Source organism: Ixodes scapularis, unplaced genomic scaffold (genome assembly GCF_016920785.2).
Source record: "Ixodes scapularis isolate PalLabHiFi unplaced genomic scaffold, ASM1692078v2 PGA_scaffold1__304_contigs__length_218370807, whole genome shotgun sequence".
In the NCBI taxonomy this organism is placed as follows: domain Eukaryota; kingdom Metazoa; phylum Arthropoda; class Arachnida; order Ixodida; family Ixodidae; genus Ixodes; species Ixodes scapularis.
The window spans coordinates 127,814,943-127,887,031 of record NW_024609846.1 but is presented as its reverse complement, the minus strand read 5'-3'; the positions used below and the strand labels follow the sequence as shown (position 1 = coordinate 127,887,031).

The window sequence follows — 72,089 nt, the reverse complement described above, 5'->3', positions numbered from 1 at the left end:
TCGCCACAGGCCTGAACCACTCGTCTTTCTGCGGTGAAGCGAAAGCGCACAGGACGCTTCCACGGCAATAGAGAATAGATCACAAAATACACGGTTTTGTCACAGTGCACTCGCGTCCACCGCGCAATTTTAACCATGTTCGAACAATACCTCACCTCGCAAAGGTATGTCCTGTCGGGAGGTTTCCACCCCGCGCCACGCCCGATTCTCAAAAGCCACAGTTTTCGCCTCCTAGGGGATTTCGGCAGCTTGAACAACCGAATTCCCCTGGAAGCTCTGTTCTGGCATTTCAAAGCACAGCAGCTCCCCATTTTTCAAACACGACGGGAACTCCCGCGGCTACACACTTTTTTTTTTACGTCATTTCAACGCACGTGGCCGCGCGTTCGAATCCTGTGGTGCACATTCGTTTATTCTACCATTAAAGAAGGCCATGACGAAAAGCTCCCATGCACCAAGTTTTCAGTCACCAGGCGTTAACTTTTTTAACTCTAGCGACGCTAAAATGAAATTACCGAACCCTGCTTTACTTTTGAGGCTCACGACCACCGCTAGGGGAGGTTTTGCGGCTTGTGATTGGCCACGAGCGGCCTGTCAATCAACTTTTCGGCCAATAGATTTTCGCTCCATTGATACCAATGAATGGCCAAACTCTCCCAATATACGGCTCTGATTGTGCCCACGATATGTTCCCAACAGCCACAGTTCGCACAAATCTGGAAATATTGATCCTGCGAAAAACAAGCAATTTAAAGTACACATTTTTTGCAGATATTTTATAGATTCACAAATTCACAAATGTTGCATAGTGCTTTTCACCAATGGACTGAAATTGTTTTTAAGGCAACAAGGCTAAACTGGACACTTTAAAGACTGCTGCCTGATCGTTCGAACTGTCGTCTGCTCTTTCAAACGTTTCTTCTTGTCGTCTGCTCTTTCAGACAACACCGGCCCGTAGATGTTGGCCCAGTAATTGCGAAACCAAGTAAGTGCAGGCCTCAGAAGACTTTTAAATTCTAAGGTTGTTTGGGATAGGAAGGCTCGGTGTAAACTGTACGTAGATACAAGGCGATGTTCTTCGTTGTTACCAGTGGCCATCACCGACTCGTTATGCCTGATTCACTTGGTCCGATTCTGTTGGCGATTTTTAGTATCGACCACGATTCGACGCTGACCATCTCAGCCACGGTTCACGTTTTTGGATCCCGAGCCATGTCGCAACTAAAAATAGCGAGCAGAATCTCATCAAGCGAATCAGCCTTTAACTTCCATTCTGCGACGTCCACGCGGAATGAATCGCCGCATGTCGCCTTATTCACGCGAAGATTTGCGGCGTACCGAGCCTCGGTAATAGGGAGTTTTCGTAGACCGTGTTTCACCCTCCGCTAAGCCCTCCGCAACGCAGAAGCCGCTACTGCGCCTGCGCGCCGGTAGCCTTGACTGTAGAGTTTCGGGTACCGTAGCGGGTTGCGGAGAGCGTTGCGGGACGGCGAAAACGATCTACGAAAATCCCCTAATTTCGCTGAGGCCGTTGAAGTATACTTTGTTTCACCTTAGGTCCAGCGTGGCCGATGTTGCGAGACGAAGGGCCAATCTAACGGCGAAAAAGGCGCACTGTAATGGCGTGCTCTCCGCAGTTGATAGGACCAGCAGTGTTCGCCGTCTTTCTGGGCGTGCTCCACCGCTGGCTCGTCCTATCGAGAGTGGAGAACGCCATGACGTTGCGCTTTTTGCGCTGTTTGATTGGACCTTCGGCTCATAAAGCTGTATCCACACGACGGACCGGGCCGCGGACCGATTGATCACGTGATGCGCGGCCCGCGGGCCGCCCGGCTGCCATGAGCATCCACATGGCGTACCAAAAGAGCAGACGACAGAGCGAACGGGCCGGTCTAACCCTCGACCTCACAACTCCGCCAAACGCATGCAGCGAGCTGCTTTGAGGCTATTTGTAAGGAGCCAAGATGGAGGTTGAACGAAACAGACGTTTGGCTGCGGTGGTCCTCGCGTTGACTATTGAGGACGAGGAGGACTTAAGTGAACCGAAAAAGCCATGGGGACATCTTTAGATGATTATTTGAGTAGTCGTCGCGACTATTGTCCCACAGAGCGGGGAATTTCTCCATGAGTGCGATGAAGTAAAAAGTTGCATCGTCGCACAACAAAAGGTTCGTCTTCTTCGTCTTCAACAGTTGGCGCCAAAAGAGAACGACTTTGGCTTTGGATTCCAATCCAAGCAACAAAAGTAAGCTTGTTGCCAGACTCAGCGCTTCAATTATACTAAAAACGCCGCGGTCCGCCGCCAAGGTCCAGGCGAGAAAGTCGCTTGGCATTTCTCAGAAGCGCTGGCCGCGGACCGCCGGCGGACCTCAAACAACGGTGACGTAAGACCACGTAATGCGCGGCCCGCGGACCAGAACAGCAATTTGTTGCGTCGAGTGGATACACCTTAACCACGGCCACGCTCGGACCTAAGCTGAAACCAAGTATAGTCAGACATTGCCAGAAAGATATATAATCAACAATTCCAACATTAATAATAACACGGGGACTGACACCGACGCCGACAACATCGCATTTCAGAGGTTCGTTTATGGGTGACGGCGAGCTTCTTGCCCACACTCCATAGAGCACGCGCTGCGCCGGTGGCGTCCGCTAGGGGCGCTCCGGTTTGTTTGTCAACATGAATTGGTCTCAGACTTGTACGTAGTTCAACTACTCTACTCACGTTGCTGTAGTTCAGCTACTTTTCTGAGAATGTGACTAGCTTTCAATTACACTTTTTGGTGATTAGTAGTTTACTTGAATTACTTTTTTTGAGCGAATTCTACTCAGATAACAAATTACTTTCAACTGTTAGTGGTAGGTTCGCTTATCAACAAACATTCCTGCATAAAAAGAGATAAGATGTTGCATGATCAGATGATATTTGCAAAGAGGGGGAAGCATGTGGTATAGGCAGAGGAAGGGTTGAGGAGGGGGGGGGGGGAGAGAAAGTGGGTTGGAGCGTCCGAAACCCCCTTAAAGGGAAACTGCAAAGAAAAAAAATAGTATTTTTAAACACCCTGATTGGGACAAGCATGCCACAAACAATGTTTCCGCCACAAATATAATTTTTTACAGCAATACTTATTGCGCGAGACTGATTTTAGTTTGCGGCTATTTCGTCCGTTTTAAATCGCGCGCCACAAAGTTGGTATTACACGTCACGTAGTGGCTGCTATACGTCACGGAGTGACGTATAACAGCCACTCCGCGCGCGTCGAGGAGCGGGAGTTTCAAATGTGGAGAAGTTGCGACTCCGACTAAATTATGTCCTGTGGCGTAAATATTGCTAGAAAAATATTATTTTTTTCGCCGAAGATTTGTTTTGTGACATGCTTGTCCCAATTAAACTGTTTAAAAAAAAAAAATCTTTTTTTTTTTTTTGTTGCAGTTATTCTCTAAAGTTTCACGAGTCCTCTACTGCCAAAACTCGGCTACGAGGCGCGGGGAGCGGACAGACACGTCGCAAAGTGTCGCCGAGTAACTGCGGGATTAGCGCCGAAAACTGGCATTTATGTGTGTCCCCAAGCTCAAGGAGACTTGACGCATTTCAAGAAAGGACTTGTCCCCCCTCCTCCTCAACGTAGGAACTCTCGCCCACTACACACTGCATGCTCACTCAAAGGAGGCAACTAGAGTGCCTTCATGTGCGCTTCGCATAGAGTGATGCCAACTGCCTGTTTTTCTTTCCCACACCCTCTTCCACTGCCATTTTGTTTCTCTCATTGTTTCCCCGTGCGCCGGAAAGTGGCCTTTGTGTCCATCGGTAATCCCATTCGAGGGGGAAAATGCTAATCCTCCCTCCGTGGGTTCCACAACGCTGCTCCGAACTTCTGAGATAAGGTGCTTGTTTCCGGGAGGGTTATAAGCCCCACGGATTATCGCCGAGGAACAAAATGGTTGCTGGTTTGTCGGCGAGTGGTATTACAAAGGGTGGCATCACCCTAGCAAAGCGCACATGAAGGCTCCCTAGAGGCAACAAAATGCAGCACTCGCTCTGAACCTCATCTGGTGCTCCCGTAGTTTGCGCTGTACTTAAAGCATCGCGTTCTCAAGGGCAACACAAAGGTGACCTCTTTGCGTTGCCTTTCCTTTCAAAACTCAAAATGTACAGATCTTCCAAGATTCGAAGATCGTTCGAGAAACCTTGGTAATTCCCCCAACGTTTTTACATTAAAAAGTAATAAACAAGCAGTGCTGCGACCTACTTAAGTACTACTGTGAAGTAGTACTACTGCAAGTAGAAGTGTTGAAGTACTTAAGGTACTAGTGCCAGTAGCTTTAGAAAACTTGTACTTGAACTATATTCTCTGAGCATGCACTTGTTCTTTACTCAATTATTTCTTCGGGTACTTTCCGTGGAAAGTGCAACTTCCGGCTTCAATGTACATTCCCTAAATTTGAAAAATAAAATGGCGAATCATCATGTGAAAACGCGCTATCGTATTTTGACACGTCACGTGATCATTTCCCTGAGTAAAATTATGGCGGCTATAAGAGCGACAGAAACAAGAACCTTATAGGTTGATCGGTAGTTCGGCAGCGAGAGTAAAACTACTCTCGGGCGACTTGACTTCAGCCAACATTTGCCACAATTTCCGAAAAAAATGATGGACCTCCGATTACACTTGAATCAATGCATACCAGTTAAAACAAAAGCAATGTATAGGGGATGAAAGGTCATAATGGTATATTGTGTAAAAAAGTACTTGTACTTTATTTTGAAAGTAGATTGTATTTATAATACTTTACATTAATTACATTGCACCCGGTGTACTTACTGCTTTACTTGATGTACATAACCCTTCATTTACTATGTACTTTACTTCAAGTATTTCGTTAGATGTACTTTAAGCAACACTGTAAATAAGCGAACACTCTCTGCAACATCAAGCTCAGGCAGTATTAAACCTCAAAGTAGAAATTATACATACGCAGAACATCATTTATACAAAAATAAAAAAAGTGCAAAACGATTAGGCACGCACAAGCAGAACCAGCTATTAAAGCGTTACTGTGAAAATACTAGCCGCTTTTATATTTAGGTAAAAGAATTTCACTAACGGATCACAGCCTATGTACTTTCTTGTTCTTGTTCAATAGTAATTCGCTACTTAATGTTTTCGGTAGTTAGCAGTTTACTCACTTATTCTCCATTTGAGCCATTTCTATTCTACTCAATTTACGTTTGAGGTCCATACTCAGTAGCTTAACTTAATTACTTTCTTTTAGCAACTTGCACATGTCTGAAACTTGGTCTAAAAGAGCAGCCTTTAGTGCCATCCACAGTCTCGCAATGTTTGTCTATGCATCGTTTCACCTTTCGACGGACCGTCGACGACGCTACAAACCACCAAAATCAATTCCCGTGTATAAAGCCCAACCGCGTGGGACGATTTTCACGGGTTTAGCCGGCGTCAGCGTCACCTCGCGTTGGTGCGCGTCGCTCTGTGCCGATATGTCCCGGCCAGGTCTCGACGTCGGCCCGCGCGTCGCATTGTTGTGGGTGACCTCCAGCCGCGAGCGACAAAGCTGACGCGTTCGAAGCGCGCGGGAAAATACCTTATGTGGTTGGCTTAAGCGCCACATGAACGTCGGAAGGGAAACAGCGAGGTGCAAGGTATCGCGTGGTCATGCGATACGCTTCTAAAGTCGCATTGACTGGCGTGGCTCCAAGCCTCGACTGCGGGCCGTTGTAGCTTGATATGGAACATGTAAAATTCTATGCTCGTTATCATATTAAAAAAAGAGGAAATTTTGCGCATTCTCCTTGCGCTGCCTAAAGTAGTTCTTACCATATAATTAGTTGTCGGAGGAATAAACGATGCTTTCTGGCGTTTGAAACGTGAACGTATTGATAAAATACCGGTAAGCTAATCTAAAATTGACCCAGATATAAGTTTGTTCACCACACAACGGAGTAAATCAGTAATGCTCAACAAAAAACCGGACTTTTTTTTTTTTTTTTTTTTTTTTTTTACGGTGTTTGACATGAATACGAGTGTAGAGACATCGCGTTCTCGGTGGCCGGACGAGAGACGGAGCGAGGGGGAAGCGACGCTTGGTAGCGGTCAGGCAGTCTGAGCTATGCGACCTTCACAGACGCGGCGGAAAGACCTCGACTGGTGCCGTATTATGTCGAAAGTTGAAGACGCGAAAAACGCAGGCAGCAGACTTCTGCAATCGCTCCTGAGATAGTATTCGACCGCAGTTACCTGATGTTGGTTTTCTTTAATACAACCGTTTTATGTCCGTGTGACCGGTCAAGAGGTGCGAGAATCGCACCGTCTATTCCAACGCTCGTCAGATAAAATCTCCCGGCCCCACGTGATCAGGTTTCTCCACCGGGAGAGGCGAGGGGGGGGGGGGGGGGGGGGGTGTTAAAAGAAAACGCGGTACAATGCAACACCTCCTAGAAGACAAGGCCGTAGCGCTCTTCTCGTGACGTCGCAAAGGAAGGCCATCGGGGGCGCGCGTCGAAGCGAAGGCAACGCGCGTGGATCGACCGTCGGAACGCGTTTTTAGTCACATACGCGTGTCATATTAGCTAAAATGAAAGCTGCACATAGCAACGGGTATAGAAAACATTTTATTACACGAGCAAAATATTACACCGCTGAATAATCGGTACGAAATGGCACGAGGTATGCGTATAAGACGTCTATAGAAAAATGTGATTGTTTTAAGTCGAAAAGATTGAGTCATGCAATTATTGTTGTAGGAATGCATATTTTATACAGAAACACTTCGACAAAATGGCGAGACACGCAGTGATTTGGAAACAGCAAAACAGAACAGTTAAAAATCAGGTAGACGTAGTCAACGCGGACAAGGCAAGACAAGTGCTTCTCACGATCATGTAAGCAACGTTATCGCGTGAAGTTACTGTATTCTTGCATCATACCCCGGCCACATGGCAAAATTAATGCAATTTCGATCGAATGACATTATGGGGTCGACAAATCCGCTTGCGGTGCTCGTATAATCACTCAAGACCGCGAGCTGATTAAATCATATATAACTGAATGAAAATATATTAACTTTTCCGTGTGGCAGGGGTACTAAACGTGCTACTTAGTCTACTAATTTGCCTCTCCCTATGGGCTCGAGCTGTCTTAGAACAAAACATAACTTATTTTGTATATAATAATACTATTACCTTAATAGTTAAGATTCTAGTATAAACGCGGTAAAGGTAATACAATAACCTTAGTATAAATAAACACAGAACCACAAACAACGCACTTTCAATAATCACACAAACTTGTTTTTCACCTTCCAGTGAAAACTAGATTACCGCGCATATTTACAAATGTCGACGCAACTGCATACGAATAACGACAAATAACAAAATTGCAATCTATCATGCGATTAAAAAAACAAGTGCAGCATTTTACTTGCGTCCTACGTGACCAAGAAAGCCCGTAAACAAGTTGTTTCTCACCTTTCGATCGTATCCATACGTCCCACAATATCCGTGACGAACACATTTGAACACGAACTCCAATCCTCTCTCTGTCGAGAGAGGTCTATCGATTAATCGACCAGAGTCTTCGTTGGCTAGTTGTCACACGTCACTCAAATCGTAGCAGGACTTGTTTCACGAATCCACGTAAATGCCGTAGTATCCAAGCGAACACAAAAAAAAAAAAAAACTACCCGAGACTGCGGTTATGACAGAAATACGACGGGAAGCAAGTCTCAGAAGTACCACACACGAGAGCAGCGGCGACGAAAGGCTTAACGTTGTCGACCCATCTCTTGCTGGTGTGCGCTCCCTGCGACGATGACTGGAGTCCTTTTCGGTTTCCTCCCCTTCTGAGATGTCTCAGCGTTCCTTTTCAGACAGTCAGCAGCTCACACACAACGTAAATTTACCAGAATCGGAGCCATGTGGCATCGGCAGCATCGCAGCCGGTCCTTTCGAAAAGTGTGGGGTGCTGCGGAACTGCACGTAGTCCCGCGGTTACGGGGATATTCATAAATATAAATTTGGTATTCTCAACCTTGGAAGCGCGTAGTATATTACGTTTATATTATATATATAATAAATTGTACAAGACTGCGCCTTTAAAACGTAAATTAACGTCGGATAAACGCGCATGAACGAACACCACGGCGCCGCTTTTCAAGGATCATTGTTTTCACGTCGATAGCGTATTCTCACGTAGTTGCGCCATGGACTTCCTTGCTCCGCCATTGTGACGTAAGCTCTCAGAGCGCTATGGCCTTGTCTTCTAGGAGGTGTTGTACAATGCTCTCTAACTGCAAAGCGCCGCTACAGCTCACCGCGCCATTTACGTCTGTAACCACTAAATTCTGCCGAAACCGACGGTTCAGTTGTGACGTCACTTCCGTCTAATCTAAAGAAAAGAGCTATTGCGGGAAAGCCGACCGCCGGTTTGTTTCGGTTTTGTTGACTTCTTTTATACGAAATAATATGCTTCGTAGAGCTGCATAAAAGTATTGATCATAGTGCCAGGTCCACACAGCCAATCTAAAAAACCCAGTTTCTAAAAAAAAAAAAATCGTCTTCATTGTTTTCTTAAATTTACTCCCATTTATATCACGTATACAGGATGTATATTTTAAGTTTGCCATGTTGTTTTTTTAAATACGCCAAGGCTACACCACGATGTAGGAAGGCTCTTTAGGTGTAGAGACTCCCCTCTCCACCGCGACCAGATAATGACACCCCGCGCGCTTGGCTTCACGGAGCCACCTCCAGAGGGCGCCGTAAGTTTCAGGCCATCCGGCGGCGCACCGGGCTGCCTGTGCTAGCTGCCTGCTCGGCGTGCAGCTTGCTTTCCGGTGGCTACGGGTTTGCGTACGATGTGGTAGGTAGGTGGGGCCATTCAACTATCATCTCTCTCAGCACACTGAAGTTTTCATAACCCAAAAACTGGCAGACGGACAAACAAGAGTAACTCCCTAATACGAGCCGACCCGGCGGTCAACGAGTGAAAAAGAAATATCCCTATCCTGTAGATAATTTCTAGCCTAGCTTACATTCCGTCGTTTGTTTTCTCAGTAGCGCAACAGTAACGTCGGGAAGCGTTTGTCCGAAAGAAAAAAAAATGCACAAAAATAAAGAATGATTAACACAAACCTTGTTAACGAATAATAAGGAACTGAATTGCTTTACGCACCGTTCACATGACTTTTCTCTCTCTCTCTCTCTCTCTCTCTCTCTATATATATATATATATATATATATATATCGGGTTCGCAAATTACCGTTGATTCGACTGGACTTTTAAAATAACAATTTTTTTTTTCAACATGTGGTGCAGGTAACGCGATTATTCTTTTACATTTTAAGGCAGCCTTTCAGTCTTGCTAAATTGAACTGCTGTCCGAATTGGCACGAAGTTATACATTTTGCACGCAGACATTAATGAAAGCAGCATTCTTTGAAAGGTTTACTTTGTTACTACACTTACATTTGCATGTAGCAGATTGCAGCAAAAGATTATAGTAACCACACTCGTCCAGTAAAGCAAACCGGTTTTATTAATGGCACTTCTGATATAAGTATAAAATTAATATCATCACAAACTTCAAAAGAAAATCGCTGTAAAAAAAACGCTGTAAAAAACCGCGGCTAAAACATTGTTTAATGTATGGCCCACTCTATAGCTGTTTTGGAGTTCTTTCCCACATTACGAGTTGCACAGTCGGGACTCTTTCTTCTTTTCTCGAGACTGCTTCTTTGCATCTCGGTTTTTCCTTTGCAGTCCTGTCGCATTCTCATGCGATCCGAACCCTTTAGCACGTTCGACCAAAACCGGAGAAGCGTCTGCCTTCCACGGAGGCGTCTGCATTCCACGAGAACGCCAGACAGAATCCGACCCTGAACAAATGGGCAGTATCTTGTGTCTGCGCCTACCGCATTCAAGACAATCCCCTACGAGGTCCTTCAATTTGGAGAGAACAACAACCGAGCATGTGACTGATCCATTCGGCAGACGTCTTTATCCTGATCGTCTCTTTTACTAATATTTTCATGTCGTTGTTTTCCCTTTTTAAAATGTTTACGTTTAACCAGGCTGGAGAGCAGTCGGCGCATTCATTCAAATGTTTGGCTTTGAATCTTTGGTTTTTACATTTCTTTTATGCTCGGTTCCCCATTGAAAAAATTTTTTTTTTTTTTTTTAAATGCTGGAAACAATTAGAGGTGGCGTAAGCAATGGGTGACTTAGCCCACGTTCCGGCGGAGGGCCGGCGACCGGACGGCCTGAACGTTTTGGCGCTCTCTAGGGGCAGGCGGAGAAAACATAGAAAAGGAGGGGACGTGATGTGTCAACACCTCCTAGAGCAGAAGGCCAGAGCGCTCTGAGAGGTTACGTCACAATGGCGGAGGAAGGAAGTCCATGGCGCAACTACGTTAGAATACGCTATCGACGTGAAAAAAATGTACCTCGGCGCGGTGGTGTTCATGCGCGTTTATCCGGCATTAATATACGTTTTAAAGGCGCAGTCTTGCACAATTTATTATATATATAATATAAACGTAATATACAACGCGTTACCAAGGTTGAGAGTACCAAATTTATATTTATGAGTATTCCCGTAACCGCGGGACTACGTTGCAGTTCCGCAGCACCCCACACTTTTCGAAAGGACCGGCTGCGATGCTGCCGATGCCACATGGCTCCGATTCTTGTAAATTTACGTTGTGTGTGAGCTGCTGACTGTCTGCAAAGGAACGCTGAGACATTTCAGAAGGGAAGGATACCGAAAAGAAATCCAGTCATTGTCGCAGGGAGCGCACACGAGCAAGAGATGGGTCGACAACGTCAAGCATTTCGTCGCCGCTGCTCTCGTGTGTGTACTTTTGAGACTTGTTTCCCGTCGTATTTCTGTCATCACCATAGTCTCGGGTAGTTTTTTTGTGTTTGCTTCATACTACGGCATTTACGTGGATTCGTGAAACAAGTCCTGCTTCGTTTTGAGTGACATGTGTGACAACTAGCCAACGAAGACTGGTCGATTAATCGATAGACCTGTCTCGACAGAGAGAGTCTTCTTGGAGTTCGTGTTCAAATGTGTACTTCACGGATATTGTGGGACGTATGGATACGATCGACAGGTGAGAAACAACTTATTTACGGGCTTTTTGGTCATGTAGGACGCAAGTAAGATGCTGCAATTTGTTTGTTTTTTTAATCGCATGATAGATTGCAACTTTGTTCTTTGTCATGATTCGTGTGGAGTTGCGTCGACATTTGTAAATATGCGCGCTAATCTAGTTTTCACTGGAAGGCGAAAAACAAGTTTGTGTCATTATTAAAAGTGCGTTGTTCGTGGTTCTGTGTTTATTTATACTAAAGTTATTTTATTGCCTTTTCCGCGTTTATACTAGAATCTTAACTGTATTAAGGTAATAGTATTATTATATACAAAATAAGTTATGTGTTGTTCTAAGGCAGCTCGAGCCCCATAGGGAGAAGTAAATTAGTAGACTAAGTAGTAAGTTTAGTACCCCTGCCGCACGGAAAAGTTAATATATTTTCATTCAGTGATATAGGATTTAATCAGCTCGCGGTCTTGAGTGATTATACGAGCGCCGCAAGCGGATTTGTCGACCCCACAATGTCATTCGATCGAAATTGCATTAATTTTGCCATGTGGCCGGGGTATGGTGCAAGAATTCAGTGACTGCACACGACAACGTCGCTTACACGTCGCTTACATGACCGAGAGAAACACATGTCTTGCCTTGTCCGCGTTGACTACGTCTAACTGATTTTTAACTGTTCTGTTTTGCTGTTTCCAAATCACTGCGTGTCTCGCCATTTTGTTGAAGTATTTCTGTATAAAATATGCATTCCTACAACAATAATTGCATGACTCAATGTTTTCGACTTAAAACAATCAGATTTTTCTATAGACGTCTTGTACGCATACCTCGTGCCATTTCGTACCGATTATTTAGCGGTGTAATATTTTGCTCGGGTAATAAAATGTTTTCTAGACCCGTTGCTATGTGCATCTTTCATTTTAGCTAATATGACACGCGTATGTGACTAAAAACGTGTTACGACGGTCGTTCTACACGCGTTGCATTCGCTTCGACGCGCGCCCCCGATGGCCTTCCTTTGCGACGTCACGAGGAGAGCGCTACGGACTTGTCTTCTAGGAGGTGTTGGATGTGTTCGCCGTTCCGACGGGGCGAGGAGAGGAGTCTCCACACCGAAAGAGCCTTCCTACACCGTGGGCTACACTAATGCAAGTTAATAACGAAGTTATAAGGCCAGGGGGACATAATGACAGAGGACTAATCGTCATGCAAATTTGAATAATTAACTAAACTTGTTGAGTAGCTCTTAATGAGTAAACATAACGTATTGCTCAAATTAAAAACTTGCTCAGCGTCATCAAAAGCCTCTAAACCAGTACATTATATAAAGAAGATCAGCACATTGGGGGGGGGGGGGGGGGGGGGGGGGCATCGTGGTGCGCTAAAGTTGCAACTCGAGCAACATGCGCAAATTTGGCTTTGCGAAAACGCGAATGATAATTTTATCATTCGCGTCCATCACGCAAAATCATCAGAAATCAACGCATAGCGAGCAGCATCGCCTCATCGTTTGGATAATTCGGCCGTCTTTATGCTATCGTTCATATTTTCAACTTTGGGCGCCCGCGCCTCGCCGGGGAACTTTTCGAGGACAACTGAGTCCCTAAACAAAGGTGGAATATGAAATATAGAGCTCTCGAACACACCCTGGTATTTTTTTAAATACTTCAAGAGGAGTTATTTTTTTAGAAAGCCGCTTTCAAAATGGGGATGATTTGGCCGTTTTTACGCATTGCTCAACTTTTGAAATTCTGGTGACCGCGCCCCGCCTGGAAACTTTTTGTGGACTACTCAGTCTCCAACTAAAGGTGGAATATAAAACGTAGAGCCTTCAAGCACATCCTGGTACTATGGCAAATGCGTCAAAATTATACCTTTTTGATAAAACCGGTCTCAGAGTGTGGATGGTTCGACCGTTTTCTACGCATTTGTGCATATCTTGAAATTTGGCCATCCGCGCCTTGCCAGGGAACATTTTGAGATAAACACAGTCCCTAACAAAAGCCGGAATATAAAATGGAGAGTCCTCGATCACATCCTGGTACAATGGTAAGTGCTTCAAATTGAGTCTCTTTTATGAAAACCGGTCTTAAATATGTGGATGGTTCGACCGCTTTTACGCATTTGAGCACTTTGTTTAAATTCAGGCACCCTCTCCTTTTCCAGGTCCTTCTCGAGGTCGACCGACAACTCAGTTGATAATTTAATTGAAAATTTAGGGCCCTCCGCTACAAGCTACTTCTATGGAAAATTCCATAAAATGAGCTATTTTGAGTAAACTTGTCTCGAAGTGGACATGGTTCGACTATTTCCAGACATTCGTTCATCATTTCAATTTCAGGCTCCCGCTTCTCACCTTGAAACGTTTTGAGATTTGTCGAATTCTTAACTCGGGACGAAAGACACAATTTAGGGCTTTTTACTACTTGTTGCTGCTATGGCAAATCCTGGAATATGAAGAATTTTCGAGAATGCTTTGTCCTCAAGTGGACTAGGTAAGACTTGTTTTCAGGCATTCGTTCATTATTTCATATTTCGAGCACTCGTGCCTCATCGAGAAACTTTTTGAGATCGGTCGAGTTCTTAACCTGTGACGAAATACAAATATTAGGGCTCTCAACTAGTACATTCTGCTATGAAAAAATCTCTAAAATGAGCGATATTTGAGAAAACTTGTGTGCAAGTGGACATGGTTTGAGTGTTTTTAGGCATCTGTTCACCATTTCAAAATTAGGCACCCGCGTCTTGTCCGGGGACATTTTGAGATCGATGGAACTCACAACTGGCGACGATATATAAAGTTTAAGGCCGCTGACTACAGTCGTGTGCTATTGCAAGATCGTAGGCTTCAGTCTTCTTTGAGGAATGTGATATCAAGTCGGAAATTTTTCTTTTTGCTAATTTTTATTTTTTTGTGCAGGACGATCGCGATAATTAGTTTGATTGAAACATTTAGCAGGGGCCTAAATATTAGATTTGAATTGTGAATACTAACTTCACACGAGCAATCACCCTCTCATTTCCTCAACACAGTGATCCCATTCCTTATAATAAAAGTCGCGTTGTTTTAATCACATACATTAATAGTTCCTATATTGAAAACTTTTTTCACATTTAAAGATATCATAATTTGAAACACGTGTTTTTTTGGTCGAGTGTATTGATGTTAGTAGCAGAATACTGGAAATGATCCTGTACGTCTATACTAATACGAATCCACATTTTTCGACATAAAAACACAGGAAAATAATTTTGAAAACAAATTTACCCACCTTATTATTCATTTTTTTTAGTGCAGTCAAATAACAAATCTAATATTCTGTTGTACGTTTTTTTTTTTTGTTTTTTTTTTCTAAATATGTGCTCGTTTAAATTCGCTGTTTCTTAAAAATTTGCGTGAGGTGCTTTCGAAATATATTTTTCTACAGATGTAATACGCATCTTAGGCATTACATAATTTGCCATGATATTGGGCAGAGAATCTATGTAATTTATACAATTATACGTTTCTACAATCATAACGAGTTTCTTATACCCATATATAAACACTACAGGTTGATTAACGTGGATACTACCGGTAGTGGCAATGCATCTCAAAGTTTATTCGACTAAGGAAACTGCAGTTTACACGTCATCATTTTGAAATGTTGACAGAAGAATAACGGTATATCATACAATGGAGTAGTTCTATGTCAAATTGTTTAACACGTAACATTTCGGTGATATGGTCACATTTGTAGATTAACGGGATTCTATGGGAGCGCTGCCGTAACCCGCCCAGAGATGGCGGAAGCTTACGATGTCACATATTCCTGGGGGTCATAGGCGTAGACTACGGGGGGCATCGGGGCTCGTGCCCCCCCTGGTGAGATCCGGGGGGGGGGGGGGGGGGGGAGCAGACCGCTCCCCCCCCCCCCCCCCGGGCACGGGCCATGATCCTTACCGAGCCGCTGTTTACGTGCCCCGTAACGAGTTTCTAGTAGTGGCATGTAAACAAAATAATGCCCACGTTGCCTTCATTGACAAAATACATGGGAAATTAGAATCCCAGCGTACTTCCGGGGGAGAGGGGGAGCGAGCTAAGAAGTCCCCGCCCCCCGGAGAACTGCTCAGCCTGCACCCCCCCCCCCTTCCCCCCCCCCCCTTGGGAAAATGAAAGTCTACACCGCTGCTGGGGGTGAGTGTAATATAAAAGAAGGATGCGCTATATTAATTTATGCTTTCTTATTTCGCTTTAATGTCCATTTTCTTACATGCTTCCTTTATACTCCCTCTGGAGCTGAGTGCACTCGAGCCAAAGTTGTGGCAGCCAAGCTAGGTACTGTCGGAACGACTTCTTGGCAGGGATTCAAACCGAAACAGAAAATAATAACGATTTGGTTATGGTTTGTTTTATAATTATAAAATCGATTTTGTTTCGACTTTTTCTAGTTCCTCTTTTTTATATTTTGATTACCGGCGGAATATTTCTGAAGACAGTTTTCTTTCGGCACGAAAAACAAAGTTAAAGATCAGATTTTAGAATGTTGGTTGGTACCAGGAACAAGATGACTCTTTAACATGGAACCGTCTTCCTCTGTAAGGGTTTGTCTTATACACGGCTGGATACTTGCTTCATAATAAAAGTTATAAAATAGCCCCGAAATTACCCAATAAGTGGCCAAGGCAAAATTAACTGGAGCGACTCAGAGCTATTAAAACTCTAAAATGTTTGCCTCACCTGATCGAATAAAACAATCAAATATTTTAAATCGTAAGGCTCTCGTACTCCATATTAAATTTTTTTAAGGGAGAAGAGGTTATACGGAATGTAAAATTTTAAAACATCGCCTCGTAATTTTTTATTGTTACTTTAAATGTAGCATCATTTAAACATTTTTGGCGTACAAATTTGGCATACACTGAAAAATGTGACAGATATTTGATAAAGTGGTACTTACGTCAAATTTGCTTACGTCTTAGTACTTCTGTCAGCACCAACAACCTCTAGACAACTTTCTTCGTGGTCTGAAATCACTCGGCAGTCGCACTAAAAATGCTGAAATGCATCCGCTCACCTCCGGTCGCTCTAACCACACTAGCGAGTCGTTCTTTTTCTAGTTCTATTATCTCTCCGTTAGTCGGACATCGGAATAGCGTTCACGACGCCTATTTGTGCACATTGTAACGTGTCAGGCTCAATTGGAATTGCTTATGATGGAAGATTTTAAGTAATCGATACCGACATGCATTACTTCGTATAGAGGTATCTGGCCAAACTAGCAGCGAGCTCAGTGTGCAAACGGCGCGTAGATTAAACTTGGAAAACCCCTAAAGCTACGGAGTATGGCAAGAGAGGCAGGAGAGACCATCCCATCGGAGTTCCCTCTGGCGGTATGTAGTCAAGTGCCTCGCACCGGTGCTGCTACTCACTGGGCGCCTAGCTTCTGGAGAATAGCAGGTTATGACAAAGCAGTCGAGTGTAGCTTTCCCCTGGCGCCTGCCGCTACAGACGCCGCACGCCATTCTTTTGTTCGGCTGTGCTTCACTCGCTCCTCTCACCAGTTTAAATGGAAATGATAATAGCGTCAAACGACAAGTATAAATAAAAAAAGACCAACCTCTGTTGGCTTCTTCTTCTTGTTCATTGTATCCCGGTGCTTATAACCTTCCAAAACATCACAGTCACACCAACTAGCCCAATTATTGCAGCCTTTCACTAATTATATTCACAAAGAACGTCAAACAAATAAATAATACGCACGCAGCGCTTCGTTTTTGTTTTTTTCAACAGTGCAATACGCAAACATCCCTATCAACGTCTTGATAGGGGAAGAAAAAATATTAAAAAACGTTTATTTTGGTAATTCTTATTGCTTTTTATTTTATTCCAAGGCGTTATTTCTTGTTCAAGACAGAAAGACAGATTTCATTGTTCACCAGGCATCCAAGAAGAATTTATTTCTATCCTTCGTACTTTGCGTCGAGAGCGTTTGTAGTTGGGAAAACGAAGTTCGCCTAACATCTCAGGATCATAGGTTACATGCATACTTAGGAAGTAATCTGCTACAAGTAGCGGATTACTTGTAAAATCCGTTACTTATTTAAGTAATTTTGTAATTGCCACGTTACTTTTTTAAGCAATTTGTAATGTAATTTTGTTTGAAAGTATTGGTGACCGGTTACCTTAATTGCTCGTTACCTTTTAAAAATATAAGCATAATACACTAACTGGAGTAATACGAGCAGAACATTTAGCAGCGTGAAGTGAGCAAATCCAACAAAATAGAAAACATCAGGAAGGGAAGAATAACCGAAAAGAAAACACGATTTTTTGTATGACCGGTCACTAGAACCACTAGAAAAGCGGGCAAAGCATGTACAAATATACGAAAGACAAAGATCAAGTAAAACAACGCCGAGTATTCTCTCCGTCGCCTTCCATCGTGTTTTTCTTCTTCTCGCGGGCAGGAGAGAGCTCTTCGTGTTTATTTGTTTTTGTCTTTTACACCGTTTCACCCTTTTTAACTTCTTCGACGTCTCCCGCACCTGCACAGACATCAAACCAGGGCTCGTACACCCTGGATTCGCGGGGTCACAACTCGCGTAAGAGACGATGTAGCCCCGCGCGAGAGGTCGAATTCTCTTTGTCTTTGATGTGCGCTGTATTGTAGCATGGCTCTTGACTGAAAAGAAAAGCGCACGGCGCGAGGCTAGGAGCATCGTCTTCGAGGGTACGGATGATACATCTTTTGGTTTATTTGCCTGGGCATGGTGGTCGAGTCCACTGCTCACTTCACAGGGGGGCGGGGGGGGGGGGGGTTATGGCAATCTAAGGATTCTGACAGAGAGAGAGAGAGAACGCGTAAAAGCGGTGTGATCCTAGATCGTTTTCTGAGACCGATGGCCACCGCTTCTCTCGCTTTCTATGCCCTCCCATCTCCTGGCGTCCACGAATATTGGTATGAAACTGAGAACCGATGAATGATAGATAACCCGTAACAGCCACTTTTTCTTATGACTGGTCGTGTTTCCTTTCATGGAGTGTCCGTCGTCTCCATGGCCATCTCTTAATGACATGTTCAAAATTCAGGGCATTAAGGACAACGGGAACCTAGAGTTTCAGTGCATACTTTGCTCGCCAAAAGAACACACATTCTCATCAGCAAGAACTACAAACTCTAATTTTTAAAAACACATTAAGGTAAGCTGGGACACTTGCATTCCGCATTAACTATACATTGTAACATTAGAACCAAGTTTTTCTTTTCTTGCAAATAACAGGCGAAACAACCGAGTCAAAAGGGAGCTTTCGTAGATGGCTTCTTTAGCTCAGAATCTTGTAGCGGAGGTAGACGCTGCTACTGAGCATGCACATCGCTAGGTTTGTCTGTACAGCTCCAGAGATCATTTTTAGGGGCAGTAGGCTAGCGGGATGGCGGGTGTGCATGGTTGCAGCTTTTGTGCCTTGTCAGCTTGCAGGTTAACGAAGTGCACCGACACTCTTTTTCTTAAGTAAACTATTTCACTTTTACAAGGGCTGCCATAATCCGGGCGTATGAGAAATGAAAGGCACTGTTGGAAAACATTTTTATATCAAAATTGTTTATATTGTTTTCTGGATAACTGTACGGAAAAAGTAACATCAAAGTAATTTGTAACTAACAAGTAAAGTAATCCGTCACTTTTCAGCAAAGGTAATACGTAACGGTAATTTACTACATTTGAGGCTCGGTAGTTTGTAATTGTAATCCATTACTTCTTTCAAGTAACGAGCACAAGTCTCCTCACATGTTCATACTTTGAGAAAAGAAGCTATAAACGAAACAGGCATGGGACACTACTGACACAATGTGACCTATTTTACCAATCGCACGTCCATCGAAGTTGAGTTGTTAATTAGTCGTGCAATTAAAATTAAGTTCTTAATTTAATTATAACGGGAGACAATTACATTTCCGACGGCGTCTGCGAACACCAATGGTAGCTGAAGATCCTAACCAAAGGATTCAATTTGTTGTTCATGGAAGTTGTGCCAACCCGACTTCAGAAATGGGTTTCCGGTTGTTAATATTCAAAGGTTACGGTTACGTCTCATGCCGTATGAAAATAGGGTGTCCTTTCCATTACATACCCGAAAAAATTGCGTTCCTCAAGGGTCTTAGGTTAGGGTTTCGGTTACAGTTTGAGTCCCTTCTGTTTGGTTGTGCGTCACACCCAGGCCTGCATAACTGCTCCCAGCTGATTGATGATCGCAATATAACGTCCTCGCAGATTTATTTCAGGTTTATTTTTTAAAGCATAAAATTCCTTTGAACAGAAACTCCTAATCCCCATAATGTCCGTAACCTATAAACCAATTTAGTTTCCCCTCTAAATTTGCCGGAAAAGTTTATTAAAATATAGGTTATTTTGCACTCTCTTTACGAATGATTAATATTTCGTGAGCAAACTAAAACGATCACTTCTTTGAATGCAGCATTAAAATCGTTATATATGACTTTGGAGACAAAGATCGCTTGCCGATTTCCTTTCACTGTTCCGAAGAAGTGATGCTTTCTGGAGGCCAGGTTGGACCTTAGACATGCGCAACGAAAGGTCCAACAGCTCGTACAACGCGTTGGAAGGGATGTGAAAACATGACCAGTTACCAGCTAATCACGACCTGCCGCGAACGCAAGGAATGCCATGATTGGCTGGCGCTTGGTTAGATTTGGCCGTTAGACATTGGGTCGTGTATGCGGGCGGTCGAACCATGGCCCAGTATCATTATCACACTTTCGCGGATATAATAAAAAACAACAAAAAAATTGTGTAGAGGCCATTTCGCGGTCATTGGTGGACTGGAAGCAATACACTCTAAAGAATGTCTGTTCGTCTACTTTCACGCACAACACTCGGAGAGCCAATCACCGCAGCCTACGAAGGCAGTTCAGTGAATGACGATGCCGAAACATATGTTTAGACCAAAAAACACTCTCTGAGTTGTGACATTAACCAATGCAAGCATGTCGTTTTACATTGCTTAATGTCATAACTCAGACTGCTTTCTTTGGGGCTAAACATATGTTTCGGCATCGTCACTCCCTGAGCTGCCTCCGAAGGTTGCGGTGATTGGTACTCCGAGTTGCGTGCGTGAAAGTAGACGCACAGACTTTTTTTAGATTGTAGTTCAGTCGTCGTCGTGACACACTATAATAACAATCAGCTTAAACCGGGCGGGGCGTGTCCCGGGCATCTGATTATCGCTTCGAAGCCAATGTGATTGCGGCATCAGCGATCAGAATCTCCGAGAACCGCTCATGAAGCAAGAGGCGTAATCATAATAATCCACGCATTGCGCACTCCTGAAGCTGTCAGTGACACTACCAGAAACGGGTTCCGGCAAGGCATAAAAAAGCAGCCCAATTCAGAGGCTGAACTGCTGCTTAATGATAACGTGTAAATCACAATGTTACGCGCCACGTAGAAGCTGACCAAAACCATGTCGTAAATTCATAGCCGCGTCTGAGAAAGTAAAAACGGACAGCCGGGCGGAGCACCGAGCTTGTGCCATGTAAGGTATGTCACGAAACCTAGATTAACCAGGCGTCAGCAGCGAATAAAAACGTTTGCGTCGGCCGGGAATCGAACCCGGGCCACCCGCGTGGCAGGCGAGTATTCTACCACTGAACCACCGACGCTTGCATTCCGAGTCAAAGGCAATTCATTCGAGCCGTTAGTTTCCAGGTGACCTCGTTTAAGACAAGTTTGCTCCCTTCTTTCTTTTGCAAAGGACGACAAATAGCCAGGCAGCTGCTGTAAATGTGCAAATATAAAAACAACCGTGTAGTATTGGTGCATAAGAAATGTTCGTCGTCTTGGGCATCTCGCGTCGCACAGCACGAATTCAAAAGTCAAATTTGGGGGTTTTACGTGCCAAACCAACAAAGGGCGTCTGGCGCGCCCCAGCGGAGGACTGAGGATTAATTTCGACCACCTGGGGATCTTTTGACGCGCAACCGAAAGCTCGGTTACACGGCGCCTTCTCCGCAATATGCCTCCGTCATATTGCGGGCACCTCGGCCGGGATTCGAACGCGTCACCTGGGGATCCGTAGGCCGGCGCTTTGCCCCGGAGCCACCGAGGATTTTTTTTTTTTTTTCTTTATTGCCTGGTTTAAACAGAGCATGAAACACCAACACATACACTCAGAGCATTGCTAAAATCGCCGGCCACTCCTTGGCTGGCGCGGGTGGATTAAAAAGGTTTTAAAGCAACCAGCTCGTCCAAAACAGGGAGCCATTCAGGCTGATCCCTCTGCGCTTTGTACATCGCCCTTATATGCACAACACTCTCAACGAAGTACTCTCGGACTGGACGCGCATCCACGTCCGCGTGACGCACAGCCATCCGCGTTCGCCAAATACTATGGAGGCTCAAAACCATGAACATATCATAGGGCACGCTGCCGCTCTTGTCGACCGGAAGGAAACGAATGCCGCGGGGTGAAACAGGAAGATCCTTTTTTAAAGTGCGCTGAAGGATGTCCCAATGGAATATGGCATCCCAGCAGTCGAGGAATATATGTTCTACGGTTTCAGGTTTACGGCATAACAGGCAATTTGTCGTCCAGGGAACAAAAAGACCCCTTTCCTGAAGCCAGGTTTTAACGGGTAGCGTGCCGCTATGTAGCTGGAAAAAAAAACTCTTTGCGGACGGTCGAATCGGCATTCTTTTGACCCTTTTCAGCACATCGCTACCAATGTCCGCACAGTACAATGAACGGTACAGAGGAACAGGCAAAACCGTGTCCACCAGGTCTTTGTACAAACGCTTTCGCGGCACCAAACTCAAATATTCTAATGAAAAGTGCACCTTCAGAAATCTAAAAGCCAAAACTACTTCACGCAGAAAACCTTGGATCCTCCCGCATTTCACATTGTCAGAAGACACAACAAATTCAGGCAATGCACTACTCAACCTTACTTGCACAACATTGCGTAGAAATGGATTTCTCAGGTCACGCAAAAAAATAAATCTAGATACCACCTGCCGTAAGAACAAATGAACCAGGCCTAGACCGCCACTTTTAACTGAACGAAACAGGTTTGTACGACTGGTGCGTTCCCACACCGAACCCCAAACAAAGACCGCAAACACTCTATGGATTTTCTGAACACCGGCTCTCGACATGCACAACACCTGCAGCACATACCATATTTTAGCCACAATAAACAAGTTACAGACCGTTGCGCGAGCAAACATCGAAAAACCGTGTCCCCCCCACTTAAGTGTCTTCGTTCGAGCCTGTTCCGCTTCGTCTCTCCAATACTGTCTTGTGTCTTGGTAATGCTCGAGTGGCACCCCGAGATACTTAACAGGTGCACGAACCCACTGAACATTCTCAAAGACTGCTGGCTTGCTTTCCCAGCTACCGTGCCAAAATCCCAGGCACTTGCTCCAGTTAATGGTGCTTCCCGACAGCTTACAAAAACAAGCAGCTTCTTTGACAACCTCACGTATACTATCGGTGTCATCACAAAAAACGGCGATGTCATCCGCGTAAGAGAGAACCTTGACCTCACATGAGGTCAAGCGAAAGCCGCGTATTTTCTCGTTCTGAATAAGCTTTAAGCAAAACGGTTCTAGGTACATTGCGAACAACAAGGGTGACAACGGACACCCTTGCCTGACCGAGGACCGGACTTTAAAACTTTCGGTTACATTTTTGTTAACAATGACACTAGTAGAACACTCCGCGTAAGCCATTTTAACACCTTCTAAAAGCACTGAACCAACATTGGCATGTTCTAAGATGCAAAAAAGAACCTCATGCGAGACACGGTCAAAAGCCTTTTCTAAGTCCAGCTGTAGCATAGCAACGCGGCCTTCAAGTGCGTCGCAACATTCTAGAATGCTTCTGGCCACGTGAATGTTGGTGGCTATCGTTCTTCCCTTGATGCCACATGTTTGATGGGGGCCTACAATTATTGTTATTACAGCTTGCAGTCTCCTGGCCAAAACTTTCATAACAATTTTATAATCAACGTTAGTCAGGCTAATCGGTCGATAAGCCCCTACCGATAATAGTTTTGAAGGTTCATCAGTTTTGGGTATCAGGACAATATGCGACCGTCGAAAAGACGGGGGCATTTGCTTTACCGCGTAAGCTTCCGTGACTACGCGGTGCAGAGCCTCGGCCACCTCAACTTTAAACGCCTTGTAGAAGGCCGCGCCTAGGCCATCAGGCCCAGGGGACTTTCCTGGGCTTAGCTCATCGATAGCTCTTTCTATCTCACGGGTGGAAATCGGTGCCTCGAGACTAGTTTTCACTTCGTCATCCAACGTGGGCATCAGCGGAAGAAACACGCTTTGGAACCCTTCCTTGATATGTCTTCTCTTCCCCAGGAGATCACGATAATGCTCAACAAAGGCACGTTCTATTATTTTCTTGTCATCGGTCACTGTATTTTTGTACTCTATTTCCTTTATCTCATTTTGTCGGGCGTATCTTTTTTCATCAGCAAGGGAGCGCCTGGTTGGTATTTCGCCCGCCCACAATCTTTCGGTGCGAGCTCTTATGACCGCGCCACGGTAACGTTCTGCGTCGATAAGCTCAAGTTGGCTTTTGACTTGTCTGATTTCCTTAGTCATCTTTCCTGGTTGCGTGCTTTCGGCGCTTAGCAGGAAATCTAATTGGCACTGGAGTTCCCTTTCATTTTGTGTTTCGCGATGTCGCAGAAAAGTTGCTCGCTCAATCGCGCTAATTTTAATTTTCTCTTTAAATTCCTCCCACGTAGCATGAAAGCTGCTAGCTTCAGCTGTAAGCATTTTTTTAAAACTTTCATTAACACCCCTTACAAACGTTTCGTCTTGCAGGAGCTTGACATTAAATTTCCACAGGTCCCAGTTAAAGCGCGACTTCGTGACTTTCGCACCCAATGTGACCATGACCATGCAGTGGTCGCTAAAAGAAATGTTTTTAACTTCGTAATTTTCAATCAACGGAACGAGACCCGCCGATAAGTATACTCTGTCCAGCCTCGCGTGGCTTTCACCTTGAAAGTGCGTGAACTGAGGGAAATTAACATTAGATAAAACATTCGCGGCGTCTTCCAGATTGAACTCTTGTACAACCGTGTTCAAAAAAAGCGCACTCTGATCGCGAACCGGCGAGTTTTGCACCCTGTCCTGTGGGGCACAAACACAATTAAAATCACCCATTAAAATTACGAACCTTTCACAGTTAACGTAACGGGCAACGCGCTCAAAATACATGCGGCGGTCATTTTCTTGGTTAGGAGCGTACACGCATACTATCCGCCATTGGAACCCGGAAAAAGTAAAATCACAAACAATTAACCGACCAGTTTCGCAGACAATTACAGTTTCTTCTACTATACCCAAAGAATTCCTAAGAAATAAAGCACAGCCTCCCGAAGTGCCAACGGAGTGGCACACGCATACATTGTAACGCGACCTGAAAGGTTGCACCATGCGACCCGTTTGCTCTTCGCTTTCAACCTTCGTTTCTTGGACAGCGAGGGTGTCTAGATCGTTCTCTAGGCACAGGCGGCTTAGCTGATATTGCCGCCTCCTCGCTGCCAGGCCTCTAACGTTTAGCGTGGCCACGCGAAGGGCTGTTTTAAGTCGTACTGCCATCTAGGAGCTAGGGCACACTCATCGCACGGTGCGTACCTTCGGTTTGCCGAGTCCTCGCGACTACGAAGACGGTGTTGCTGGCGGTCTCCGGTCCGGCGGGATGTTGGGCTTCGGCCTGAAGCTCGGTCGACGTACCGGGGCCGTCTTTAAAGGCGGCTCGTCCGAGATGACCGCGCTGGAAGCACTTCCCCCGTCGTCGTTCGGTTCACGTACCCTCTTGGCGACAGCACCGCTGACGCTTGCTTCCCCGACGTCCATGGTCTCGGGCCCTTTGCTGGTTGCCGCCACGGGAGTTGAGGCCGTGTCTCGGTTAGCGCCTTCGTCAACGGGTTTGTTTGCCGGAGCATTTGGCGACGACGGCTCGCTGCAGCGTTGTGGCCCGGCGCCTTTCGCAGAGGCTTCAGAAGGAGGGGGCGTTGCATCGGCAAGCAGCTCATTACCTCCCCCCTCTGCGGCTGCCTCAGCATCGACCTCGTCCATGATGTGATCAGCCGTCGGGTCGCTTCCCACGGGCCCTGCTACGCTCGCGTAGGACCGGACACACTGGCTCTCGTCGTGGCCGAAGCGTCTACAGAGCGTACAGCGCGGCACCCGGCACTCTCGTCGAATATGACCCGTGCTCCGGCACCGAAGGCAGAGAGGCGCCCGGCCAGGAACCACGACGAGCGCCAGGTCCCCCGCGACGCGTAGCTGGTGGGGGAGGTCCTCCACCGTGACGCCTACCTTGAGCCTGAGGGAGACCGAGCGCGTCGTCGACTCCATATCAGCACAGCCAGGCACACGCCACTTGTCCCGGGTGACCTCCGTCACCTTTCCGTACGGGGCCAGGGCTGCCCGCACTTCGTCATCCTTGACGTTGTGCAGCACCCAGTGAAGTTTCAGCCGTGTGTCCTGATTGGTAGGGTCGACGACGACGCATCGGCTTTCCTTGACGGTGAAGTCAGCGGCGTTCAGCATCCTCTTCTTCCCCTCGGCGTTCTTAAAGGTGACGGCCCACACGTGGTTCATTTGGTACGCCCACAGGGCCGTCACCTCGGGGAGAAGTGCCAAACGAGCCAGGGCGTCTCGGAAATGTTCCATGCGGTAGGGCCTGGCTTTTACGTCGCCATGAAGAAAAACTGTATTCAGAACGGCAGAACCTGTCGGCAGAGTCGGCAAAATTACTTGATAATCGTTCGACACAGTCATCCTGTCACCGCGGCCCGCGTGGGCCGCTGATACCGCTCCTGCGGAGCTCAACATTCCGCGTCCGCACGGTTCGGCTGCCGGAAGTGGAATCTGCCGGAGCCACCGAGGAGGCTGAGCGGCACACATCACATGTGAAATGTCGACGCTATAGCATTTTTCATTATTCAATGACTAGTATAATTTTTTAAAGCATGAATTTTCAGACATCTGCAAACTCTGAGACCCGGCTTTTATATGTGTAGCACTTTTTAATGTAAAATGATGTCTAATTACAATAACTTCTACATTGCTTATATGAACTTGAACACAATCCGGGTGAGTCATAAATAAGAAACACACGCACATGTTTAAGAAGGTTGTGCGTGTAGTACTGACTATTTTGCATTATTATTTTTTTGCAGTCTCCTCAAAGTATAAAAACTTCCTATTGTAATCTCTGACAATGTAAGTTATGAATGTTTATGGAGAGCTTTCGCAAAAGTGAAGCCTTCACACGTTCGTTCAAGTTTAGTAAAATTTGACGTAATCTCATCCTTAGAAGATTAGGTGAGAAGTGTTAAAGTTTTAAATGGCGCTGGGTTACGGAATCTTGTTTTAAGCGTTGCGTGTCCTTGGAAGACGTCGGAAGTCGAACTAAGTGGAGACTTGTCGTGTGTTTTCAAAGATTTACAATATTATACACTCAAGAGAGATACATGGTTATAAGTGGAGCTATATGTGGCTGCCTGTTATATACCCACACGTGGTATCTCTCTCCTAGAAAACAGATACATGCCGACTAAATAAAATTAAACCACGCATATCAACAGCTGATCTACAAGTGATTTTACATGGGAAGATAGGGTAGGTGAGTTGCGAATGCGAACACGTAACTTTTGATGAAACCCACCAAACCGACCAGTGCATTTTCAAAAATATGACTGGATGGCCTTTTCTCGGTACCTTTTTCACCTTACATGCTCAAAAAAGATGAAAAGGAAATAGTGATTGCGGGAATCGAACCTGGGCCATGCGCGTAGCAGGCGAGTAAACTACTGAACCACGCCGAAAATTCGTGAATAATCGAATTTTTTTTTCTTTATTGCCGTGACTAATCGAATGCCGAAACGTTACTCCGTTCACAAGGTGATTTCCTTTTGAGATTAGAGCAGGTTTGCTCCGTTTCTTTACCGCCACGCTTGCTTACAGACATGTCGCTATGCTCTCATTACAACTCACGGTGCAAACGATTTGAAAAGTGCCTGGAGTTTTGAGCGCCGTGAGAATTAGCGTATGGTAAGATATCTTTGAGGAAGAAATATGCTAACACCCTTTCGTACCCACGTAAAAAAAAATAATTATATATTGATCGCAGATGTGCTCAGCAAAATCTGAGGAGGGACAACTTTTCACCTTTTCCACTCGACCATTTCTTTTTGCGCTAAGCACGCGAATGGCCCACAGCGCTTTATCTTAAATTTGACGAGAAGCAGGCTTTACTCATAAAAGAATCTTACATTTTGCATTTTCGGCACTTGAATTTGTCTCAGCTGTCTCGACAAAGTCAATGAGTTAAATAAGCCTCAATATTCTCGCAAACTAACGCGACGGCGTATAGCGAAAGAACGTGGTGTGAGTTTCTTAAAGTGGACTGTACTTTGTTTTACCATACACTCTAAGAAATGCCTGCGCGTCTACTTACCGGCCAAACACTCAAAGAGGCGATCTCTGCGAACTACAAAATCAGCTGAGCGAATAATGAGGTGAAACATAGGTTTAGACCTATGTTTCACCTATGTTTCACCTGTTTTACCTATAGACAGGTGGGGAAACGAGAGCCAAATGAGCGACCTTATTGTGTCCCCCTCGGTTTTCTCTTTTTCTGTGGATTACCGCGAACTCTCACACTGGGTGGGTGACCGGTGGCGACCGGCTAAACTGACGGAGATGGTTTCTCGTGTGTTTTTAATGAAGGACTGTTTATCAGTTTATTTTTCGCGCTCTCCCATGGAGTTCCATGCAAATCCGATTCTAATTTTTTTCCTCTCGCCAAAGCGCCATATGTCGCAAATCGGGGGTTCCTGCAAGCAGACGAGAACACAATCCGGTCACGGCGCTGCGGTAGGCTTCTATGAGCCGTTTCCCCACCTGTCCATCTTACACCCTGCCTGCAGCCAACGCAAGCAATGCCGTGTTTGGCTGTTAGACATTTGGTCGTGCATGCGGGCGGCCGAACCTGCACTCTAAACGAAGTCTGTACATCCACCTTCACGCCCAACACTCAGAGAGCCAATCAGCGCGCAACTTACGGAGGCAGCTCCGCAAATAACCATTCGGAATCATATGTTGAGACCAAAAATCACAGCCTGAGGGGTGACATTTAGCAATACAAGCGTGACGTATTGCATCGTTGAATGTCACAACTCAGTCTGCGTTTCAGTCTAAACATATATTTCGGCATCGTCATTCCCTGAGCTGCATCCGAAAGTTGCGGTGACTGGCTCTCCGAGTGTTGTGCATGAAAGTAGACGCACAGACATTTTTACTCTTTGGCCCACAATAATTATAACACTTTCGGGGATATAATAAACAAACAAAAAAAAAAGAAAAAAACTGCGTGGAGGCCATTTCGCAGTCACTGATGGGCTCACTATAATTACAGGCAGGGCGTGTCCCGTGCATCTAATTGTCGCTTCGAAGCCAATGTGCTTGCGGCATCAGCCGATAATAACCTCGAAAAAGTAATGACGAAGTAAGAAGCGTAATCATAATAATCTACGTTTTGCACGTCCCTGCACCCGTCAGTGACTTTACCAAAAAGGGGTTCCGGGAGGGTATAAAAAAGATGCCGAATCCAAAGGCACAAGTGCATTTCTGTCCAGAAGGAACGTGTCGAGAATATGAACGTGTAGACAGACCTCTAAATTGCCGGTAACTGCAGCTAAATGATAACGTGTAAATCACAATGAAACGCTCCTCGTAGAAGGTGACGAAAACCATGTGGCAAATTCACAGCCGCGTCTGGGAAAGTAAAACGAACAGCCGGGTGCTGAACCTAGAATAACCAAGTGTCAGCAGCAAATAAAAACGTTTGCGTCGGCCGGGAATCGAACCCGGGCCACCCGCGTGGCAGGCGAGTATTCTACCACTGAACCACCGACGCCTGCATTACGAGTCGAAGTCACTTCATCTGAGCCGTTAGCTTTCCAGGTGGTCTCGTTTAGGACAGGTTTGCTCCCTTCTTTCTTTCGGGAAGGACGACAAATAGCCAGGCAGCTGCTGTATATCCGCAGCTATAAAAACAACCGTGTAATATTGTTGCATAAGAACAATTTGTCGTCGTGGGCATCTCGCGGCATACAGCACATGTGCTATGTCGACGCTATAGCATTTTGCATTATTAAATAAATTGTCCTGTTTTTTCAAAAACAAGAATTTTCAGACAACTGGAAACTCTGAGACCTGGCATAATTCAATTAAATAGTGCGTGTTTGGAGCACTTGGTGTTACGTACTTTTATGGGTAGCACTTTTAGAGCGAAGCTCTTAGGGGTCCGTTTCCGGCTTGAGCGGCGTCGCCGTCGGCGTCAACGTCACCGGCGCCGTCAGCGTAACGGCGAGGTCACGTGACCCCCCTCCCCCCGATGTCTGAGGTCACGTGACCCCCCCCCCAAAAGAGATTGAAGAATGAGAGGAGGAGGTGGAGAAGGAGGACGAGGAGGGGTATACCCTCCCCTCAGTATCCTTCCCTCCTCCACCTCAAGAGCTGCGCTCTAATTCGGCGTTACAGGGAGTTGTGAACGGCTTTGAATTTTTTAAAATTATGTCTAACTACACTGACTTCCACACTGTATATATGAACTTGGACAGAATGCGGGTGAGTCATAAACGAAAAACACACATCATGTTTAAGAAGGTTGTGCGTATTGTATTGTACTGATTGTATTGCATTATTATTATTTTGCAGTGTGCTGAGAGTATAAAAACTTCCTACTGTAATCTCTGACAATTTAAGTTATTAGTGTTTATGGAGAGCTTTCGCGAAAGTGAAGCTTTCCTAAGTTTGTCCCAGTTTAGTTCAACTTGGAGTAATCTCAGCCTTATGAGATGTCTGGAAAACATTAAGCTTTGAATGGCGCTCGGTTCCGGATTCTTGTTTTCAGCCTTTTGCGTCCTTCAGAGACGTCGGAAGTCAAGCTAAGTGGAGACCTGTCGTGTTTTAGAGCGCAGCTCTTAGGGGCCCGTTTCCAGCTTGAGCGGCGTCGGCGTCGCCGTCGGCGTCGGCGTCGCCGTCGGCGTCGGCGTCGGCGTAACCGTGCCCCTCCCTCCTCCTGCTCCCCCTCCTCCTCCTCTTCCCCTCCTTCTCCTCCTCCCCTCTTTGTGTAGTATGGTCCGGGCGGGTCACGTGACCTCGGGGGGAGGGGGTCACATGACCCGTTTCCAGCCTGTGCGGCGTCGGCGTCGGCGTCGCCCCTCCCCCTCCTCCTCCCCCCGCTCCTCCTCCTCTCTCCTCCCCCGCCCAGGTCACGTGACCCCGGGGGGTTGACTCCCCTCCCCCCGCCGAAGTCACGTGACGGCCCGCCCAAGGTCATGTGATCCCGTCCCCTCGAGGTCACGTGACCCCCGGACCTCTGCCCTCCTCCTCCTCCCCCTCCTCCTCCTCCCCTCATTGTCTGGTTCGGGGGGGTCACGTGACCTCGGGGGGAGGGGGTCACATGACTTCAGCGGCGAGGAGGAATGCAGTACGAAGGTGGAGGAGGGGGGGAGGAGAGACGAGGAGGCGGAGGCGAGGGGAGGAGCTTGAAGGACGAGGAGGTGGTAAAGGAGAGGGAGGGGGAGCAGGAGGGGAGGAGGACTAGCAGGCATGATCACGAGGGAGGAGGAGGAATATACCCTCCACTCCTCCTCCTCAAGAGCTGCGCTCCAATTCGGCGTTACAGGAAGTTGTAAACGGCTTTCACTTTTTTTCAATGATTTCTAATATTATAGACTTAATAAAGATACATGGCTATAAGTGAAGCTAGATGTGGCTGCCTGTTATATACCCCCACATGTGGTATCACTCTCTCCTACAAAACAAATGCATGCCGACAAAATAAAATAAAGCGACGCATGTCAACTGGTGATCGACAAGGGATTTTACGTGGGAAGATAGGGTGAGTTGCGAATGCGAACAGAAAAACTTTAGCTGAAACCAACCAAACCGACCATTGCATTTGGAAAAATATGGCTCCATGGCTTTCGTTTGGCACCTTTTTAACCTCACACCCTCAAAAAAGGTGAAAAGGATATAGCGACTGCCGGGAATCGAACCCGGGCCATGCGCGTGACAGGGCAGTAAACCACTGAACCACCGGCTGCATATGCCGAAAATTCGTGACCAATCGATTTTTTTTTTCTTTATTTCCGCGACCAATCGAACGACAAAACGTTAAGCGCCATTACCACATATGCGACCGAGTAAGGCCGAGAGAGACCCGATCGTTTTTTAAGCTATTTGCGACTTCTTAGGACCGGATGCGCTGCAGCGGAGCTGGTCCAAAGAGATCGCAAGAGGCTTAAAAACCGGTCTGTTCTCTCTGAATACTCGGTCGCAAGAGTGTGAACGGACCTTTACTCCGTTCACAAGGTAATTTTGTTTTGAGATTAGGGCAGGTTTGCTCCGTTTCTCTACCGCCACGCTTGCTTACAGTCAGGTCGCTATGCTCTTTTTATGAACTGGCGGTAGAAACGATTGGTGAAGTGCCTGGAGTTTTGAGCGCTGTGAGAATTAGCGTAATTAAGATTTCTTAGAGGAAGAAACATGCTAAGACTCTTTCGTACCCAAGTAAAACAAAAGACTAATTATAATTTGATCGCAGATGTACCTGACTTATCGAAACCCGAGGAAGGACGGCATTTCATGTTTTCCGCTCGCACATTTCTTTTCGCTCTAAGCACGCGAATGACCCACGACGCTTTCTCTTCAGTTCGACGAGAAGCAGGTTTTACTCATAAAAGAATCTTGCATTTGGCATTTTCTGAGCTTGAATTTGTCTCAGCTATTTTGGCAAAGTCGATGAGTTATATTTCATTTCATTTATTATGCTCTCAGGGCCCGAAGGCATTACAGAGAGGAGTGAAATTTTACATCAATATAAAGTGAACAATGAAAATAAAACGCAAAAAACAGAACACAAGGTACAGAATCGCTATGGAACATTATAAAGAACATCAGTTATGGCGGTTTTACAATCAGCAGCGTCAGTAAGTGAGACTACGGATGCGGGAAGGCGATTCCAGTCGACGGCCGGTCACGGGCAGGAAGGAGGCATAAAAGGTGGAGGTGATGCAGTAGGGGATTCCTACTTTTAGTGGATGATCGGCGCGCCGATATGTATGATGGTCCTGAAAATAATGAGGTTCGAAGTGCTGGGTTATAGTGATAAATGTTCTGAAAAAAGCAGAGGCAATTTTTTTTTTTATTTTTTTACGATTGGAGAGGTTGAGCAAATATAGAGATGCTTCTATGAATGTGACGCTGGCTGTACGGTGATAGTTAGAGACTATAAAACGTGCGGAGCGATTTTGAATGGATTCAATGGATGATGCTAGGGATACGCCAGGGTTCCAGATGGAGCCTGCATATTCAAGTTTTGTGCGCACTAAAGTTTTATATAGGAGAATTTTAAGTGAAACAGGGGCAAGGGAAAAGTTTCTTCTGAAATAGCCTAATAAGCGATTAGCGTTGTTAGTGATATATTCGACATGGATGTTCCGGGAGAGATCGTTAGTTATATGAACACCGAGATATTTATAGGTTGACACAGAAATCAAGGTGGTGTTATTAATACAGTAGGAGGGACAAATCTTATTTTGACGGGATAACCTCATGGATCTACATTTAAAGGTGTTAAGTTCCATAAGCCAATTATTACACCCGCGGGTGACGTTGCTAATATCGGTCTGAAGAGCAGATATGCCCTCAATACTCAAAATTCTCTCAAACTAACGCAGCAGCGTATAGCGAAAGAACCTGATGTGAGTTCTTTAAAGTGGACTGCACTTTGTTTTACCATACACTCTAAAAAATGCCTGTGCGTCTAATTTCCCGCAAAACACTCATAGAGCCAATCTCTGCGATGCACGAAATCAGCTCAGCGAACGATGAGGCAGAACAACCATTACCTAAAAATGAAGTCTGCGCTGTGGCATTACGCAATGCAAAGCGTCATGCTTGCATTGCGTAATGCAAAAGCGCAGACTAAATTTCGAGATATAAATAGTTGTTCCGCCTCATCATTCGCTGAGCTGATTTTGAAGATCGCAGATTGGCTCCTTGAATGTTTTGCGGGAAAGTAGACGCACAGGAATTTTTCAGAGTGTATGCCAAATCGCAGTCAAGTGCTATATAGTCAATGAGAGCTTAACAACGTAGGCTTCGGCAAGTCCCAAACATCTGATTGTCTTTCAGTGGCCAATGACGTTGAGGGATAGCCGATAGGTGACTCCGAAGGACGACTCACGACCGTAGCCGGTGCTACAATCCGATGGACACGATAACGCGGGGTCAACAGCCCATAGTCATGGCGCTCGTCGTCTTTGTGCGTCTGCTACCACCCAGGGTTGGGCAGAAATACTCAAAAAATGTATTTGGAAATACAAATACTGGGATCCATTAAAATATTAGCTAAAATACTGATACTAAAATGTATCTGTAAAAATGTATCGCGACACGTATCGGAAATACATTTTAAATAGAGGCAAAAAGCCTTTGGAAATACAAATACAGGAATACATTTTAGGGAGGGCAAAAATACAAATACAGAAATACTTATACTGGAATACATTTTTCAGATTTGTGTGAGACGCCATCTGAGATGAGGCTTAAAGTTTGAAGTGGAAGTTTCTGATCACGAAATTCCTTTCCCGTAGGCTTGGCACCTTGCCTTGAAGGTGGTGCCTTCGGACGACGAGGAGACTTCAATGGACTCAAAAATAACGTTCTATCAAGGACTGACTGCGGTCCCTTCCCTGACATCCTGTTTGTCTGATGCGAAAAGACTTCGACCTCTAAATAAATTCTATGTAGCCCTAAATCCCATCAGAACGTCACAACGCCCCTGTCCAATAAGGACACCCCTGTCAACATTGATGACATGACGTCACGGTGGAATGAACTGGTATTCTTTATCTGTAGGTGTTGTATTGAACATGAAACTTTACCACGATGCTGTATGAAAGGTTAATACGTACTTTCGTTGTAGGTTACCGGGTTAACTATTGTGCAGGCTGTAAAACAACGCCGAGTAGGCTCTCCGTCGCCTTCCATCGTGTTTTTCTTCTTCTCGCGGGCAGGAGACAGCTTTGCGTGTTTATTTGTTTTTGTATTTTACGCCGTTTCACCCTTTTTAACTTCTTCGACGTCTCCCGCACCTGCACAGACATCAAACCAGGGTCCGTACCCCCTGGATTCGCGGGGTCACAACTCGCGTAAGAGACGATGTAGCCTCGCGCGAGAGGTCGAATTCTCTTTGTCTTTGATGTGCGCTGTATTGTAGCACGCTCTTGACTGAAACGAAAAGCGCACGGCGCGAGGCTAGGAGCATCGTCTTCGAGGGTACGGATGATACATCTTTTGGTGTATTTGTCTGGGCATGGTGGTCGAGTCCACTCCTCACTTCACAGGAGGCGGAGGGGGGGGGGGGGGGGGGAGGGAATATATGGCAATGTAAGGATTCTGACAGAGAGAGAGAGAGAGCGTAAAAGCGGTGTGATCCTAGATCGTTTTCTGAAACCGATGGCCACCGCTTCTCTCGCTTTCTATGCCCTCCCATCTCCTGGCCTCTACGAATATTGGTATGAAACTGAGAACCGATGAACGATAGATAAGCCGTAACAGCCACTTTTTCACTGACTGGTCGTGTTTTCTTTCATGGAGTGTCCGTCGTCTCCATGGCCATCTCTTAATGACATGTTCAAAATTCAGAGCATTAAGGAGGACGGGAACCTAGAGTTTCAGTGCATACTTTGATTGCCAAAAGAACACACATTCTTATCAGCAAGAACAACAAACTCTAATTTTTAAAAACACATTAAGGTAAGCTGGGACACTTGCATTCCGCATTGGCTATACATTGTAACGTTACAACCAAGTTTTTCTTTTCTTGTGAATAACAGGCGAAACACCCGAGTCAAGAGGGAGCTTTCGTAGATCGCTTCTTTAGCTCAGAATCTTGTAGCCGAGGTAAACGCTGCTACTGAGCATGCACATCGCTAGGTTTGTCTGTACAGTTCCAGAGATCAATTTTAGGGGCAGTAGGCTAGCGGGATGGCGGGTGTGCATGGTTGCAGCTTTTGTGCCTTGTCAGCTTGCAGGTTAACGGAGGGCACCGACACTCTTTTTTTTAAATAAACGATTTCATTTTTACAAGGGCTGCCATAATCCGGGCGTATGAGAAATGAAAGGCACTGTTGCAAAACATATTTTTATATCAAAATTGTTTATATTGTTTTCTGGATAACTGTACGGACAAGTAACGTCAAAGTAATTTGTAACTAACGAGTGAAGTAATCCGTTACTTTTCAGCAAAAGTAATACGTAACGGTAATTCATTACATTTGAGGCTCGGTAATTTGTAATTCTAATCCATTACTTCTTTCAAGTAACGAGCACAAGTCTCCTAACATGTTCATACTTTGAGAAAAAAAGCTATAAACGAAACAGGCATAGGACACTACTGACACAATGTGACCTATTGTACCAATCGCACGTCCATCGAAGTTGAGTTGTTAATTAGTCGTGCAATTAAAATTCAGTTCTTAATTTAATTATAACGGGAGACAACACTTCCGACGCCGTCTGCAAACTCCAATGGTAGCTGAAGATCCTAACCAAAGGTTTCAATTTGTTGTTTATGGAAGTTGTGCCAACCCGACTTCAGAAATGGTTTTCCGGTTAATATTCAAAGGTTACGGTTACGTCTCATGCCGTATGAAAATAAGGGTGTCGTTTCCAACACATACCCGAAAAAATTGCGTTCCTCAACGGTTTTAGGTTAGGGATTCGGTTACAGTTTGAGTCCCTTCTGTTTGGTTGTGCGTCACACCCAGGCCTGCGTAACTGCTCCCAGCTAATTGATCATCGCAATATAACGTCCTCGCAGGTTTATTTCAGGTTTATTTTTTAAAGCATAAAATGCCTTTGAACAGAAACGCCTAGTAGTAGTTAGTGCTGAGGGTAGCCGAAAGCCGGAACATGTTGGCCACTCCTTTAGTGGGGGCGAGTTAGTCGAATCCCCATAATGTCCGTAAACTATAAACCAATTTAGTTTCCCCACTAAATTTGCCGGGGAAGTTTATCAAGATATAGGTTATTTTACACTCTCGTTACGAATGATTAATATTTCGTGCACAAACTGAAACGATCACTTCTTTGAATGCAGCATTAAAATCGTTATATATGACTTTGGAGACAAAGATCGCTTGCCGATTTCCTTTCACTGTTCCGAAGAAGTGATGCTTTCTGGAGGCCAGGTTGGACCTTAGACATGCACAACAAAACGTCCAACAGCTCGTACGACGCGTTGGAAGGGATGGGCAAACATGACCAGTTACCAGCTAATCACGACCTGCCGCGAAAGCAAGGAATGCCATGATTGGCTGGCGCTAGGTTAGATTTGGCCGTTAGACATTGGGTCGTATATCCGGGCGGTCGAACCATGACCCGGTATCATTATCACACTTTCGCGGATATCATAAAAAACAACAAAACTTTGTGTAGAGGCCATTTCTCGGTCATTGGTGGACTGGAACAGACTTGTACGTAATCCGTTACAAGTAACGAAATTACTTGTAATCCCTTACATTTATCGGTAATTTAGTAACGGAATAATTACATCTTTTCTAGAGTAATTTTAAAGTAAAACATATAAAATAGCGCAACAGAAACAAGGACAAGAAGTAAACAGGACAGGCGCTAACTTTCAACTAGTTTTATTTTAAAAAATCGAACACATATATACACACGCCAGGCAAAGCAGCACCACGTAAAAGTTGATTAATTTTTCACCCGATCATTCAAAAACTGAAATTCATTACAATGAAGAACAATAGAAGTGTCGCTGACACATGCCGTCCCACTTTTTTTGATAAAGAAAGCTTCCAATAGCTCTGCTGCGGCCGTCTCTCGGCTTCTTCCTAGTATCCGCATCTGCTGAAGTCGCAGAACACAGCCACACGTGTTGCAATGTATGGGCAAATGCGAGCCATATTTATTTTTTACTGATAATGCGTGCTCCCGTGCTCGGTCATTGATGCACCGCCCCGTCTGGCCAATGTATACCTTTCCACAACTCAGGGGGATTTCGTAGACCACACCCACTGTGCAGTCCACGTAAGGGGTGACGTGTTTTTTGTCACACGGTGCTTTTGCCTCCTCATCAGAGATGCGGGCGCACAATCCAGCCAACTTCTTTGGGGCAGAGAATACAACTGGAACATCGTACTTGGTTGCAACTTTCTTCAGATTGTGGGCAACCTTGTGTATGTACGGAATGACCTCTAGTCTTTTTGTTCTCTGCCTCGTTGGGACCTTTCTTTTCAACCCCTTCATTTTTTGTAAGGCGGTCTCCGCCACAGAAACCAAGACCGAACACGGGAAGCCAGCTAATTCCAGTCTAGAAATTTGGTATTTAAAACTAGCATCCGCCTGATGGTCACAAGACTTCAGCAGTGCAGACTCCAGGCACGAAGTTGCAATCGCTCTCTTAACAGTCTTTGAAAGCGCGGAATCAAAAGGAAGTAACTCTTTCCGCGCGCGAGGTCGATACATCCAGCACACACGTCGTTCGTTGATGGTGATGTTAATATCTAAAAACTGCAAATGATTGTTGTCAGGAAGCTCATGAGTAAAAAATAAACCTTTCCCATGTTGTTCAAAAGCTGACAGAATACTTTGTGCTGTATCACAGTGCGTCACAGGGGTGTTAGTTTTTAAAACTACAAGAAAATCGTCCACGTATCTAAAAACCTTAAGAACATTGTCGGCGTCTAAAACACGATTCAATTCACGATCAACAGCGGACAAAAAAATGTTACAAATCACCGGAGCGACGCATGACCCAATACAAATGCCTTTGCGCTGGATAAACAGCTTGTCATCGAACGACACAAACGTGCTACTCAGATAAAATTCCAGTAATGCCATGAAGCTGTCCAGAGGAATACCAGAAGCATTCTGGAAAGCCACCACGCCACTTGCTTCGATACACCCGATGACAGAGCGGTACATTTCTTCATGCGGCACTGAATAAAACAAATCCTCTACATCAATAGAAAAAGCGTAACCAACAGAATTGTTACTTCTTAATTCTTCAATCACGTCCAACGAGTTCCTGGTCGCGAAGGGGTCATTCACAGTAAGCCCATTAAGGTGTTTTAGCAGATATTTGCTGACCTCCTGTTGCCAAGTACCTTTCTCACTAACAATACTTCGGAACGGAAAACCCTCCTTATGCGTCTTCACATTAAAAAAAGCCTTTAAAGTAACGTTTTTCGAATCGCCGACAGCTTTTGCCAATTTTTGCAGCTCTAGGCTCTTACACAAAGAAACAGCAGTCTTCTTTACCTTTAGCGGTTTGACGTCAGCCAGGGCAAAGTTCTTCATGACGGCCTTTTCTGCACAGTCCTTGAAAATATCAGACGGCATAACGACGAAGTCGCCCTCTTTGTCCGCTTGTAAGAGTCGAAGACCTTTTTCCCTGAAGAAAGCCACCACACTGTCAGTCGATTCCCTGCCTCGGCGAGAACTCCTGGTCATCGTTCGCAGAAGACAGTCAACACCATCAAGAAGACATCGTTCACGGTCTTCCTGCTCCGCCTTGTTGGACATTCGGCGATTAAGAGCAAGAAGCTCATGGGCTGGAATATTTGGCTCGGTGCTGAATTTCGGTCCTTTCTTGAGGGCAGAGGATATTTTAGCTGGAATGCTGGTGTCGCCCAGCACGATCAAACCATCCGGGGCTGTTGCCTTTTTCTCGGCTGTCCTAGGCACTCGAAGAAGGGTGCAATGCCACCAAAACTCTGTAGTTTGCGCGGCTAGACGTCGAAAGGAACGAAAGTTGCCCTCAGCCACACAGTCAGTGTAATACGTGTAGCACAGGACACGCAACAGGTCATAGAAGAGCCGGACTTGGCGCCAGAGTTCAGACCTCAGTATCTTGGAAATCCGCTTGACGTGGCCGAAGGACGGTCTGACGAATCCAAAAAACATAGATACTTCCGCGGGTACCAGTCCTTTCCTCAAGCAAAACGAGATGAGTCTTGCACGACAAGTAGCAAAGGCGATATGGCTGACCAGACACGAAGCTGATTCACTAAACGTAGAACATAAAAAAGGGCCCACTGTAGAAGAAATATAGTTTAGTAAGGTACGTTGTTGGGCTAGTTGGTTCATCTTAGTAAAACATATAAAATAGCGCAACAGAAACAAGGACAAGAAGTAAACAGGACAGGCGCTAACTTTCAACTAGTTTTATTTTGGAAAATCGAACACATATATACACACGCCAGGCAAAGCAGCACCACGTAAAAGTTGATTAATTTTTAACACGATCATTCAAAAACTGAAATTCATTACAATGAAGAACAATAGAAGTGTCGCTGACACATGCCGTCCCACTTTTTTTGATAAAGAAAGCTTCCAATAGCTCTCGAGCGGCCGTCTCTCGGCGGATACTAGGAAGAAGCCGAGAGACGGCCGCTCGAAGACGGGGAGAGGAGGACACCAAGTGATTGTGCGCCTCTTCGAGAAGCGCGAGGCGGTAAATGCACTGAAAAGAAATAACAATGTCCTTCTACCACCATTTTCATAATGTCACAACACGAGACAACGCTCCGTCTACCCTACCCTTTTTGTGAGTCAGCTTTTTGCGAGCACTTAGAAAATGCGAATAGTCTTCCTTTCTTCTGCTTCCTGTTTTGCTCCAGCAGGGCCCATCTTATCTCAAGCAGATATTTTTACAAATAAAACATAATGGTGGCTGACGTAGACTTGATATTCAGGGCTTGAGGAAAGAGTGAAATTCGTGAGTGGGGCCATGGGACCGTTCGGCTGGGCCAGGGGGCGCGCTGGAGCGATACCAGTGGCGCCGCGCCGTGGCCCAAATTCGCCCTACTTAGCCGTACGCCCGTCCCATCGCGCTGCCAGTTGCAATGGCGGGCACCGCGTTGAAGCTTTCTGTCCGTTAAAAAACTGCGATCATTTTTTAGGGAGGCGAACCTCCGCGGAGAAAGGTTGTCTGTGTGTCAGGTCTCCGGGGTAGAGCAAATAATCCAGGCATAGGAATATTTGTCGTTTGCAAAGTGTGTCTCGCAGGTGCAAGACAGCGTCGACATTAACATCTGCCTCGAGAGAAATGCTCTTTATCTTTATGGTTTCTCTAGCTCTTCAAAGTCAGGAGTATTCGGACAAAGATGAGGATGCAATATTGTTTAAATTGTCTTTTAGCGCACAGCTGCGCTGTCGCATACACACCTTGAACTCGGGTCACTTCTCGGAGTTACCGGCTGCTGGAAGCATGCCGCGCCTGTTCTAATTCATCCGGGTGAAGTTAATGACGAGGCACGTACAGCCTGATCGCAACACTGGGTCAAGTTCTAATAAAAAACCGAAACGGTACGTCAATAAAGCCTCCGCTTTTGTTTTAAGTGGGTCCAACAATAAAAAAAAATATATATATATATATTACTATACGCCGCAACACCTTGCTGTGTTTGCGCGCATCTGTCGCTGCCCTCAAAGCGGTAGAATCGCAATTCATGCACGTGCGTCAGTAACCCACTTTTAATTTTATTAGTGAAGAAAGGGATCTCCAATCGACTTGCATTTGCGTTGTAAAGAGTCCCATATTTTTAAACTTATTTTTATGTGACCGCAGAATGATAATTTTAAACTGTTCCGGTGCACAACAAATACAAAATTTTGCGTCACTATTTGCTTTGTTAGCTGTTTAGGTACAATTAAACTTGATACATCTTGAGTCTGTGTGCCAGGAGAGCATCGTCAATATTACATCTCTCTCTCTCTCTCTCTCTGCAAGAAAATATTACTTGATTTTAAATTTCAGCCCTGAATGTTTAGTTATTGGCCTTTGTGGCGTGCACTGTCCTCGTCCTCTTTATGCTACTTTCAATTTAAACATCTAACATTGCCAACACACTCTTATTGGTTGACCGAGGAATGTCCGGGTTTGATGTTTTAGAGTTACTTGGGAAAGTTATTATGCCTGTTGTAGGTTAACTATATCATTTTAATAATATAAAAAAAAATCTAGAGTACGGCCGTCAATGTAAATCTCTTTTAGACTATGCGCTCAAGTGAGTGCTCAATACGGGCTATGATTATCTGCCTCCCCTCATATCTTTCGCTGCTTACTCGCCTTCTCTTGTAAGCATCGGGGAACAAAATTGATAGAAATTACTGTGAGAGCGCAGGCGAGCCGGTGTGTATATTAACCATTTAGATGAATCGCCCAAGACTGGGGCGAAAAATCTAAAATTATTAACCGTGTATGAGAGATGCCTCTTTCTGTCCACGGTTGATGTTTCTAGCTTTCTCGACCCAGTCTCCACTAATGTATCAAAATGAAAAAATGGCTAGTAAGCAAAGTGAGCTGGGTTCTCAAATTTAAACTTGTTTAATAAATAGTAACTGCATAATCAGGTTTATTTTGTCGACAACCACGGGGAACCATCCTAGCTATTACATTAGGAACATCTAAAATCGCCAACGCGCTCAAATTGGTCGACCCAGGGAGGTTCTAGAGTCTAATTTTGTGACGTACTTAGGAAGTAATTATGTCTGTTGTGGGCTAACTACATCATTTTAATATTATATAGAAAAACTAAAATACAGCCGTCAATTTGTTTTCAATTACGCGTTCAAGTCAGTACGCAATAGGGGCTACAATTATCTGCCTAATTTTTCCCCAAGTTTTTTGCCGTTTACCCGCTTTCTCTTGTTAACATCGGGGAACAAAATGGGCGGGTAAGCAAAGTGAGCTTGGTTCTCGAATTTAAAGTATTTTATAAAAAAAATTGTAACTGCATATTCGGGTTTCGTTTGTAGACAGCCATAGGGAACCATTGTAGCTATTACATCAGGGACTTATCATAGAACGTCAGTGTTAAATTGCGGGCCCCACGGGCGTCAGCTAATATACCGCCCCCAAGCAACGCAAAACCCCTGCATGCTCTCGCGTGTGACCTACGAAAAGTCCCTATTAATGTGACAAGCAAGCGTAGCTGCATTACTGAACCACGCGACAAGAGAGAGAAACGTTCTCCGCACAGCTGGCGATTCATGCTTCTGGCGATCTTTCTTGAATCACCTCCCAGGAACTAAACAAAACTTTTCGGGAGGCGGATACCTTTCTGTATAATACGATGCTGTGACATTTGGGTGCCTTTTGCATTCGGTACATTACTTTACGAAGCGCGAGGCCATCACGACAAGCGCACCAGCCTCCTGCGTCGTCTGCTCCTCGTACTTCTAACAAGTATCGGCGCGCCTCGCCAGGGGGAGGAGTGGCGCTGCGTACGCGCGGCGAAACTTCAGCCGCACAGCCCTATAGCGCGGCTTACTTCTACCCTTTGCTGCCCGTGGCATCAGCGGACGTTTATCTGGAAAACACCCGAGTAAACTGCAGTCGGTTCGTGCTCCGTGCGTTTTTGAACGGCACCAAGATCACACGGCAAACGTGCGTTTACATTTCCTTGTTTGAACCGACGTTCTAATTAATTGTTGTTATGAGTGTCATTCTTTTTTTTTTATTACTTATATTTATATACTGGAAACTTTCTTTTATTCACCAACGTCTCAAGTGAGGCTCGAACTCTTCAGAACCAAAGGAAGAAGAATATCGAGTCAAACATTATTTATTAGTTAATTATCACCTTACTGTTACAACTATGTTTAGACAATGTAGAATTTTAGTAGATCGGTCCGATGGCTCCGATCGCAATATCCGATACTTCGCCGCCGTCTTTGCATATGCATCATATCGTTATCGCGGGCATCGGAGGTATCGGAAGGATCTACTAAATCTCTCGAATAGCAGGCAACGGCTGCAACGACGAAGCTTTGCTCTACATTCGAGGTAAATATAGTACTTCCCTTGCTTCGCTGAAGAAGCTCAAAGCAGAGCATGAAGCATTCGTGAGGAACAATATGGCACTCCCATCCAGTGCCTCAGCTCAAATGGTGTTCAGCGTAGCAGTCAACATATTGAGTAAGAAATAACGCAAAATGTCAGACGAGACTTTTGAGGGCCAGCTGTTGCTCAAAATACTCAAGGTCATTAAATGGAACACGTTACAACAATAAGAACTTGAATAACCCTCTTCCCTTTGTTTCTTACTTGAGGACAATAATGTTAAAAGTAACGCCCCGAAAGTAACGGATTACTCTTTGGGGTAACGGTCAGTTACTTTTATGGGAGGGTAATTGTAATTGTAATAAATTACAATTTAGCCTCAAGTAATTGTAAATGTAATTCGTTACTATTTTTCAGTAACGTGTACAAGTCTGGACTGGAAGCAATGCACTCTAAAAAATGTCTGTGCGTCTACTTTCACGCACAACACTCGGAGAGCCAATCACCGCAGCCTACGGAGGCAGTTCAGTGAATGACGATGTCGAAATATACGTTTAGACCAAAAACGCAGTCTCAGTTGTGACATTAACCAATGCAAGCGTGACGTTTTACATTGCTTAATGTCATAACTCAGACTGCTTTTTTGGGGGCTAAACATATGTTTCGGCATCGTCACTCCCTGAGCTGCTTCCAAAGGTTGCGGTGGTTGGTACTCCGAGTTGTGTGCGTGAAAGTAGATGCACAGACTTTTTTTAAAGTGAAGTTCAGTCGTTGTCGTGACACACTATAATAACAATCAGCTTAAACAGGGCGGGGCGTGTCCCGGGCATCTGATTATCGCTTCGAAGCCAATGTGATTGCGGCATCAGCCGATTAGAATCTCCGAAAACCGCTCATGAAGCAAGAGGCGTAATCATAATAATCCACGCCTTGCGCACTCCTGAAGCTGTCAGTGACTCTACCAGAAACGGGTTCCGGCAAGGCATAAAAAAGCAGCCGAATTCAAAGGCTCAAATGCTGCCTAATGATAACGTGTAAATGACATTGTTACGCGCCGCGTAGAAGCTGACCAAAACCATCTGGTAAATTCATAGCCGCGTCTGGGAAAGTAAAAAGGGACAGCCGGGCGGAGCACCGAGCTTGTGCCATGTAAGGTATGTCACGAAACGTAGATTAACCAGGGGCCCTAAACTCATCAAACGCAAAGCTAGAGCCGGAAGTTCGCGGAACGCGCCGATTGGACGTCGGCAAAAAAAGCGCGAAATCATTGTCCAATCAGTCATTGCCCGATCAGTGCGCTCCGTCTAATTTGTCCCCAACTTTGTGTTTGACGAGTTTAGGGCCCCAGGCGTCAGCAGCGAATAAAAATGTTTGCGTCGGCCGGGAATCGAACCCGGGCCACCCGCGTGGCAGGCGAGTATTCTACCACTGAACCACCGACGCTTGCATTCCGAGTCAAAGGCAATTCATTGGAGCCGTTAGTTTCCAGGTGACCTCGTTTAAGACAAGTTTGCTCCCTTCTTTCTTTTGCAAAGGACGACAAATAGCCAGGCAGCTGCTGTAAATGTGCAGCTATAAAAACAACCGTGTAGTATTGGTGCCTAAGAACTGTTCGTCGTCTTGGGCATCTCGCGTCGCACAGCACGAATTCAAAAGTCAAATTTGGGGGTTTTACGTGCCAAACCAACAAAGGGCGTCTAACGCGCCCCAGCGGAGGACTGAGGATTAATTTCGGCCACCTGGGGATCTTTCGACGCGCAACCGAAAGCTCGGTTACACAGCGCCTTCTCCGCCATATGCCTCCGTCATATTGCGGGCACCTCGGCCTGGATTCGAACGCGTCACCTGGGGATCCGTAGGCCGGCGCTTTGTCCCGGAGCCACCGAGGAGGCTGAGCGGCACACATCACATGTGAAACGTCGACGCTATAGCCTTTTTTATTATTCAATAAATAGTATAATTTTTTAAAGCATGAATTTTGAGACATCTGCAAACTCTGAGACCCGGCTTTTATATGTGTAGCACTTTTTAATGTAAAATGATGTCTAATTACAATGACTTCTACATTGCTTATATGAACTTGAACACAATCCGGGTGAGTCATAAATAAGAAACACACGCACATGTTTAAGAAGGTTGTGCGTATAGTACTGACTATTTTGCATTATTATTTTTTTGCAGTCTCCTCAAAGTACAAAAACTTCCTATTGTAATCTCTGACAATATAAGTTATGAATGTTTATTGAGAGCTTTCGCAAAAGTGAAGCCTTCACACGTTCGTTCAAGTTTAGTAAAATTTGACGTAATCTCATCCTTAGAAGATTATGCGAGAAGTGTTAAAGTTTTGAATGGCGCTGGGTTACGGAATCTTGTTTTAAGCGTTGCGTGTCCTTGGAAGACGTCGGAAGTCAAGCTAAGTGGAGACCTGTCGTGTGTTTTCAATGATTTATAATATTATACACTCAAGAAAGATACACGGTTATAAGTGGAGCTATATGTGGCTGCCTGTTATATACCCACAGGGGGTATCTCTCTCCTGGAAAACAAATACATGTCGACTAAATAAAATTAAATCACGCATATCAACAGTTGATCTACAAGTGACTTTACATGGGAAGATAGGGTAGGTGAGTTGCGAATGCGAACACGTAACTTTTGCTGAAACCCACCAAACCGACCAGTGCATTTTCAAAAATATCACTGGATGGCCTTTTCTCGGTACCTTTTTAACCTTACATGCTCAAAAAAGATGAAAAGGAAATAGCGATTGCGGGAGTCGAACCCGGGCCATGCGCGTAGCAGGCGAGTAAACTACTGAACCACGCCGAAAATTCGTGAATAATCGAATTTTGTTTTTCTTTATTGCCGTGACTAATCGAACGCCGAAATGTTACTCCGTTCACAAGGTGATTTCCTTTTGAGATTAGAGCAGGTTTGCACCGTTTCTCTACCGCCACGCTTGCTTACAGACATGTCGCTATGCTCTCATTACAACTCACGGTGCAAACGATTTGAGAAGTGCCTGGAGTTTTGAGCGCCGTGAGAATTAGTATAACGGTTAGAGGTCTTTGAGGAAGATGCATGCTAACACCCTTTCGTACCCACGTAAAAAAATAATTATAATTGATCGCAGATGTGCTCAGCAAAATCTGAGGAAGGACAACTTTTCACCTTTTCCACTCGACCATTTCTTTTTGCGCTAAGCACGCGAATGGCCCACAGCGCTTTATCTTAAATTTGACGAGAAGCAGGCTTTACTCATAAAAGAATCTAACATTTTGCATTTTCTGCACTTGAATTTGTCTCAGCTGTCTCGACAAAGTTAATGAGTTAAATAAGCCTCAATATTCTCGCAAACTAACGCGACGGCGTATAGCGAAAAAACGTGGTGTGAGTTTCTTAAAGTGGACTGTACTTTGTTTTACCATACACTCTAAGAAATGCCTGCGCGTCTACTTACCGGCCAAACACTCAAAGAGGCAATCTCTGCGAACTGCAAAATCAGCTGAGCGAATAATGAGGTGAAACATAGGTTTATACCTAAAAATGAAGTCTGCGCTGTGGCATTACGCATTGTAAAGCGCCATGCTTGCTTTGCGTAACGCTACAGCGCAGAATAAATTATGAGGTCAAAATAGATGTTCCACCTCATCATTCGCTGAGCTGATTGCGTAGATCGCAGAGATTGTCTCTTTGAGGGTTTTACGGGTAAGTATACGCACATCCATTTTTAGAGTGATATGCAAAATCGCAGTCAAATACTATATATAGTCAACGAGAACTTCAAAACGTATAGGCTTCGGCCAGTCCCAAACTTCCATTTTCTCTGCGTGGCCAATGACGTTGAGGCTTTAGCCGATAAGTGACACCGAAGGACGAATCACGACCGCAGGCGGTGCTACAATCCGATGGACAATATAACGCGGGGTCAAATGCCCATCGTCAGGGCACTCGTCGTCTTTGCGCGTTTGCTACCACCGCGCTAAAACCATCAGGCACAAAGAAAAGCAAAAAGAACTAAGCATTACAACTTTTTTTTGTGCGTGATTGGATTAGCTAGAGGTAGCAAACGTGCAAAGAAGAAGAGCGCCTTCAGGGCAGACATCTGGGCCGGCTTGCTAGAAACATCGTCTCCGCTGAGACGGCAAAAAAAAGCACTTTCGCCCAGTCTCACCTGAGGCGCTCTGGAGCTGTTCGATTGGGCGCTCTGGAGCGGTTCGATTGGCTCCAACGAATCGTAACGTTGGCTGCGGTCGGGCCTTAATGTGGAGCGGCGTGTAGACGTCCACTTCCCGATACGCGCCTTGGCATTCAAACCCCACGACGTATGACCACAAATTTTCATAAGGAAGTTAGTTAGCTAGTTTTGCATCATGGTCTTATACGCAAAAAAGGACAAGGACGAAAACGAAGGAAAAACTGGACAGGACACGGGCCAACAAATTTTCAAGAGGCAAAAAGAAATTGCGTCGGCCGGGAATCGAACCCGGGCCACCCGCGTGGCAGGCGAGTATTCTACCACGGAACCACCGACGCTCTGCTCGTATGGCGAATCTGCGACTGAAGCAGAGCCAAAGGTTACTCTGTTTTCAAGGTGATCCCGTCATGCACGCCGTTCGAACAAGTTTGCTCCGTTTCCTTTTCGCCACAATTGCTTACAATCAGGTTGCTGTGCTCTCGATATGACCCGGCGGTGGAATTCATCTAAGAGCTGCCTGGAACTCTGAGCGCTCTGGCAGTTAGCGCAATTAAGGGGTTTATTAATAAGGGGTACACTGATACCTTTCCATGCTAAGTAAAGAAACGTCAATTATAATTGTTCATAGCGGTCGTTCCCTTAGCAATAACAGATGAAGAACGAAAAATCACCATTCCCGCTCGCCTACCATGCCGCCTTTTTTCACAACAAAAGCACGAATTGCCCATGAAGCATTTTCCTCCACTTACAAAAAATCGGCTTAACTATAATAAAAAAGTAATAGGTTATTTTTTATATGTTGTGTTCATATTTGCCTTTGATATCTTCACAAAGAAAATGCCTTACCAAACTTCCAATTGGTCGTAAATTATCGAGACGTCACATTGTAAAAAAACAACCTTGTGACCAACTAGATGTGGACTATATTTTGTTTCAGAAAATGTCAAAGCGAAGTCAAAAGCTAAGTCACTCACAGCTTAGGGAAATGCAGGGTTAACCAATAAAAAAATCTAGGAACGTATATCATGATCCATGAAGCCTGAACATATAAAATAGCCTTGCATTTCCTAAGGTGCCAGTGACTCTAGCAGACAAACAGGCAGACACATATTCACTGTTCACTGGGCTTGATATGCTTAGCCGGCGACACACAAAGATGACTGTCTAGGTGACGTTGCAGTTTTAACGTTGCTTTATTTTCCTCATCTCGTGGCATCGGCTGCGCTCCGACTAAAGATGCTACGATCGGAGTATAGAATTCGTTTGAGCAATTTTAGTCCTGGCTCCTAGAACACTAAGAAGTGCATATAATATTATTCCAAAATAAAAATAAAAATGATGCATGTTAAAGCAACAAACGTGGGCGACAATACATGCCAGTAAAAATTACAGTTCAATAGTACATATTGTAAGCTCATGAAATACTGCACAACTTAAATTTCCCGAGGACCTAATTTCAGCAAAATTTACTACTTGAAAAATATGGACGGCATCGATGATGAAAATGAATCATCGCACGGTAACGATTTCAAATCATGCGAAAACCAATCGCGGAACATACCTTATTCTGATTTGCAGGCTATCTGTCGCACGTTGCGCCCATACTTGGGAAGTTATCCGCTACAAGAAACATATTACTTGCAATCCGTTACTTTTTCAAGCAGTTTTGTAGTTGCCACGTTACATTTTTCCCGAAGTAATTTGTAATGTAATTTCCTTGCAAGATATTGGTAGCAGATTACTTTAGGTACTCTTTACTTTTTTTTTTAAATCTGAGCAAAATACAGTAACTGAAGCAATACGAGCAGAACATCCAGCAGCATAAAGAGATCAAATTCAGCAAAGTAGAAAACATCAAGATGGAGAGATTAGCCGAAAATAAAACACGATTTTTGTATGACCGGTCACTAAATCCACTAGCAAAACGGACGAGGCTTCTACAAATATACGAAAGACAGATTAAGTGAGACAACGCCGAGTAAGGGGGTGTCCAAACAGGACACTACAAAACGCACGACTCCGACAAATCGTGAAAATTGAAGCGGGCTTGAAGCGGGCGCGTCCGCTTCAATCTTCACGATTTGTCGGAGTCGTGCGTTTTGCAGTGTCCTGTTTGGACATCCCTTCAGCTCTCCGTCCCCTTCCGTCGTGTTTTTCTTCTTCTTCCGCACAGGGGAAAGCTCTTCCTGCTTATTTGTTTTTGTATTTTACACTGTTTCATCCTTTCCAACATCTTCGACGTCTCCCGCCAGCTGCACAGACATCAAACGCGGGTCCGTACCCCCAGGATTCGCGGGTTCACAACTCGCGTAACAGACGGTGTAGCCACGCGCGAGGAGGTCGAATTATCTTTGTCCTTGATGTGCGCTACAGTATTCTAGCCAGTGCCGTACACGTTCCTCAAAAAAAGGAACAAAATCTCGTTCCTCGTTCCTTCTGATTTTTGGAACGCGTTCCCGTTACCAGTTCCATCTGTGAGAAAAGAACTCGTTCCCGTTACAGTTAAGAAAATGGAACATTTCGTTTCATATACGATTACATTCGCATTTTTCTGATTACCATAATTAGTTAGATCAAGCAGAGCTTTTTTTTTTTAATCTATCCCATTAAATGGCCACATACGAATGTGAATGCAGTGATATGGCAGGGCAACAGGAGAAGAAGACACACGACAGCAGGGTTCTTTTTGTTGGTATATTCATCTTTCGAAATCTCGGCGTTTTACTATGTTCCTGTTTGCGATGGGCGATTCAGACGAGCCAAATGTACTGTTAGCCCACATTGCACGAGCTTTTTACAACAACCTCACACGTTTCAATCTAACAGAGTACCTTGTTCGAACTTAACGGTTGTTTCTCGATGTTGCCGTCCGCAAGACGAGCAAGTAAAGAAGAGGGTGCGGCTTTTGAAGGTCAGTCTTGAAAGGTACAAGTCCTTCTCCGTGAAGTGTAGATTCGTTGTTCTGTTTGAAGGTTGGGGACAAGGGGAGAAGTAAAGATTAATGTTTTGTATCATTTAAGTGACCAATATTCGGTTACAAGGGTGCGTTCGATGTCAGGTAACCTGTCCTTTTGTTGTAACTGTAGGTCTGTTTGTGGAAGTTCAGTGATGGCTGTAGTCAGCTTTAGATTTCTGGGCGTATGAGTATTCGTGTAAGAAAAGAAAGTGGCTAAGTTCGAAACGTCCCTCTTTCTGTGTCTTTTCTTTAGACTAAACGTTTTGCGTTTCGTACCCGACTCTCGGGCACTGCAAAAATATTAAATGTCCACTAGCTCTCCTGCACCCGACTGTTACCAAGCGAAGACTACACAAAATAAACCCTAAGTGACCAAAAATTTAACGAGACCCTGCTCTTTGTAAAGATATGGTTTTTATACCTTTAGAATTTCCCTCTTAAAAATAAAATACAAATTACCCCATTGGACGAAAAAAAGGAACGCCGTTCCTTTTCACGTTCCAGTAAAAATGTAACGAGTTCCCGTTCCAGTTACACCGATGAAAAATGGAACGGCGGCATTCCTTCGTTCCTCCTAAAAGGAACGCGTTCCAGGAACGCCGTTCCTTGGAACGCCGTTCCGTACAACACTGATTCTAGCACGCTCTTGAGACACGGCTGAAAGGCGCCCGGCGCGGGGTTAAGAGCATCGTCTTCGGGGGTACGACCGATACTTCTTTCGGTTTACTTGTCTGGGCATGGTGGTCAAGTCCACTCCTCACTTTACAGTCAACTGTCAACATAAAAGTGGGGTGGCCGGGGGGTGGGGTGGGTTAAGTTTTTTAGGGAGTGCTAACAGAGAGAGAGAGAACGTGTAAAAGAGGTGTGATACTCTATTGTTTTATGAGACCGATGGCCACGGCTTCTCTCGCTCTCTATGCCCTCCCCTCCCCTGGCCTCCACGAATATTGGTTTGAAAGTGAGAACCGATGAACGATCGATAACCCTTAACCGACACTTCCTCTCTGACTGGTCGTGTTTTCGGTCATGGAGTGTCCGTCGTCTCCATGGCCATCTCTTAATGACATGTTCAAAATTCAGGGCATTAATAAGAACAGAAACCTAGAGTGTCAGTCCTTACTTTGCTTGCCAAAAAACACAGATTGTCATCAGCAAGAACAACAAACTCTGATATACTGAAAAACATCAAGGAAAGCTGGGACACTATACGTTCTGCATTGGCTATACGTTGTAACGTTAGAACCAAGTTTTTCTTTTTTTGTGAATAACAGGCGAAACACCCGAGTCAAAAGGAAGCTTTTGTAGATGGGTTCTTTAGCTCCGTATCTTGTAGCTGAGGTAGACGCTGCTACTGAGCATGCGCACCGCTAGCTTTGTCTGTACAATACCAGGGATCATTTTTAGAGGCCGTAAGCTAGCGGGATGGCGGGTGTGGTTGCAGCTTTCGGTGCCTCGTCAGCTTACAGGTGAACGGAGTGCAGTTACGCTCTTATTTTATTTTTACACGGACTACCGTAATACGGGCGTATGAGAAATGAAAGGCACTGGTTGCAAAACATTCTTTTTAATATCAAAATTGTTCCTATTGTTTTCTGGATAATAGTACGGAAAAAGTAACGTCAAAGTAATTTGTAACTAACGAGTAAAGTAATCCGTTATTTTTCACCAAAACTAATATGTTACGGTAATCCATTACATTTCAGGCTCGGAAATTTGTAATTGTAATCCATTACATTTTTCAAGTAAGGAGCACATATCTCGTTACATATTGATACTATGAGAGAAAAAAAGCTATGAACGAAACAGGCATAGGACACTGCTGACATATGTGACCTATTGTACCAATCGGACGTTCACCGAAGTTGAGTTGTTAATTAGTCGTGCAATTAAAATTCAGTTTTTAATTCAACTATAACAGGAGACAATACCTTCGATGCCTTCTGCAAACACCAATGGTAGCTGAACATCCTAGCCAGAGGTTTCAATTTGTTGTTTATGGAAGCTTTGCCAACCCGACTTTAGAAATCGTTTTCAGGTTAATATTCAAACGTTACGGTTACGGCTCATGCCGTATGAAAATAGCGGTATTGTTACCCATTACATACCCCAAAAAATTTCATTCCTAGACGGTTTTAGATTAGGGTTTCAGTTACAGTTTGGTAGTTGTTTGGTATACCAAACAGGTGTTTGGTATAGCAAACACCTGTTTGGAAGTGCGTCACACCCACGACTGGATATAACTGCTTCCAGCTAATCGATGACCGCAAAATAGTGTCCTCGCAGGTTTTTTTTTTTTTTTTTTTTTTTGAAGCATAATTTTTTTTTTTTTTTTTTTTTACCGGGAAACTTTATTACCCATATTGTCCGCCCATCCGTTCGTTGTCCGCGCATTTCCCTGCTAAGGTTACCGAGGAAATTGAGTGACCTAAACACCAATTTAGCTTTTTCCTAAATTGGACGGGAAAATTGGTGACAGGTAATCTCTACATCAATTCAGTTTACCCACTAAATTTAGCTGGAAAATCGACATCACGTAACCTACAAACCAATTTAGTTACGCCGCTAAATTTGCCGGGTACGTTTCTAAAAATGCAGGTTATTTTGCACTCTCGATAGGACTGATTTATATCTCATATACAAATTGAAACGATCGCTTCTTGAATGCAGCATTCCAAGCATTACCGCATATGCTCGAGTAATAGCCACAGTATTTATGAACAAGGCCCTTGCTTTTGCTTTCTCTTAAAGCGCATATACAGTCAATCATCGCGTTGCGCATAAATAACATTGCGAATGACTAGATCAAGCACACGATTCTCCACACAAATGATATCTTCACATGTGGTATCTTCGCGCGAAGACGTTATCTCTGTCCTGTAAACCGCTGGAGTCATGCTGTCGATCGAGCTGATTGGAAATCCGCGGGCTCCGCGGAAAAATGAACCCTCAGGTTTTCTTCATAAACAGTGCGGCTATTACTCGAGTAAATACGGTATATATGTATTTGGAGACAAAGGTCGCTTGCCGATTTACTTTCACTGTTCCGAACAAGTGATGCTTTCTAGGGGCCTTTTTCGACCGTAGACATGCAAAACCGAACGTCCAAAGGCTCGGACGACGCGTTGGAAGGGGTGTGCAAACATTACCAGTTGCAAGCTAATTACGACCTGCAGCCAGGGTGTAAGATACACAGGTGGGGAAACGGGAGCCAAATGAGCGACCCTATTGTGTCCCCCTCGGTTTTCTCTTTTTCTGTGGCGCCATCTATGTGGAGCACCGCGAACTCTCACTGTGGGTGGGCGACCTGTGGCGACCGGCTAAACTGACGGACATGGTTTCTCGTGTATTTTCAATGAAGGACTGTCGTGCTATCAGTTTATTTTTCGCGCTCTCCCATGGAGTTCCATGCAAATCCGATTCTAATTTTTTTCCTCTCGCCACAGCGCCATCTGTCGCAAATCGGGGGTACCTGCAAGCAGACGAGAACACAATCCGGTCACGGCGCTGCGGTAGGCTTCTATGGGCCGTTTCCCCACCGGTCTATCTCATAACCTGCCTGCAGCCAACGCAAGCAATGCCGTGATTGGCTGTTAGACATTTGGTCGTGCATGCGGGCGGCCAAACCTGCACTCTAAACGAAGTCTGTACATCTACATTCACGCCCAACACTCAGAGAGCCAATCAGCGCGCAACTTACGGAGGCAACTCCGCAAATAACCATTCAGAATCATATGTTTAGACCAAAAATCGCAGCCTGAGTTGTGACATTTAGCGATACAAGCGTGACGTATTGCATTGTTGAATGTCACAACTCAGTCTGCGTTTCAGTCTAAACATATGTTTCGGTATCGTCATTCCCTGAGCTGCCTCCGAATGTTGCGGTGACTGGCTCTCCGAGTGTTGTGCATGAAAGTAGACGCACAGACATTTTTACTCTTTGGCCCAGAATAATTATAACACTTTCGGGGATATAATAAACAAACAAAACAAAAAGAAAAAACTGCGTAGAGGCCATTTCGCAGTCACTGATGGGCTCACTATAATTACAGGCGGGGCGTGTCCCGTGCATCTAATTGTCGCTTCGAAGCCAATGCAATTGCGGCATCAGCCGATAATAACCTCGAAGAACTAATGACGAAGTAAGAAGCGTAATCATAATAATCTACGTTTTGCACGTCCCTGCACCTGTCAGTGACTTTACCAAAAAGAAGTTCCGGGAGGGCATAAAAAAGATGCCGAATCCAAAGGCACAGGTGCATTTCTGTCCAGAAGGAACATGTCGAGAATATGAACATGTAGAGAGACCTCTAAATTGCCGGTAACTGCAGCTAAATGATAACGTGTAAATCACAATGAAACGCTCCTCGTAGAAGGTGACGAAAACCATGTGGCAAATTCACAGCCGCGTCTGGGAAAATAAAACGAACAGCCGGGTGCTGAACCTAGAATAACCAGGTGTCAGCAGCAAATAAAAACGTTTGCGTCGGCCGGGAATCGAACCCGGGCCACCCGCGTGGCAGGCGAGTATTCTACCACTGAACCACCGACGCCTGCCTTCCGAGTCAAAGGCAGTTCGTTTGAGCCGTTAGCTTTCCAGGTGACCTCGTTTAAGACTGGTTTGCTCCCTTCTTTCTTTCGGAAAGGACGACAAATAGCCAGGCAACTGCTGTATATCCGCAGCTATAAAAACAACCGTGTAATATTGTTGCATAAGAAGAATTCGTCGTCTTGGGCATCTCGCGGCATATAGCACATGTGCTATGTCGACGCTATAGCATTTTGCATTATTAAATAAATTGTCCTGTTCTTTCAAAAACAAGAATTTTCAGACAACTGGAAACTCTGAGACCTGGCATATATCAATTACATAGTACGTGTTTGGAGCACTTGGTGTTACGTACTTTTATGGGTAGCACTTTTAGAGCGCAGCTTTTAGGGGTCCGTTTCCAGCTTGAGCGGCGTCGCCGTCGGCGTCAACGTCACCGGCGCCGTCAGCGTAACCGCGATGTCACGTGACCCCCCTCCCCCCGATGTCTGAGGTCACGTGACCCCCCCCCCCCCGAAAGAGATTGAAGAATGAGAGGAGGACGAGGAGGGGTATACCCTCCCCTCAGTATCCTTCCCTCCTCCACCTCAAGAGCTGCGCTCTAATTCGGCGTTACAGGGAGTTGTGAACGGCTTTGAATTTTTTAAAATTATGTCTAACTACACTGACTTCCACACTGTATATATCAACTTGGACAGAATGCGGGTGAGTCAGTGGAGTGCAACTTCCTATACCGCCCATGGAACGCGAATTGGTAAACCCTGGGAGTCTGCAGCGCCATTTGAATCCCCTGGTATCTGGTGGCTGTACTAAAGTCAACATGGCGGCTCACCGAGAGCGAAACCGAAACTATAAGGCAGCGCCATCTAGTTTCGAACTACAGACCTATTATCGCCTCGTTTTTTTTTTTTTTTTTTTTTTTTTTTTTTTTTTTTTTTTTTAGTTTTAGTTGTTTTGCTGTTGGTTTCCGCGTTTCAACGCTGGCTGAAGCCAGCGTTGAAACGCGGAAACCAGCAGCAAAGCAGCTGAAGCCTAGCTAACATACAAGAAAGACACATAAATGCAAAAAAAGATACAATTATTTTTCTTTTTTATTCAACAGGCATTTGAATGTACAGTACAAATTTCTCACATTATCCCATATAAAACATACACTTTCTGTGGTAACAGATTATAGCAGATTACAAATATTTGTCAGTACTCACACTTTCTAGATTCTATACACATGACAGGCATTTGAAAATACAGTAAGAATTTCTCACAAATATCTTATAATACACACTTTCTGCAATAACAGAATACAGAAAACACCAATTATAAATATTTTTCAGTTTTCACTCTTTCTAGATTCTTTACACATATAAGTTGTATTTGTACAAAATTAGTCGTCGTTTGTACAGCAGGGGCTTCGTCTGCCAGAGTATGGCAACTGTGATATGTACATATACCTTCTTCCAGACCACCCTCTTAGGGATGAGAACGATACAAAAAAAAAATGTTTTGGGAGGAGGAAACGATGGAGGTTTTTCTGTCATGCATAAAACAATAACCTTTTAAGCCCAACTTCAGGGCAAACAAACAATACAAAAATCAGGAATACAATGTACAAAGTACAAAGAGCGGGTTGGTGAAAATACACGATTTAAAAAATAAACACTTAGGGGCAAGGACAGATAAATAATGATTGGTGTTGTTTGGATATTTATACAGCGTATAGTCGGTCAGCCATTTTAAAGTTGCTACGAGTCACTCGCTGTAGATGAGCAATTCAGCCAGTGCAGTACAACCGCTAGCGTTTCAACGTGCACCACACACGACCGCACGCTGGTAGAATGCTCATCCAGATTGAAACGAGCAGGCGTGGAGGGCAAGGACAGACTGCACTATGCTGTCTGTGTTTCTCCAAGAACCGTGCTCTCTGTCCTTGTCCCTAAGTGTTTCCATTCTTTCACTGATACTTGTCTCAAAAGCTACAAAAATTTCCTCATTTTCCTAGCAGCTGCAGATTTTCTACTACTTTGATTAGCGAGAGATCGATTGACAAAACGAATATGCCACATGAGACGTGTTTTTGCAAATAGCTTTACGAATGCTTGTTTGCAATCCTCGCTGCAGAATGCCTGCTGTGACAAGCAGCTGATAAGAAGTGCTGCAAGCACAGCTGTTACATCTGGTAGATGAGCAACAACGCCAATGTGCATCAAGAAAGAAGTCTCCATGTTCTTAACATCCTCAAAACATTCATCGGAAGGCACTGTCACGTTGCCGAACAACTCTGGTGGGAGGCCACTCGACCTCAGCATCGCAAAAAACTGATGCGATGCCGTCAGCTGTGGGTCCTCCTTCTTCAGGAAACGGTTGCAGACACAATCTTGTGGCTGGTGCAACAGGAACTGATGGACCAGGTAACCACTGACATAGTATAGGATATTAGCCTCCACGATGTCAGGGTTGTCTGTCTGCTCTTCCTCAGAGGAACTCTGCTTCTCAACAACAACTGTGGTGGCAACAGCTGTAGCAGGCATCTGCGACAGCTGTGCCAACACAGTGCTCTTATCTAGTTCACAGTTGCCCTGAGGAAAGAGCGCCATCAGTTTCCCAACACAAATGTGTTTCAGTCCAGCAATGAACTGAAACACATTTGGATTGTCGTTGCAGCCATGCTTTAATCGGATCAACCCGAAAAGGTTTTCAAGAGGGTCCTGCTGCAGTCTGCGAGTCAAGAGGTAGCGGAAGTCAAAGTCATTCTTGAGTTCGTCCCAGAGGAGAAGAATGGCCCTTATGGTGATCTGCCACCCAAGGATTGTGTGAGGCTGCCGAGGTCCGTCAAACCGCCAGTTTTCAATCCACGACAAGGACTCTTGCAGGAACACAAGGTGTTCCGAGCCATCACTGATTGCATAGCACAATTTGTCACTGGTCTTTGTGACAGAGGAGCTGTTAAGACAATCAAAGATTTTGTCCATCCTGTCGAGGAAATCAGCTGTCGGTTTGGCAGATCCCGGCAACAAATCAAGGGCCATGAAGACACACATAGCAACTGAGACGGACTCACTCATGACCTGACTTGCGTACTTAACCTTCATGTTCCCGAATGGCTTCGGGTAGATGTGACCATCGGTCAATTTTTTTGCCAATTTGAGTTTCAGGGGATGTGAAGACTCGTACAGTTGCCTGATGTAGGTCCAATCAACAATTTCGGGCCCAATATGCAGCTTGTGAGGGGCGCGAAGATTATTCCTTGTGCACTTAAGGAGGTGAGGGGTGTCAAACAAGAAAAAAATCTTGCGTCCATCAACCAAAAAGAAAGGCGCTGCTGGGGTCACACCTAGCCGATTTGCCAAAGTGACGTTGCTTGCCCCTTGGTCGCAGATGAGTGCCTTAACAAAAAGCCTGGCTTCCTGCAGCTGATTGATTAATTTCATGACCAGATCATGAATTGTATCTGCGGATGTTTTGGTTCGGGCTACGGTGAACGCTACAGGCTGTATCCAGTTTTTCGAAATGCCCGAAACAAGGATCAGGAGTGCTGTATTTGCCACTGCAGGCGTCCTTTCTTGACCATTGTCCGAATATCCTGTGATGATGTCACGTTTAGCATCATACTGCAAATTCTGCTTCAGTGAAATTTCATCAAACATTACTGTACAAGCACGATCTGATAGTGGCCAATTTTCAACTGTCTCTTTGAGGACATCAATGACATGAGGAATAATTCCGGGGGTCACCTGGATATTCGACAGCCAGAACTTCAGAGTCCTCACAGTTGGCAAATCCAACACTCCTGATAAAAGCCTATAGGCTTTTGGACCATGGAAGTACAGGTTCAGTGCAAACTGTCTGTACTCCTGTGGCCACCTCCTTCCTTTGTTTTTTACACCCTGCATGTTCACATGTGTAGACACCAATTTATAGAACTCTTCGCTCACATGTGGCCGAATTGTGTCTAAGGCACTCAACTTGGAAACCTTTTCGGCTTGTTTTTTGCTCAACCGTGACAGTGCCTTCCGATACTTAACATTGGAGCGCTGCAGGTTCGCAATTTTCTTGGACGTCCTTGGCGTGTACTCACGACCTTTGCGCCGCGTTTTTGCAGGTGTGGAGCCTGGAAAAAAATATAATTCACTGCTTTATTGGATTGAGCATGACTGAGAAAAAAGTAACATATAATATCTCTTTTTCACAGAACGGAGCTTCAAATCCCATTCATGTCTCGTAGGTTATGAATGTGAAAGAATAATAAAAGGTTGCACAAGTTGAAAAAAAGTGTGCTAAAGTTAAACAGTAAAAAGATATACTCAAGGCAGCCCATCTCATTCCTGTCCTAACAATTAAAACTAAGGTGAAAATCTATTCACATATCAAAGGGGCTTACATAAAAGAGCAAGGGGTGATTGCAGGGCAATCTACAACAATAAAATGGCTATGATTATTTTCCAAGTATTGCTCACGAAAATGAAATTAAATGTAAAGAAAAGTGACTGTTGAAGGTTCCCCAAAACTAACTAGTTCTCAATTGCATTATCTTAACCTTCAAAGGTCTTAACAAGATAACCCTATCTATGTTGCTTAAAACACCAGAGCCATTTAAAATAAGAAATATTTTTTTTGTTAAATGGGAGGGAGGGAAAAGGGAGTTCTTGATTTTTTTTTTAATTTTTATACTGAGAAACTTTTGACATGTGTATTACTGAGGTGCCTTACGCAGTGGCTCTCTCGGTGCACCTTCAGGAGCAGATGTAGAAGGCCCAGGGGACGCCAAGTCTGTGTCAGCTGAAATGAGAGTCTTATGAGGTGGAGCTCCAGTTTAAGCTTGCTTCATCTGAACCCTACAGCTGAGATACTGGTCTGTTATCAGCAGTGTGCAGATTTCTGATATTAATGCATTGATTCAGCTGATTAATGTAACAACCAATGTCACCGACTAGATAAAGATATTTACAGTAAACAGAAACCAAAGCTGTAACAAAATGAGGGTTCTTGCTTCTTGAAATCTGGCACTCAAACCTCTCAATGCACTTTTGTTTTTCCAATGTGTTTTGGAAGTTATATGTACCCTTAAAGAAACGAAAAAGCCAAAAAATAAAAAAAAATAAAAAGATTGTCAGAGAGGATTGTAAAATTGAGTGAATGCTGACGATGGGGTGCCTGCGTGACCATTATCATTCTCTTTTCTGACACTAGAATTATTAGGGTGACTCACGCAGTGGCTCTCCCGGTGCACCTTCAGGAGCAGATGTAGATGGCCCAGGGGACACCAAGTCTGTGTCAGCTGAAATGAGAGTCTTATGAGGTGGAGCCCCAGTTTAAGCTTGCTACATCTGAACCCTAGAGCTAAGATACTAGTCTGTTATCAGCAGCGTGCAAATTGCTGATATTAATGCATTGATTCAGCTGATTAATGTAACAACCAATGTCACCGACTGGATAAAGATATTTACAGTAAACAGAAACCAAAGCTGTAACAAAATGAGAGTTCTTGCTTCTTGAAATCCGGTACTCAAACCTCTCAATGCACTTTTGTTTTTCCAATGTGTTTTGGAAGTTATATGTACCCTTACAGAAACGAAAAAGCCAAAAATTAAAAAAAAAAAAAGAAAAAGATTGTCAGAGAGGATTGTAAAATGGAGTAAATGCTGACTATGGGGTGCCTGCGTGACCATTATCATTCTCTTTTCTGACACTAGAATTATTAGGGTGACTCACGCAGTGGCTCTCCCGGTGCACCTTCAGGAGCAGATGTAGATGGCCCAGGGGACACCAAGTCTGTGTCAGCTGAAATGAGAGTCTTATGAGGTGGAGCCCCTGTTTAAGCTTGCTACATCTGAACCCTAGAGCTAAGATACTAGTCTGTTATCAGCAGCGTGCAAATTGCTGATATTAATGCATTGATTCAGCTGATTAATGTAACAACCAATGTCACCGACTAGATAAAGATATTTACAGTAAACAGAAACCAAAGCTGTAACAAAATGAGGGTTCTTGCTTCTTGAAATCCGGTACTCAAACCTCTCAATGCACTTTTGTTTTTCCAATGTGTTTTGGAAGTTATATGTACCCTTAAAGAAACGAAAAAGCCAAAAAATAAAAAAAAAATAAAAAGATTGTCAGAGAGGATTGTAAAATGGAGTGAATGCTAACGATGGGGTGCCTGCGTGACCATTATCATTCTCTTTTCTGACACTAGAATTATTAGGGTGACTCACGCAGTGGCTCTCCCGGTGCACCTTCAGGAGCAGATGTAGATGGCCCAGGGGACACCAAGTCTGTGTCAGCTGAAATGAGAGTCTTATGAGGTGGAGCTCCAGTTCAAGCTTGCTACATCTGAACCCTAGAGCTAAGATACTAGTCTGTTATCAGCAGTGTGCAAGTTGCTGATATTAATGCATTGATTCAGCTGATTAATGGAACAACCAATGTCACCGACTGGATAAAGATATTTACAGTAAACAGAAACCAAAGCTGTAACAAAATGAGAGTTCTTGCTTCTTGAAATCCGGTACTCAAACCTCTCAATGCACTTTTGTTTTTCCAATGTGTTTTGGAAGTTATATGTACCCTTACAGAAACGAAAAAGCCAAAAATTAAAAAAAAGAAAGAAAAAGATTGTCAGAGAGGATTGTAAAATGGAGTGAATGCTGACGATGGGGTGCCTGCGTGACCACTATCATTCTCTTTTCTGACACTAGAATTATTAGGGTGACTCACGCAGTGGCTCTCCCGGTGCACCTTCAGGAGCAGATGTAGATGGCCCAGGGGACACCAAGTCTGTGTCAGCTGAAATGAGAGTCTTATGAGGTGGAGCTCCAGTTCAAGCTTGCTACATCTGAACCCTAGAGCTAAGATACTAGTCTGTTATCAGCAGTGTGCAAGTTGCTGATATTAATGCATTGATTCAGCTGATTAATGAAACAACCAATGTCACCGACTAGATAAAGATATTTACAGTAAACAGAAACCAAAGCTGTAACAAAATGAGGGTTCTTGCTTCTTGAAATCCGGTACTCAAACCTCTCAATGCACTTTTGTTTTTCCAATGTGTTTTGGAAGTTATATGTACCCTTACAAAACGAAAAAGCCAAAAATTAAAAAAAAAAAAAAGATTGTCAGAGAGGATTGTAAAATGGAGTGAATGCTGACGATGGGGTGCCTGCGTGACCACTATCATTCTCTTTTCTGACACTAGAATTATTAGGGTGACTCACGCAGTGGCTCTCCCGGTGCACCTTCAGGAGCAGATGTAGATGTCCCAGGGGACACCAAGTCTGTGTCAGCTGAAATGAGAGTCTTATGAGGTGGAGCTCCAGTTCAAGCTTGCTACATCTGAACCCTAGAGCTAAGATACTAGTCTGTTATCAGCAGTGTGCAAGTTGCTGATATTAATGCATTGATTCAGCTGATTAATGGAACAACCAATGTCACCGACTAGATAAAGATATTTACAGTAAACAGAAACCAAAGCTGTAACACTTGCTTCTTGAAATCCGGTACTCAAACCTCTCAATGCACTTTTGTTTTTCCAATGTGTTTTGGAAGTTATATGTACCCTTACAGAAACGAAAAAGCCAAAAATTAAAAAAAAAAGAAAAAGATTGTCAGAGAGGATTGTAAAATGGAGTGAATTCTGACGATGGGTTGCCTGCGTGAACATTATCATTCTCTTTTCTGACACTAGAATTATTAGGGTGACTCACGCAGTGGCTCTCCCGGTGCACCTTCAGGAGCAGATGTAGATGGCCCAGGGGACACCAAGTCTGTGTCAGCTGAAATGAGAGTCTTATGAGGTGGAGCCCCAGTTTAAGCTTGCTACATCTGAACCCTAGAGCTAAGATACTAGTCTGTTATCAGCAGCGTGCAAATTGCTGATATTAATGCATTGATTCAGCTGATTAATGTAACAACCAATGTCACCGACTGGATAAAGATATTTACAGTAAACAGAAACCAAAGCTGTAACAAAATGAGAGTTCTTGCTTCTTGAAATCCGGTACTCAAACCTCTCAATGCACTTTTGTTTTTCCAATGTGTTTTGGAAGTTATATGTACCCTTACAAAAACGAAAAAGCCAAAAATTAAAAAAAAAAAAAGAAAAAGATTGTCAGAGAGGATTGTAAAATGGAGTGAATGCTGACGATGGGGTGCCTGCGTGACCACTATCATTCTCTTTTCTGACACTAGAATTATTAGGGTGACTCACGCAGTGGCTCTCCCGGTGCACCTTCAGGAGCAGATGTAGATGGCCCAGGGGACACCAAGTCTGTGTCAGCTGAAATGAGAGTCTTATGAGGTGGAGCTCCAGTTCAAGCTTGCTACATCTGAACCCTAGAGCTAAGATACTAGTCTGTTATCAGCAGTGTGCAAGTTGCTGATATTAATGCATTGATTCAGCTGATTAATGGAACAACCAATGTCCAGACTAGATAAAGATATTTACAGTAAACAGAAACCAAAGCTGTAACAAAATGGGAGTTCTTGCTTCTTGAAATCTGGTACTCAAACCTCTCAATGCACCTTTGTTTTTCCAGTGTGTTTTAGAAGTTATGTATACCCGTACAAAAACGAAAAAGCCAAAAACGAAAAAAAAAAAAAAAGGTTGTCAGAGAGGATTGCAATATGGAGTGAATGCTGACGATGGGGTGCCTGCGTGACCATTATCGTTCTCTTTTCCTAATGACACTAGAATTATTAGGGTGACTCACGCAGTGGCTCTTCAGCTGCCTCTTCAAGAGTACAAGTGGAAGGCCCAGGGGACACCGGGTCTATGTCACAAAATGAGTGTCTTATCAGGCGGAGCTCTTGAAGTTGAACAAGTTGATGCTTGTTACAACAAAACACAAGCAAAATATTTTATCAAATGTGTTCACTGGTAGTGATTTTAAAATTTTTGGGAAGTAACCAATTTAAACTCATATTGCAGCAAAAGTTAATTGTAAATATAAAGAAGCCACTTCACGCATAGGCCCAAATAAATAAAGTTTGAACAATGGCAAAAGATTAGGAAAATTAATTTGTAATATGGGGATACATAAAATGAATTGAATTAAAATGAGATGAATCTTGTTTTCCTGAAAAAAATATAGCAAAATTTAACATTCAGAGCAGTTAATAAAATTGAGTAAGATGAAATTGCTCACTAAGTGTTTTTAAAGAAAAAAAATAGCAAAATGTAACATTTATAGCAGCTATTGAGTAAGATGAAATTGCTCACTGTTTTTAAAGAAAAAAAATAGCAAAATGTAACATTTATAGCAGCTATTGAGTAAGATGAAATTGCTCACTAAGTGTTTTTAAAGAAAAAAAATAGCAAAATGTAACATTTATAGCAGCTAATAAAATGTCACATATCCCAATGGAACTCATTGTATTAATATCAGAGAAAATGTCTGAATATAAGGTTACATTATTATTATTATTATTATTCTTTAAGAACGGCAACAGAATTTGTTTTCTTACCTGAAGGGGTCAGAAATTTCACTTTCTCGTCAGAGGTGGTGGCTGTAGGTACAGCTGATCGTAATAATTTTGTCTTCTCTGGGTTGATGTAATCGCGACTCGTAAAGTGTTCTGAGCAGAGCCGGTATGTTTCATAGACCTGCCTACGCGGGAGGTCCGCCAAGTCCAGTCTGTTTGCATAAGTCAGCCAAACGCGAAATCTGAAAAAAAAAATAATAATAATAAATAAATAAAAAAGTTTTTATAGTTTAGATGACATTTGTGGCTTTGAGGTTAGTCTAAAAATAAAGAACAAAAAAAAAAACAAAACAAAAAAAACAACAACTAACGCTTAGTTTGAAATGAAAAATTTATATTTTAATATCTTTGAAATCTTATTCTCAATAAAAGTGTTACACCTCAATGCTAACAAAACGCAGCAACAGAGCTAGCGTGCAAAGCTATGGTACTCAAAGCCTTCAGGTCTATAATACCCCCGAGAAACAGATCGATCGACGCGGGAAGTTGCAAACTTGGAATGCCCCCAGACTCATTCCCAGCTCACAGAGTATATTTCTCTCAAGCACGCGCAGGATTACGTTCTGTGATTTAATTGTGACTACTGCAGCCATTGCTCCAGCAAACTCATGAATATTCACTACGACTGTGACAGGTGCCGATGTCGGAAACTTTTAATCAGAAACTAAAGCCACCGATCATAACCGAAAGAGCGTACCTTTCGTCCGCCGGAATCCGAAAGAACTTCACTCCTGGATGTCTGGATGAATTGTTGCACCACTTAGCGCAGCAGTAGGCGTGGTGGCGACGGGAATCCATTCAAGAAACGCTTTCTAAAACATTACAAGTTTTACCAAAGGAAAGCCGAGCACGCGCGCATCCGCGGACCTCCCGCCAGCACGCCCTCCCAGAAACGAAACCTAGAAACCTTCGCGCGCACGTAACGGTCCACTGATCCCATCCAAGCATCCCGAAGCGCAAGAGCAGCGAGAGAGAGAGAGCCCAGACGCGTTGAAAGAGTGAAAGAGAAAGTTACGATAACAACCGTCAAAGCCATTCACACCTTCAAAACAACTTCACCTTTATTTCGCTTCATTAAATATATGAATCATATTTATTTAAAATAAAATAACAAGTGCCAACAGCCGCTGGGAGCGCGGCAATCGGAGGCAGTTCGCCGGACCGGACGAACGTCATAATTATACGCGGCCGGACGGAAGTAGCCGAGAGCTTCACCCCCCTGGGTGAGTCATAAACGAAAAACACACATCATGTTTAAGAAGGTTGTGCGTAAAGCACTGACTGTATTGCATTATCATTATTTTGCAGTGTGCTGAGAGTATAAAAACTTCCTACTGTAATCTCTGACAATGTAAGTTATTAGTGTTTATGGAGAGCTTTCGCGAAAGTGAAGCTTTCACAAGTTTGTCCCAGTTTAGTTCAACTTGGAGTAATCTCAGCCTTATGAGATGTCTGGAAAACATTAAAGCTTTGAATGGCGCTCGGTTCCGGATTCTTGTTTTAAGCCTTTTGTGTCCTTCAGAGACGTCGGAAGTCAAGCTAAGTGGAGACCTGTCGTGTTTTTTCAATGATCTATAATATTATACACTTAATAAAGATACATGGTTATAAGTCAAGCTAGATGTGGCTGCCTGTTATATACCCACATGTGGTACCACTCTCTCCTACAAAACAAATGCATGCCGACAAAATAAAATAAAGCGACGCATGTCAACTGGTGATCGACAAGGGATTTTACGTGGGAAGATAGGGTGAGTTGCGAATGCGAACACAAAAACTTTAGCTGAAACCAACCAAACCGACCATTGCATTTGGAAAAATATGGCTCCATGGCTTTCATTTGGCACCTTTTTAACCTCACATCCTCAAAAAAGGTGAAAAGGATATAGCGACTGCCAGGAGTCGAACCCGGGCTATGCGCGTGGCAGGTGAGTAAACCACCGAACTACCGGCTGCATATGCCGAAAATTCGTGACCAATCGATTTTTTTTTCTTTATTTCCGCGACCAATCGAACGACAAAACGTTAAGCGCCATTCACACATATGCGACCGAGTAAGACCGAGAGAGACCCGATCGTTTTTTAAGCCTTCTGCGACTTCTTAGGACCGGATGCGCTGTAGCGGAGCTGGTCCTAAGAGATCGCAAGAGGCTTAAAAACCGGTCTGTTCTCTCTGAATACTCGGTCGCAAGAGTGTGAACGGACCTTTACTCCGTTCACAAGGTAATTTTGTTTTGAGATTAGGGCAGGTTTGCTCCGTTTCTCTACCGCCACGCGTGCTTACAGTCAGGTCGCTATGCTCTTTTTATGAACTGGCGGTAGAAACGATTGGTGAAGTGCCTGGAGTTTTGAGCGCTGTGAGAATTAGCGTAATTAAGATGTCTTAGAGGAAGAAACATGCTAACACTCTTTCGTACCCAAGTAAAACAAAAGACTAATTATAATTTGATCGCAGATGTACCTGACTTATCGAAACCCGAGGAAGGACGGCATTTCATGTTTTCCGCTCGCCCATTTCTTTTCGCTCTAAGCACGCGAATGACCCACGACGCTTTCTCTTCAGTTCGACGAGAAGCTGGTTTTACTCATAAAAGAATCTTGCATTTGGCATTTTCTGAGCTTGAATTTGTCTCAGATATTTTGGCAAAGTCGATGAGTTATATTTCATTTCATTTATTATGCTCTCAGGGCCCGAAGGCATTACAGAGAGGAGTGGAATTATACATCAATATAAAGTGAACAATGAAAATAAAACGCAAAACACAAAACACAAGGTACAGAATCGCTATGGAACATTATTAAGAACATCAGTTATGGCGGTTTTAAAATCAGCAGCATCAGTAAGTGAGACTACGGATGCGGGAAGGCGATTCCAGTCGACGGCCGGCCAGGGGCAGGAAGGAGGCATAAAAGGTGGAGGTGATGCAGTAGGGGATTCCTACTTTTAGTGAATGATCGGTGCGCGGCGATATGTATGATGGTCCTGAAAATAATGAGGTTCGAAGTGCTGGGTTATAGTTATAAATCTTGTGAAAAAAGCAGGGGCAAACTTTTTTTTTCTTTTTTTACGATCGGAGAGGTTGAGCAAATATAGAGATGATTCTATGAATGTGGCGCTGGCTGTACGGTGATAGTTAAAGACTATAAAACGTGCGGAGCGATTTTGAATGGATTCAATGGATGATGCTAGGGATACGCCAGGGTTCCAGATGGAGCCTGCATATTCAAGTTTTGTGCGCACTAAATTTTTATATAGGAGAATTTGAAGTGAAACAGGGGCAAGGGAAAAGTTTCTTTTGAGATAGCCTAATAAGCGATTAGCGTTGTTAGTGATATATTTGACATGGATGTTCCAGGAGAGATCGTTAGTTATATGAACACCGAGATATTTATAGGTTGACACAGAAATCAAGGTGGAGTTATTAATACAGTAGGAGGGACAAATCTTATTTTGACGGGATAATCTCATGGATCTACATTTAAAGGTGTTAAGTTCCATAAGCCAATTATTGCACCCGCGGGTGACGTTGCTAATATCGGTCTGAAGAGCAGATATACCCTCAATACTCAAAATTCTCTAAAACTAACTCAGCAGCGTATAGCGAAAGAACCCGATGTGAGTTCTTTAAAGTGGACTGCACTTTGTTTTACCATACACTTTAAAAAATGCCTGTGCGTCTAATTTCCCGCAAAACATTCAAAGAGCCAATCTTTGCGATGTACGAAATCAGCTCAGCGAACGATGAGGCGGAACAACCATTACCTAAAAATGAAGTCTGCGCTGTGGCATTACGCAATGCAAAGCGTCATGCTTGCATTGCGTAATGCAAAAGCGCAGACTAAATTTCGAGGTATAAATAGTTGTTCCGCCTCATCATTCGCTGAGCTGATTTCGAAGATCGCAAAGATTGGCTCTTTGAGTGTTTTGCGGGAAAGTAGACGCACAGGCATTTTTTAGACTGTATGCCAAATCGCAGTCAAGTGCTATATAGTCAATGAGAGCTTCACAACGTAGTCTTCGGCAAGTCCCAAACATCTGATTATCTCTCAGTGGCCAATGACGTTGAGGGATTAGCCGATAAGTGACTCCGAACGACGACTCATGACCGTACACTCTAGAAAAAGTCTGTGCGTATACGTTCCCGCACAGCACTCGGAGAGCCAATCACCGCAACCCACGGAGGCAGCTCAGCGAATGACGATGCCGAAACATATATTTAGACCAAAAAACGCAGTCTGAGTTGTGACATTAAGCAATGCAAGCGTGACGTTTTGCATTGCTTGATGTCACAACTCAGGCTGCGTTTTTTTGGTCTAAACATATGTTTCGCCATCGTCATTCGCTCAGCTGCCTCCGTGGGTTGCGGTGATTGGCTCTCTGAGTGTTGTGCGGGAAAGTACATGCACAGACTTTTTTTTAGAGTGTAGCCGGTGCTACAATCCGATGGACACAATAACGCGGGGTCAACGGCCCATCGTCATGGCGCTCGTCGTCTTTGTGCGTCTGCTCCCACCCAGCGTTGGGCAGAAATACTCAAATATGTATTTGGAAATACAAATACTGGGATACATTAAAATAGTAGCTAAAATGCTGATACTAATATATATCTGTAAAAATCTATCGCGACACGTATGGGAAATACATTTTAAATAGAGGCAAAAGTCTTTGGAAATACAAATACAGGAATACATTTTAGGGAGGGCAAAAATAGAAATACAGAAATACTGATACTGGAATACATTTTTCAGATTTGTGTGAGACGCCTTCTGAGATGAAGCTTAACGTTTGAAGTGGAAGTTTCTGATCACGAAATTCCTTTCCCGTAGGCTTGGCACCTTGCCTTGAAGGTAGTGCTTTCGGACGACGAGGAGACTTCAATGGACTCAAAAATAACGTTCCATCAAGGATTGACTGCGGTCCCTTCCCTGACATCCTGTCTGTCTGACGAGGGACGCGAAAAGACTTCGACCTCTAAATAAATTCTATGCCGCCCTAAATCCCATCAAAACGTCACAACGCCCCTGTCCAATAAGGACACCCCTGTCAACATTGATCACATGACGTCACGGTGGAATGAACTGGTATTCTTTATCTGTAGGTGTTGTATTGAACATGAAACTTTACCACGATGCTGTATGAAAGGTTAATACGTACTTTCGTTGTAGGTTACCGCGTTAAATATTGTTCAGGCAGTGTCATTTGGAATTTCTGAGAATAGTAAACCACCTGAAGCATCCTGAAACACAGATGTAATCTTTTGTTCCGGTTGAAAAAACGATACGGTGGCATCAATATTGTGACGGTCCTTTTTGCCGACTCTCCGCCACTGACGCATGTATTGCAGTCCTCAAGTTTCACCTATCATTATCCGAACAGAGACCTCGTGGATTGCGACCTGATATTGCTGGCACAGGTGCGAGCTGTTTGAGAAACAGCGCGTTGGAGACGAGTAGAAGGTATACGAAGTCTGGGTCGGCACAGCGAGGCCACGTCTGGCCTTCTTCCTGTGTGTCGGATCACCAGAGCAGCGGGTCACGTTCACGTCAGCTGATGATGTACCTTTGAATCGCGCAATATTACGGGCGCAACCGCAGACGCATTCGAATAAGTGTTGAACTTCACAGCGTGAGTCATCCTACTATTTCAAGTCAACCACTGCCAGATTCGTGCTGCAACGGACTGTGACTCTGGACTCAGCTTAGCCGGCTGTGTTGGCTGGGTGTTTTGTGTCCGCTAAGGCAAAAGAGACGGTTAGAAGCGGGCATTGGATGCCACCAAACAATGACTCAAGAAATTCCTACCTAAGGACCTGCGGACCGCGGCAAAAGATGCTCTGACTCCACTCCTGGCATGCCACCTGGCTCGAGTCCCCGACTACGCAACACTTCTCAGAAGAGAAAAGCAGACGCATAGAAAATAGTTTGGAATTGTTCAGCAATCACCGGCAATTGTTCAGAGGTGCATGGATACCTCACTGGCAGGGTTACCAGGAGTCAGATAGCGCCTACCTGGACGATGCCATCGTCTTCTGTGGCTCCACACCGAGGGAGCACTCTCAGCGTCTAGACTCCGTCTTTTCTTGGCTTCAAGGAGCCGGCCTGCGACTACAGAAAGCCAAGTGTCGTTTTGGTGTCGCTGAAAGTCACCTACCTGGGACACCGAATCACCTCAGCGGGGATCCAGGCCACAGAGGACAAGCTGAGGGCAATCAAGGAATTGCCCGAACCGACATCCAAATCCACTCTACAGTCATTCCTTGGAATGCTTGCATTCTACGATCGATTCTTGGAAAACAGAGCCATGGTGGCTTGTGCACTATACATGCTGCTGGAAAAGAACGTTCCCTGGAGATGGGAGAAACAGCATGCTGCTGCTTTCAAGAACCTCAAGATGCTGGTACTAGACAAGACAATTCTGGCTCACTACGGTAACACAAAGCAGCATATTTTTCTTGTGATGCTTCACCGTACGGCGTGGGAGCAGTCCTGACCCAGGTAGATCAAGAAGGCAGGGAAGCTCCCTTCGCGTTCGCATCCAGGACAGTGGGCGAGGCCGAGCGGAACTACTCACAATTAAACCGAGAGGGGTTGGCTGTGGTCTTTGAAGTCATACATTTCCAGCAATATATCGCTGGACGCAATGCGGTGATTGCCACTGATCATCAACTCTTGCTCGGTATCCTAAGTTCCCAGAAGTCTGTGCCCCAGGTTCTGTCCCCATGAATGCGACGCAGGTGCATTAAGCTATCGGCAAACGACTACCAGCTGGTCTATAAACCAGGAAAGCACCAGAACGCGGATGTGTTAAGTCGGCTACCCGTGCCCAACAAAGACGATGAACCGTGTCCTCCAGGTGATGGGCTGATGATTGAGGTGCCAATGGGTTCACCCCTTACGGCCAGCAGGATAGCACAAATGACGTATGTGGACCCAGTTATTTTCCGAGTTTTTCAAGCTGTACAGCGAGGAACCCTCCATCAGATAAAAGAGGCGATGTTCCTGCCTTTTAAAAAGAAAAATGCCGAGTTGGCGACACAGCTAGGATGTCTGATCTGGGGGTCCAGGGTCGACATTCCAACCGCTACACGCGCCGAAGCAATCAATCTGCTCCAGTTAGGACACAAGGGAATTGTGTCCATGAAGTTTGCAGCTCGCAGCCACGTGTGGTGGCCAGCCATCGACAAAGAGATTCAATCAACAGTCGGCAAGTGTGCTGCCTGTCAGGAGTCCAGACCGCTTCCTCACAAGGTATACCCTTGCCAAAGTGAGATCAACTATCTCAGCCCTGGGATACCATACACCTGGACATCGCGGGTCCTTTGGGGGGTCAGATGTTTCTCGTCATTGCAGACGCATACACAAGTGGCTTGAGGTGCGCTACATGACATCTGCCACTTCCGTATCAGTCATTCGAGAGTGGCGAGCTCCATTTGCAACATTCGGACTACCAAAGAAGGTAGTGTCTGACAATGGATCTGTCTTTGTGTCAAGCGTAATGACTGACTTCCATCAGAAAAACGGAATTCAAGCCGTAACCAGTGCTCCCTACCATCCGGCTACAAATGGCCAAGCTGAGCGGATAGTCGATGAACTAAAACAGGGATGGGCAAGGGACAAGAAGGGACTTCTGTCATGGATAGTGGCGAGACTACCTTACAAGCAACGTACAACGGTATCTAATTCATCCGGAAAAACACCTACTTCATGATGTTCGGTCGCGAACTGGCTACAAACTTAAGCAGACTAATGCCATCCCCAGAACGAGAACGACAACTGCAAGAAAAGATGCCTGCATACAAAGCCTTCAAGGAAGGGGAGCCGGTGGTTGTCGTCAACTTCAGAAAAAATCCGAAATGGATCAACAGC

The 72,089-nt window shown here is 44.6% G+C and overlaps 1 protein-coding gene and 5 non-coding genes across 6 annotated transcripts in view; all 6 read right to left on the bottom strand.

The window, feature by feature from the left end:
- Window positions 1–311, bottom strand: part of LOC121835821 (THAP domain-containing protein 7-like) — a 2,846-nt gene extending 2,535 nt beyond the window's left edge. The window contains exon 1 of the mRNA XM_042290327.1: window positions 156–311. Within this exon, the coding sequence (XP_042146261.1) occupies window positions 156–311 (156 nt within the window). The remainder of the gene's footprint in view (window positions 1–155) is intronic.
- A 20,408-nt stretch (window positions 312–20,719) lies between these two features.
- Trnag-gcc lies at window positions 20,720–20,790 on the bottom strand. The gene has a single exon. It is a non-coding gene; the product is annotated as a tRNA-Gly (tRNA).
- An 8,220-nt stretch (window positions 20,791–29,010) lies between these two features.
- Window positions 29,011–29,081, bottom strand: Trnag-gcc. Its single transcript has one exon. It is a non-coding gene; the product is annotated as a tRNA-Gly (tRNA).
- Window positions 29,082–44,424: 15,343 nt separating this feature from the next.
- On the bottom strand, window positions 44,425–44,495 carry Trnag-gcc. The gene has a single exon. It is a non-coding gene; the product is annotated as a tRNA-Gly (tRNA).
- A 3,022-nt stretch (window positions 44,496–47,517) lies between these two features.
- On the bottom strand, window positions 47,518–47,588 carry Trnag-gcc. The gene has a single exon. It is a non-coding gene; the product is annotated as a tRNA-Gly (tRNA).
- Window positions 47,589–54,685: 7,097 nt separating this feature from the next.
- Trnag-gcc lies at window positions 54,686–54,756 on the bottom strand. Its single transcript has one exon. It is a non-coding gene; the product is annotated as a tRNA-Gly (tRNA).
- Between the last annotated feature and the right edge of the window lie 17,333 nt (window positions 54,757–72,089).